General features: G+C 40.9%; 3 protein-coding genes across 8 annotated transcripts; 2 read left to right on the forward strand and 1 right to left on the reverse strand.

The window, feature by feature from the left end:
* The first annotated feature begins 26,850 nt into the window (after positions 1-26,850).
* Positions 26,851-28,787, forward strand: LOC120730899 (piggyBac transposable element-derived protein 4-like). Of its 2 annotated transcripts, none has more exons than XM_040027494.1 (2): positions 26,851-26,997; positions 27,191-28,749. In XM_040027494.1, exon 2 carries the CDS (start codon positions 27,259-27,261, stop codon positions 28,450-28,452), a length of 1,194 nt encoding a protein of 397 aa, XP_039883428.1. In that variant the 5' UTR covers positions 26,851-26,997; positions 27,191-27,258; the 3' UTR covers positions 28,453-28,749. The 2 variants fall into 2 exon arrangements, with proteins under 2 accessions (XP_039883428.1, XP_039883421.1); XM_040027487.1 differs by having other exon boundaries at positions 26,987-28,461; positions 28,507-28,787.
* Positions 28,788-38,949: 10,162 nt separating this feature from the next.
* LOC120730910 lies at positions 38,950-42,216 on the forward strand. The gene is made up of 7 exons (XM_040027508.1): positions 38,950-39,961; positions 40,056-40,101; positions 40,330-40,421; positions 40,610-40,720; positions 40,857-41,145; positions 41,231-42,115; positions 42,188-42,216. The coding sequence occupies exons 1-6, from the start codon at positions 39,414-39,416 to the stop codon at positions 41,444-41,446; spliced, it is 1,302 nt and encodes a 433-aa protein (XP_039883442.1). The 5' UTR covers positions 38,950-39,413; the 3' UTR covers positions 41,447-42,115; positions 42,188-42,216.
* A 2,036-nt stretch (positions 42,217-44,252) lies between these two features.
* LOC120730914 lies at positions 44,253-50,015 on the reverse strand. 5 transcript variants are annotated; one of them, XM_040027523.1, is made up of 15 exons: positions 49,771-50,015; positions 49,196-49,296; positions 48,986-49,048; positions 48,640-48,853; positions 47,456-47,531; positions 47,043-47,314; positions 46,759-46,836; positions 46,409-46,450; positions 46,256-46,329; positions 45,851-45,892; positions 45,379-45,584; positions 45,203-45,299; positions 44,940-45,102; positions 44,696-44,799; positions 44,253-44,600 (listed from the first exon to the last, which is right to left on the reverse strand). In XM_040027523.1, the coding sequence occupies exons 1-15, from the start codon at positions 49,798-49,800 to the stop codon at positions 44,441-44,443; spliced, it is 1,722 nt and encodes a 573-aa protein (XP_039883457.1). In that variant the 5' UTR covers positions 49,801-50,015; the 3' UTR covers positions 44,253-44,440. The 5 variants fall into 5 exon arrangements, with proteins under 5 accessions (XP_039883457.1, XP_039883488.1, XP_039883481.1 ...); XM_040027554.1 differs by lacking the exon at positions 49,196-49,296 and having other exon boundaries at positions 44,254-44,600; XM_040027547.1 differs by lacking the exon at positions 49,196-49,296 and having other exon boundaries at positions 44,254-44,600; positions 48,986-49,051.
* Between the last annotated feature and the right edge of the window lie 22,074 nt (positions 50,016-72,089).

Here is a 72,089-nt window from a genome sequence, read left to right on the forward strand (position 1 = left end):
CTAACGGCGTTACTTTTTTCAGTAACGAGTAATCTAACTAATTACTATTCCTATCGTTACAACGCCGTTACCATTACTAACAAGAAAATGCGGTGCGGTCGCGTTAATATTTTTCAACAAACAGACGGTTGAAGCTGTGTTTAGCTTACCGAATCTTATATCAGTTGCACGGAAGTAGCTGTATGTAAATAAACCCCCACGTATAAGCTTAAAAACACTACAAAAGACCAAGGATAAAGGAGGATTAGAACTGCCTAACTTTCAGCACTACTTCTTAGCCAACAGGCTTCAGTTTATCTCAGGATGGCTAAAACATACCCTCTTAGATGAACCTTGGCTAGATGTAGAACAAGCACTTTGCAATAATCTAGAGATCTCAGACCTACCATTTATCAGCTCAAACATCCAACGACATGAATGCTTTAAAAGCATCAACATCAGCTCTTCTCTGACAGCATGGTGGGAGTTTCTAAAATTGACGGAGTCTTCATTAATCCCATGCAAACGTACACCTATCTGGAACAACCCTGACATATTACAAAACAATAATATGATAAACTTTTCAGATTGGAGTGGTAAAGGAATCAAATATTTAGAACATATACTAGAAGGAACAGAATTTATTTCATTTGACGGACTAGTTACACAATATGGGATCAACAAGCAAAGATTTTTAGAATATCAACAAATTAAATCCATAGTAAAAAAGAAATTTAAACCGGGTCAAGTTTAGCTACAAACACCACCAAGTGTGGTTCAATTTCTTACTCTTAAAACCCCCAAATTACTATCCAAAATATACAGAATGCTTTCTAAAACAGATGAATCAATATCACTTCCTATTGCAAAATGGGAAGCGGATTTATCAGTTAACTTAGACCTAAACTTCTGGTCTCAGATTTGCTTAAAAACCTTTCATCTAATCAGAAATCCCAGTCTTCAATTAATTCAATACAAAATATTACATAGAGTGCACTATACAGGTCATCGGATGTTCAAGATGGGCTTTACGTCTACCAACAACTGCTCACACTGCCAAACCAATTCACCGGACAATTATATCCACGCTCTTTGGTTCTGTCCACCAGTTCAGAAGTTTTGGCGCGAGATATGTGAAGACTTATCAAAGTGTCTGAAATGTAACATTCCAACTTCCCCTTTAGTGTGTTTGTTGGGCAGCTTAGATAATGTCACTACAGATAAGAATATAGCCCATATGGTATTCACTGCCCTATGCATAGCCAAGAAAACAGTCCTCATGAACTGGAAAAATAAAAATAATCTTAATTCTAACCAATATAGAAATGATCTATTAGATTACATTAGTCTTGATACAGCCTCTGCCACCACATCAGATCAATTGCTCTGGGCTCCTTTGATCAGCTCCATCACCTAGTGGGGGTGGGGGGTCATAGTTTGGTCCCGCCTTCACTGTTGTGATTGGTGTGGGGGTAGGGACAGGCTTAGGGCGTCGGGGGGTTCCCCGGAGGCATCTTCCTTGGGGGGCTCAACCCGGGGTAGCGGTCATGTCCAGTTAGGGGCTCTGTTGGCTCTCAGGTGACTGTTTCCTCGTGGCTGCGTGCAGCGGGGCTAGGGGAGGGTCTGTGCTGACGGACGTGGGTTACTGACCTGGTAGCCTGGCTGCCCCTGGGTGGGTCCGGGATGGGCGTGAGGTTCTGGGGGCGCTCCGTCTCTGGGCTGGGGCCCTGGCCAGGCCTCGGGGGCTTGGGTCCTGGTTGGTGTGTTGCCGGGGTTGTGGGCGGGTGGGTGCATGGGGGCCCAGCCCTGGCGCAGAGTGCCGCCGGTGCGTCGAGCCACCTGGGGGGCTCTTCAACTGGTGGGGGAGATAGTCACATCTTGCAGGAGCTTTCCTCTCTTCAGGAACTCTCTCTGCAGGAGGGGGAGATATAGGAGAGGTGGAGGAAGATCTCAGCCTGGGTGTCTATTGTCTTATGTAGTCTGGAAGATGAGTGGATGGTGGGGTGGGTGCAGTTTTCTCTTTGGTGGGATTGGGTGGACTGTCCCGGGCTCTGTGGGGCCGAGAGGCGCTGCTGCACTGGGCCCCGGTCTGGATGGGCCTGGGCCCCCTTTCCCTGGCGGGTTGCAGAGTATGGGGGTGCCTACTGGGGTCAGCGGGGGAGCTGGCCCCAGGGAGGGGTCACTTGCCCCTCCCTTCCTTCCCTCCCCATCTCCAGCTGCCTCCCTCTTTCCGCTCCACCACAACCACCCACACATGCAGGGCCTTGGAGTAGGGGTATGTCACCAGGGTGCAGAGGAGGCTACCCCCCCCCCTCCTCTCCCCCTCTGTCCCCTTCTGGCTGCCTCTGCCTCAATTTTATCTCACAACTTAGACATTCACATTACTCACACTCTCATTACACATACATATAGGATCTTGGGGGTGGGCACGATACACAGAATCCAAATTACCATCAGGGTGTACACTTCACCCCTGGCGTCGTTGCCCACCTCTCAATTTTAAATACACATAGACATTGAGGGCTAGCAGGAGGGACTATGCGCTTACCTGCTGCTCTCTGGCAGGTAGCTCCATGCCCTCCTGGGTTTTAAATGCACCTTAGAACACACATGCATCAACACTACAATGAGTGGGTGGAGGGAGGTTTGGAGTCTTCTCTCATCCCTATTCTCTGCGGCCTGCTGGAGCGGGGGGGCTAGGAGGAGGAGTTGGCCGTCCGACTGCAGTCTGGAGTGTGGGGCCTCCCTGCTGCTGCGGAGTCGGGGCGGTCTGCCTCTCCCCACCGCAGGGAAAAGGGTAACACCACCTGGGTCTGGGTGCAGTTCCCCCCTCCAGGGGCAAGGGTACCTAGACCCGGTTCGTAGAGTACGCTTGGGGAGTGTGATCGTGTGTACAAGGTTCAAGGTTCAAGGTTCTTTATTTGTCACATGCATGGTTATACAAGTATAACACACAGTGAAATGTAGCCTGACACGCTCCTCGACATGTGCAAAAATTGGGGGGGTGTAGAGGAAGAACATTATATATATATATACAGACATTTAGTATATACACTGGGTGAATGTGCAGTAGTAGCAGCAAGCAGGTGAATTCTGTACATTAATATGAATAGACATCTGACTATTTTACAGGATAGACAATATAAACATATTTAAAATTAAAGGAATTGAAATGTACATTGTGCCTTGGTTTAGAGTGTCTGGAAGAGAGTCCTGTCTCAGTCAATTATAGATGATGTGAGAGGGCGGGGGTGTGTGTGTTTAGGGCACGGATGGCTTGGGGATAGAAGCTCCTCTTGAGTCTCTCTGTCCTTGCCTGGAAGATGCGGAACCTTCTACCAGATTGCAGAAGTTGGAACAGTTTGTTGCCTGGATGGGACGGGTCCTTCAGTATCTGCGCTGCTCTAGTCCGGCATCTCCTGGTGTAGGTGTCCTGAAGCGGGGGGAGAGCAATCCTGCAGCAGCGTTCTGCTGTACGGATCACTCTCTGGAGAGCTTTTTGGTCCTTCACACAGCTGTTCCCAAACCACGATGTCATGTTCTGTGTGAGGATGCTCTCCACAGCGCCTGTATAGAAAATCCTGAGGATCTTTGGAGAGACCCTGAACTTCCTCAGTTGTCGTAGGTGATACAGGCGCTGCCTAGCCTTTTTGGTCTGGACCTGAATGTGGGCAGCCCATGTCAGGTCTGAGGAGATGTGGACACCAAGATACTTGAAGGACTGCACCCTCTCCACTGGAGCTCCATTGATGATGATGGGCTTGTAGTCTCTGTGCTGACCCCTTCTGAAGTCCACCACCAGCTCCTTGGTCTTGCTGACGTTCAGCTGGAGGTGGTTGTCCTGGCACCACGATGCCAGATTCTTCACTTCATCCATGTAGGCCGCCTCATCGTTGTTGGAGATGGCACCCAAAACCACTGTGTCGTCAGCAAACTTCACAATGGTGTTGGAGCCATGGGTGGCCACACAGTCTGAAGTGTAGAGGGAGTAGAGCAGTGGCGAGAGGACACATCCCTGAGGTGCTCCTGTGTTGATGGTGATGCTGTTGGAGAAGCACCTGCCCACCCTCACCACCTGAGTTCTGCCAGTGAGGAAGTCCAACACCCACTCACACAGACGGCTGTTAAGTCCCAGATCCCTCAGCTTTGTGAACAGTCTGCAGGGCACTATTGTGTTAAACGCTGAACTGTAATCAACAAACAGCATTCTCACATAGTTACCCTGTTTCTTGTCCACGTGGCTGAGAGTGGTGTGTAGGACGTGGGCGATGGCATCCTCTGTGGATCTGTTGGATCTGTAGGCGAACTGCAGCGGATCTGTGGTGTCTGGGATGGAGGAGGAGATGATGTTCTTCAGCAGCCTCTCAAACACCTTCATTACTACCGAGGTCAGTGCAACTGGCCGGTAATCGTTCAGTAATGAGGGTTTGCTGTTCTTGGGCACAGGGATGATGGTGGATCTTTTGAAGCATGTGGGGACCACAGACTTCGCCAGGGACTCGTTGAAGATGTAAGTGAACACACCTGCTAGCTGGTCAGCACAGCAGCGCAGCAGACGGCCGGTGATGCCGTCTGGCCCCGCCGCTTTCCTTGTGTTCACTCTCCTCAGTGCCGCTCGGACGTCATGCTCCGCGATGCTGGTCACCGGGCTCTCGCTGATGACGTCACTGTCCTCGGTAGTCAGGCGGTAGATAGCATTAGCCGCCTGGCTAACCTCGAAACGGGCGTAGAACTGATTCAGCTCGTTGGTGAATGCAGAGTCGGCGTTGATCGGCGCAGTGTCCCTGGCTTTGTAGTCTGTAATGGTGCGTAGTCCGTGCCACATACTCCGTGTGTCGCCCTGGTGGAAGCGGGACTCCACACGTTCCCGGTACCTGCGTTTGGCATCTCTCACCGCGCGCCGCACGCCGTATGAGGCTGCTTTGTAGGCGCTCATATCGCCAGTGGCGAGACCCGCGTTGTAGGAGGCGGTCCTGGCGTTTACTGCAGTGCGGATCGATCTGTTCATCCACGGTTTCTGGTTTGGGAATGTGGTGACTCTCGCAGTGGGGATAATCTCCTCCGCTAGCATATTGACGAAGCATACTGCTACTTCCGTAAACTCGTTGATGTCGACTGCGCATGCTCTGAACATGTCCCAGTCTACGTCGTTGAGTGCGTCCTGTAGCGTAGCTTCTGATTGGGCAGTCCACCGTTTTACCTCCCTCTTGGTCACGTCTTCCCTCCGTATGCTTTGTTTATACTGGGGAATGAGGAAGATGGCGTTGTGGTCAGACTTCCCAAAAGCCGGGTGTGAGACAGCTTTGTAGCCCTGCTTGTATGGCGTGTAGCAGTGATCCAAAATCCGATCCCCTCTCGTTGGACACGAGACATGCTGGTAAAAGTTTGGCATGACTTGTCTGAGGTTCGCTTTGTTAAAGTCTCCTGCTACAATGAGGGCTGCGCCCGGGTCCTTGTTTTGAAGCGAGCTCAGCACATCATGTAATTCGGACAAAGCCATACCTGTGTCCGCTTGGGGTGGGATGTAGACCGCCGTGGCGATGACTGAGGTGAACTCACGGGGCAGATAGAAAGGGCGGCACTTAATGCTCAGGAACTCCAGATGTGGCGAGCAGCCGCTGGAGAGAGTAGAAATGCTCCTGGCATCACACCACTTTCTGTTTACCATGAAACACACTCCCCCACCTTTGGTTTTGTTTGACTCTGCCGTTCTGTCCGCGCGGAGCACAAAGAATGAATCCGACGGAGTTACGGCCTGGTCCGGCACGGTGGGGGTCAGCCATGTCTCCATGAAGCACAGAATGTTGCAGTCCCTCATGTCACGTTGGAAGGTGACCCTTGCTCTTAGGTCATCGAGCTTGTTCTCCATGGATTGTACATTGGCCAGTAGGATACTGGGCAGTGGTGCGCGATGCGCCTGCTGTCTCAGTCTGTTCCTAATACCAGCGCGTTTTCCCCGGCGCTTCTTTGTTCTGTGCCTCGGATGAGCGGCCCGTCCTTTGTTGTTCTCCGCGCCGCGTAGAATCTCTGGCGACCAGGAAGGGTCAGGTTTAAAAGTGTCCAAGATTAGATGTGCAACCTTGGCACCGATGTTCACAAGTGATCCGCTGTCGTATACTATAAGACTAGAGGATTTTGGGATGTAAACCAGAGCAAAAAATAGGTAAAAAACAAGAAAAGTGGATAGTCGGAGCGGAGCGGTCAGGAAGGCGTCTGGACGTGGCCGCGCCATCTTGAGGTGACAGCGTCTCTTTATGTTTGTCTCCACGTTGGTTGAGTGTTGAGTAAGTGCATATGAGAGCATGAGGGTGGGAATGGATGTTTGTATCTGTGTGTGCCTGTATGTCTGTGTCTATATGTCAGGTTGGGTATCAGACGCCACCTCTCAGGCCTTCCAAGGTTTGGAGGCCTATCTCCCCCCACCACCACTTCCCCTGCCAGTGGCAGACTCCCTCAGACATCGGTGCGTTGGTGGTTCTTTGTGTCTGGGGATGGGCATCCAGGTACTCACCGGCTCACTCCTTGGCGGCCGCTTATCGGGGCCTGGAGCCTGGGGCTCGCTCGGGCCACTTCGGAGGTGGGGTGCCCCCGGCCTCTTGGCCTGGGGCTGGGTCACTCAGGCACAGCTGGCTGCCGGCGGAGCTCATGGGCGCGTCACCCACTGCAACCCCCCCTGGCTTCTGCTCCGCGGTTGCTGAGTGACCCCTCATCTGGGACTCTCCTCAGCTCTTTCTGGGACAGTGGTGCGGCTGCCCCTCTGTTGGTCTTCCTTGGTCTCTTGTGTTCTGGGGGCCTCTGGATGTCTGGAGTTTTGATCTCCTCCATACCTGCTTCATGCCCTGGAGGACGGGGCTGTGGCCCCCCCACACCCTCTAGCAGATCATTACATGAAGGAACCTTTTAAAAAAACAAGCGCATCCATGCTCACAGGTGTACACACGGGTGATCACACCCACAAACTACACCCTTTTTGGCTCCTACCTCAAAGCACACTGTGTTCTGTTGATCTTATGTGCTGCACAATAATGTTTAATATTTAGTATTTACTGTCATATTCCTATATATCATTGTGATGTTGTTTATTCTATTACTCTTGTTCTCTTCTGCTTGTTTTCTTTTTTCTTTCTCAACAGGTGATCCAGGTGATCGATATATGCATTTTTTTTTCTTTTCTTTTTTTTTTCCTGCCCATTCTGTTGGTTTTTGTTTTTTGCCCTTCTCCCCCGTCCCTCTTCTCAGCTGTTTCTCTTTCCCTCTTTCTTTCTCCCCCTCTTTCCTCCAGTCAAGTCTGTCCCGTATTCAGCAAGTGAAAATAAAATAAACAATAAAAGGTGAATCAAATGGACCATTATGGCAAGGCTGGGATGGTCAATTTGGTAAAGTAAATCCGTTGGGCATCTTTCTTCACCTTTAGACAATAATTCTGATGGCAAAAGAGCCATCAGGCAAGACAGGCAAAAAAACCCAAAAAAACCAGTTCTGCTCTGAGTCAAACTCCTGAGTGACCAATCTCCTCAACCTGTATCTATCGCTGAAAATAGACACTCTCTGGGGAAAGCTCATTCCCATTGCTTGTATCTGCATCCATGCAAGTTCCTTTTAGTAAATTATTTAATAATTGATCAACTATTTATTTATTATGCTGTACAGGAACCTGCTTAGAGAAGGATGAATACATTAGTTTAAATGAATCAACACCCCTAAGTTATACTCCCGGTCAGAATCCTAGAAGCAAAGACCAAGGAGGATGAGTGGGTGCAGTTTTTCACTCTAGCTTTTCAGTCAAGCAAGGACCTACATTTAGACAATGATTCTGATGGCAAAAGAGCCAAACGGGACAGGCAAAAAAAAAAAAAAAAATTATTGTGGGTGATTTTAACATTTATGTAGATGCTAAAAAGGACAGCCTCAACATGGCATTTAATCTGTTATTAGACTCAATTGGCTTTTCTCAAAATGTAAAAGAACCCACCCACCACTTTAATCACACTCTAGATCTTGTTTTAACATATGGCATAGAAACTGAACATTTAACAGTGCTTCCTGAAAACCCTCCGCTGTCTGATCATTTCCTGATAACATTTACAATAATTGATTACACAGCAGTGGAGAGTAGACTTCATCACAGTAGATGTCTTTCTGAAAGTGCTGTAACTAAGTTTAAGAATATAATCCACCCACTGTTATCATCTTCAATGCCCTGTACCAACATAGAGCAGAGCAGCTATCTGAACGCTACTCCAACAGAGGTCAACCATCTTGTAAATAATTTTACCTCCTCACTTCGTACGACTCTGGATACTGCAGCTCCAGTGAAAACTAAGGCCTCAAATCAGAAGTACCTGACTCCATGGCATAATTCTCAAACAAGTAGCCTAAAGCAGATAACTCGTAAGCTGGAGAGGAAATGGCATGTCACAAATTTAGAAGATCATCATTTAGCCTGGAGAAATAGATTGTTGCTTTATAAGAAAGCCCTCCGCAAAGCCAGAACATCTTACTATTCATCACTGATTGAAGAAAATAAGAACAACCCTAGGTTTCTCTTCAGCACTGTAGCCAGGCTGACAAAAAGTCAGAGCTCTATTGAGCCAACCATCCCTTTAACGTTAACTAGTAATGACTAGGGCTGTGTGATATGACCAAAATCTCATATCCCGATATAAGAATTTAATCGTCCCGATAACGATATAAATCACATAAATGTAACATTTTCTGTAAATTCTGTGAATCTCGGGCAGCTCGACTTGCGGGAAGTGTTTCCAGCTGTGCATCATGTAGCTGGAGTAGAGTGTTTTAACGGATGCATAAAACTATACATTTTTAGATATAAGTTGTAACAGCCGCCGTTTTCTTTGTGAGTATTTATTACACGGCGTGCTGCGGAAAAAAGCCTGTTCTAAAGTTTGAGTCTAAGGTTTATTTTTTAGCACCTGGCGGCTCTTTTTTTACTTCTCATCTGTAAATAATCTGCTCTTTCACGTGATTCAGTTTATTTTGAAAAGTCTCAACAGGATCTTGAGCTTTATTGTGAAAGGTTTATGTGGAACATAAACAAGCGGACACACGATGGTGTTACCGTCGTTGTTGCTAACCACAACGCATAAAAACAGGCCCTTGTCCGTTCGTAGTGTGGTTATATTAAATATAAGAGAAAGAGAGAACTTTAAGAAATTAATATCCGATTATTAAGTGATGACGTGACGAATCCTACTTCCGGGCCTAAAGTAGTCTGCGTTTAATATGGCTTTTGTGTTGTTAACATGTTTAATGCTTTGTATTTTCTTCTATTTAATCTCAAAAAGCGCCTAAAAACAGACAGTGATCCCCGCTGACCTCCCTCGGCTTTTATTACCGCTAGTCATTTATTTAAGCTCAGTTTTAAAACCTTACGATGTAACTACTGCACAGCCCATGCAGCAGTATATGAATGACTAACCTCGTATTGTGGATGGATTATCTCAGTTGTTCTCCTGGCTGAAGTTTGGTCCGTTTACAGCATCCTGCCATGCGATTACATTTGTTCCTGACAACTGAGAACACTCACGTTAACTTTTATCGAGTGGAAAAAAAGTTAGCTTGTTTATATTATGCTAACATAGCTGTATACCAGCTAGCCAAATTCAGTAACCCTACAAACGTCACTGCTGTTTAGTTTTCTGTCTTAATTTATGTTGGGAGTGATAACAGAGCTGTACGTTTTAATTTGTTTCCAAACCCCCGCAGTCAGGACATGCTATATTGTATTTAGATGGAAGCTAGTGAGCTAACTTCCTGCTAACTTCTAACTCCGTTAAATGTCATAAATTCCGTTTTCATGGATGCCTGGATGTTAAACTCAATTGTTACACCTGGTAGAGCAGAACGCTGATCATTTTATTAAAGATGAAAGACTTTAGACAGTTATTTAACTCTCAGTAATGCCACAGTGATCATTTGATATATGGACCTGCAGCAGAGTTTAGGCCCAGACACGGCTAGTGACGTCAGACTGAACGATCGGATAGCCACTACAGTGACCATCAAAACGATGAAAAAATATTGCCGTAAACAGTTTATTTTGCGACACCACGAAACAAACGATAGCGTAAAATGAAACGATAGACGTTTTTATATCGTCATCCGATATATATCGTTATATCGAACAGCCCTACCCATATGGAAAAGAAATAGTAAAAACTTATATGTGATTACCCATGAAAGTGGCCACTTTCATGAGTAAATCATATAAGGCTTAGATGATTTACTCATGAAAGTGGCCACTTTCTCATTACTTTCATATATTTATTTAGTAAGTATCCAAAACATACAAGTTTCATTATATAATTTTTCAAGGGATCTTATATCTGTTTTCACTCTTATATGCTTTTCTTACAAGTTTCACACAAGACAGATACAAACTTTATAAGATTTATATATATCTTTTCCATATGGGTAGTAATGACTTCATAAACTTCTTCACAAAATTTCTTTTTTATCATTAGAGAAAAAATTACCAATAATTATCCCACAGATGTAATATTATCTACAGCTACTTTCAGTACCATTGATATTCATTTAGACTCTTTTTCTCCAATTGATCTTTCTGAGTTAACTTCAATAATTACTTCCTCCAAACCATCAACATGTCTTTTAGACCCCATGCCTACAAAACTGCTCAAAGAAGTCCTGCCATTAATTAATGCTTCAATCTTAAATATGATCAACCTACCTCTAATAATCGGCTATGTACCACAGGCCTTCAAGCTGGCTGTAGTTAAACCTTTACTTAAAAAGCCATGCCTAGACCCATCTGTCTTAGCTAATTATAGGCCAATCTCCAACCTTCCTTTCATAGCGTAGTTGTCAAACAGCTAACAGATCACCTGCAGAGGAATGGCTTATTTGAAGAGTTTCAGTCAGGTTTCAGAGCTCATCACAGCACAGAAACAGCTTTAGTGATCTTATGGCCTCTGACATTGGACTCATCTCTGTGTTTGTCCTGCTAGACCTTAGTGCAGCGTTCGATACTGTTGACCATAATATCCTATTACAGCAATTAGAACATGCTGTAGGTATTACAGGTACTGCGCTGCAGTGGTTTGTATCATATCTATCTAGTAGACTCCAATTTGTTCATGTAAATGGAGAATCCTCTTCACACACTAAGGTCAATTGTGTTCCACAGGGTTCAATGCTAGGACCAATTCTGTTTACATTATACATGCTTCCCTGTGAGGAACCTTGGAGTAATTTTTGACCAAGACATGTCCTTAGTTATGCTGCAATAGACGTAGGCTGCCGGGGGATTCCCATGATGCATTGAGTTTTTCCTTTCCAGTCACCTTTCTCACTCACTATGTGTTAATAGACTTCTCTGCATTGAATCATACCTGTTATTAATCTCTGTCTCTCTTCCACAGCATGTCTTTCATCCTGTCTTCCTTATCTCACCGCAACCAGTCGCAGCAGATGGCCGCCCCTCCCTGAGCCTGGTTCTGCCGGAGGTTTCTTCCTGTTAAAAGGGAGTTTTTCCTTCCCACTGTCGCCAAAGTGCTTGCTCATAGGGGGTCATATGATTGTTGGGTTTTTCTCTGTAACTATTATTGTACGATCTACCATACAATATAAAGCACCTTGAGGCGACTGTTGTTGTGATTTGGCGCTATATAAATAAAATTGAATTAAATTGAATAAGTGGAAAAAGTTGGATCGATGAATGGATGGGGGACAATTTTATTTTCAGCTCTTCTCCCACCCCGCTTACAACCTTATTACAAACTACAGAGTTGCTGCTCTTTAGAAGCAAATCCTAAGGCTCTTTCAAGAGCTGCTCTGATCTACTCTTTTCTATTACAGTTTATTTTGTTCCTTTCCAAACTTTAACTTTGTTATTCTATTCATCCCTGTGTATTTCTATCTCTCCAGTTATTGCTCTCTCTCTCACTGTCTGTGTGTGTGTATCTGTGTTATATGGTGAGCTACATCGAATTTGGAAACTACACTACTGAATGGCAACAGCTTCACTGAAAGTATGTCTCAGCCTTGTCAGCACAACTGGAACAGAAACAGTGAAGGAAGACGCTTAACCAGTGACCAACAAGAAGGCTGGGATAAGTTCCTTATGTTTCAAATTACATTCTTATATTAACAATGTCTTTTACTGCATTACATTCAAATGTTTTTAGATCAAGTGGAAACATGGAAACAAATCAGCTTTCATCTTTTGGTCTCCTTGCACATACACAAAAGCTGACATTACAGTGAATGGCATGGATAAAAATGAAAGAGCACAAAATGCTCTGCATGCTTTCAAGATTCCACCAGATAAAGTTAATCTCTGCGCACACACTTACATGAAGGTGGAAAAAAAACTATCTAAATGTATAATTTTTACATGTTCAGTCTTTTGAGAATTTGGAAAAAGTCAAGGAGAGCCTTAAAGTCAGAATTGTCATTTGACATGCAGACACACTGTTGGGTTCATGATGTTCAGACGTTCTAGACAAAGACCTTTATTTTTGTATCAAGCACCAGCCTAGTATGGAACGCCAGGACTGCCATAATGAATTAATTAAATACACCATTAAATAATTAATTAAATGAGGCAATAATTAATTAAAGTCGGAAATAATTAATTACATAAATATTTATGACACATGTGATTAATTAATTATTGACACATTTAATTAATTATTGCCATATTTAATTAATTAATGACACATTTAATTAATTATTGACACATTTACCGTATTTTCACGACCATAAGACGCACTGTACTAAAAGGCGCAGTCTCAGTTATGTGTGCCATTACTGTATTTAACACACACATAAGGCGCACTGGATTATAGGGCACATACAAGTACCGTATGCGTATTTAAAAATAAAGCGGGAGCAAACCTGAGTTCGGTACCTTACTCACATTTTTATTACCAGTAATCGTCATCATCAACAACACACAAGCATACAAGTGTGCTTATTTAAAAATAAAGCAGGAGCAAAACAAAGTTTGGTACTCACATTTTTATCATCAATCAAACCCATCGAAGTCCTCATCCTCTGTGTCTGAATTGAACAGCTGCGCTAAATCTCCATCAAACATGCCAAGTTCACTTTCTTCACCGTCAGAGTCACTTTCCGTGCCGTGCGGCTCCTCGGAAATGATGCCGGCTTTTGCGAAAGCTCGAACAACAGTGCCAGCAGACATGTTAGCCCAAGCATCTACAATCCATTGGCAAATTGTGGCGTAACTCGCCCGGCGCTGCCTTCCACTCTTGGTGAAACTGGTCTCCATCGGTCATCCATCGCTCCCAGGCCGCTCGCAGCCTTACTTTGAACGGGCGGTTCACACCGATGTCCAGCGGTTGGAGTTCCTTTGTCAGGCCTCCCGGAATGACAGCAAGCTCACAGTTCATTTGTTTCACTAGTTTTTTCACATCGGCTGTGAGATGGGCACGCATAGAGTCACAGATTAAGAGCGATGGTGATGCGTGGAAAAACCCACCTGGTCTCCTTACATACACCTCCCTCAGCCACTCTTTCATCATTTCCTCATCCATCCAGCCCTTTTCATTTGCCTTAATGATGATTCCTGCTGGAAACTTCTCTTTAGGCAAAGTCTTTCGCTTAAAAATCACCATAGGCGGCAGCTTCTGTCCATTAGCATGGCAGCCAAGCACAACAGTAAAAGAAGACTTTTCATACCCCGTTGTGCGTATCGCTACCGTGCTGGTCCCCTTCTTCTCCACAGTGTGACTCACCGGGATGTCAAGAGTGAGCGGGACCTCGTTCATGTTTGTGATGTGGCTGGGCTGGATGTTTTTGTCGCCGATGTGTTTGCTGCAGTAGGAGCGGAAGATGGCCAGCTTTTCCTTATAATCCGCTGGAAGTTGCTGCGCTACCGTAGGCCTGGTCCGGATGGAAAAATGGCACCGTTTCATAAAACGAAAGCACCAAGACGGACCTCCTTGGAAATGTTCAATGTTCATCTCTTCAGCTAGTGAAACTGCTTTTAGCCGAATGGTGACCGTCGAAACGCTTCTCCCGCTCGTTCTTTGCTCGATGATCCACCGCTCGAGTCTTTCCTCCAACTCGGGCCACCTCGCCTTATGTCCGCGGAAACTCAGCTGCGTTTTCTTGACCTGCCGGAGCTTGTTTTCTAGCTTCCTCCATTTGCAAACCATTGATTCGTTAATCTTAAATTCTCTCGCCGCTGCTCGATTTCCATGTTCCTCCGCGTAGCTGATGGCCTTCAGTTTAAACTGTGCTTCATAAGCGTGTCTCTTTGCCATTTTCAGGGTTGTTAAAACAACGATGTTCCACATAATGCACATACCTGTCCTTTTATACAGGTATGTGCGATTGTCCGGTATATACGATCAACGCCCACACTTCACCCTTTAGCGTTCTCATGGTGTTCTCTACCACGTCCTCCTTACAACACACAGGGCGCACTGCGCTATAGGGCGCGCCGTACTTTTTGAAGAAAATCTAAGACTTTTAAGTGCGCCTTATGGTCGTGAAAATACGGTAATTAATTATTTATTTATTTCACATTTTAATTAATTATTGCCACATTTAAATAATTATTTAATGGTGTTATACTGTTATCACTACGTGTTGGATACACTGTGTATGTTAACGCAGGTCAACAGCAAGCCAAACTCAATTTTCATGAGCCAGGAAACTGAGCGTCTTGCTCCTTTACTACAGTCTTCTCAACGGCTTACAATATTTTACAACTGTGGCTTGAATAGCTCGATGAAAGTGTTGAGTGAAACTAAAAAATAAACCAGAAAATAAAATATCCTTTAGCTCTTTGACATTGTGAAATAAATGCACAAAAGAAATAGTTAGTGACAGAAAACATGTATCAAAGTTAGTCTTAGCTACTAAGTAATGACAAACAGTAGTTTTAGCAATCCTCTGATATGTAAATTAGATTGCTAGCATCATTGCTATGTTAATAGACCATGCTCTAAGAAAAATCCGCTTCTGGGATAAGGCTAATTCCTGGTACAAACACATTCACAAAACGATATCTAAATCAGCTGTTATAAACATATAAAACAACCAGAACATGTAATAAACTTACAGCCATTGCTTTCGATGGTGTATATAAAGATTCAGGCCACAGGAGATGAAGTTTAAACACAGATAGGCAGGTTTTCTGTACAATGCTTTTTCCCAACTGACTGCAGCGTCTGCTTCCCACAATGCATTGCGAACACAGATTACTCCTTCAAAATAAGATACAGAAAAACTAATGCTGACTGTATAGAACATATTTTTAACTAAATGACTCTCTTTTTTAACATAAATTACCACAGATGAAATATGACATTTTATCACTAAATTATTATGAACCATTTTTTAATCTTTTACTTGGGACAGAACAGTGTATTTAATTAATTCATTTTGGCACAGTTGACTCCTTCAGGTCTCACCATGAAATTATTTTATCTGTCAGCCTATATCATTTTGTGCGGCTGGATCTGGAATGGTGTGCTATGACTTTTGGTGTTTATGACTTTTATAGTTTTTTAAATATTAATATTTTAGTGCAAATTTTCCCGCGCTTATCTGCCGCACAGTATTGAGACAAGGGTTACATATGTTATATCATTTTGTGCGGCTGGACCTGGACTAGTATGCTATGACTTTTGGTGTTTATGACTTTTATAGTTTTTTAAATATTTAGATTTTAGTGCAAATTTTGGCCCATTTCTAGGCCCATGGGAAAGATTCATCTTTTGGCCCCATAGAAACAGACTTCATTTGTGGTGTGTTGGCTCTCTCTAGTGGTATACCGGGAGTAGTACGGCCGAAAGGGTGTATGCTTGGTGGAAAACTCCATATCCCACAATTCATAGCACGCTTCTACAGAGTCAAACAATGGCGGCCACCACTTCGTTTTATATGTCTTTTATTAGTGTTTCTAGGTCACAAGATAAACTTTTAAGACATTTTCAGGCGAGAATGTAGCTGTGTAAACGTCAAATATCTGCTCGTTTTATCAAGACATCCCATATTAGCAACAGTTCTCTTACGATGTTGCTGCTAGCCGGTTAGCTAGCAAGCACGGCTAGCTAGCGCGGCTAGTGCTGCTTCGCTAAAAAGCACCCGGGCTTGGCTTACAGTGAGGCGGCTCACACTCCTTTCACCCCCCGATCGCTCGCAAAGAGTCTGTGTCTCAGCTGGACTTATTTTTAGTTTATATGGGCCGATGATGCTGGTCAATGTGGAAAAAATAACTGAGTTGTTTGGTGGTGGCTAACGCGGAGCTACAACAGAGGGCAGCTAGCCACCGGTGTATGACAGAAAGGACATGCAGGAAAAAGAGACATACGAGGCGGCCGCCGATACGTGGCTAACGCGGAGCTCAAACAGAGGAGTTGCAGACCCAAGGCGGCTGCCGGTCAGAGCGTCAGGTTAACTGAATTTCAGGTAAGAAGTTATGAATTGCACTCTATTTGGGTCAGATATAAACCGAGTTTAGGTGTAGTTTATTTTCGTTGTGCTGACTTTTTACAATCAGTTACAATAACTCGTACTGCGTGCTAGCTAGCATGACGGAGTTTCTATACAGCTGTGTGCGCGCTAAGTTACTGATGTTGAACTTTATTTTATTCATAAGGGTTAGTTCGTAGAGTTGCTAACCGTTCCGTACAAACAGAATCGTCCTGCATTCAGAGAAAATATTACGCGTTTCGTATTGAGCTGAAAAGGAACACAGTTTGTCACGTACTTCAGGTAGAACGGAAGAAGACACAAAGCTGGATTTATTCTGTTGTTACACAGCCTCCCCTGTCATTCTCTGGCCTGTTACAACTTCAATCATGAAACTGATCAATGATCGGCTTTTCTCTCTTGTTTGTTTATCACGTTAAACAACAGAAGCATGTTTAAGCTGATCAGCTGTTGTTAGAATTCATTTGATTTTAATTTCTAGTATCAGCTGATGTTTGCTGGAGCCACAGCTGTATCATCAGAATTCTTTACTGAATCATCAGAGCTGATCTGGTGATGGAGAAACAGGTTTACCTTTTAGGTGACATGAATGAGTTGAAGGGAAGTTATGAACTGTTTCTGAGAGACAAATAACACCAAGATCCTTTTCTGTGTAGCTGACAGCTGGTAATTGTGCAGGGGCGGATCTAGCAAAGCCTTTGCCAGGGGGCCAGGTAGGGCATTAACAGGGAAAGGGGGGCACAAAGATATACTTTTCTTTCTTTCTGTTCACACCGAATACGATAGACGCGAGCGAAAACGCCCCAAACGCCCCTAATTTGACGCGTGCACATTCGCACCTCAACGCGTGTCCAAGAAAAATCCACCGCGCCTCAAAATTGCATATTTTGACGCGCGTGAACCGTAAATGTGGAAGGGAAGTGGGAGGAAGTTGTGCCAGACGGTATCTTTGCTAGATGGCAGCTGTCGAGCTAGCGCTTGAAGCGAGAGTCTCCCTTCTCTATTTACTGTGGAGAGCAGAGCAGCGGCGTTAAGGACGTCCTCGCTGTACCTGGGTCCATCAGGTCCTTCAGACGCGTGAGCAGTTTGGTGAGTTTCACCACTTGCTCCAGGAGCTGCGCCTGGATGACGGCTGATTCCAGCGATATCGCCGTCTTTCCCTCGCCCAGTTTGAGGACCTGCTGTCCCGCGTCGGTCCAAGCATCGCCCGCCTAGACACCAACTACAGGCGCTCAATCCCACCTGCAGAGCGCCTGTCCATCTGCCTGAGGTTAGTAAAAGTGTTTAATACGGTAGTCCTTTATTGATACCTGTGCTAATATATGCTAAACTATCGTTTATAGACTGCTAACATGGATGTGCTATGCTATCAATGAATGCCATCGGTGTTTACTGATAGCAAACTGTGGTATGGAGACGAGTGTTTATAATATTTCTAGTGATACTCAAAAGGTCTCATCAAGTCCCGATTTAATTCAATTTATGCTGTTATCAGTGTTTGCAATGATAGCATGGCTGTGGTATCATATCAATGTATGCTCTCGGTGTTTGCTGATATCAAATGGTACGAGGACCACTGTGGGTTAATCTTTGTTGTGATACTCACTCCTTTTTATTTAGACCTGGTTTAATTCTGGGATAGATGAATATTTGTATATAATCCTCGCAGCTGTCAGACTCTATAACAGGGGTCACCAGCCTTTCTTAAAACTGAGAGCTAGATAAAACTGTGAAAAGTTTATATATATATATATATCTTTAGTTATATGGTTCTATCTTGATAAGCTGTCCTATCACAGGTTAATTTTTCAAAAATATTAACAATGATATAAGCAAGGAAAGGGCTAAATGTCAACATATAACTCTTTCTTTCTATTAATGTCTTACTTCATTCCTACATGATTGACATGTTTAGGAATTGTGAGTGATTGGCACACTGTAGTTGTAAAAGTTGCTACCAATCAAATTACGATATGTTAAAGTTAAAACAAAACACAAATGTTTTAGATATTATCTAATATACATTTTGTAATTATCCTTATAATTACAAAATGTTTTATGTAAGATTAATGTTTTGTAATTTAAATCTGACATCACAAAAGTATTTTGGAATTTGAATAATGTATTTTGTAACTGCAGTACACATAATACTAATTTTGAACAATTTTGTCCAGGTTCCTTGCCACCGGGGACTCCTTCAGGACCAAGCGTTCAGTTACAGAGTCGGTGTGTCCAAGGTGTAGCAGATCACCCCCCAGGTAGCGACGGCCATCTGGGACTGTCTAGTGGACGACTTTATGGCTGTGCCTTCACCTGGAGACTGGCGGTCCATCACAGAGGGATTCCAGGAGCGCTGGAACTTTCCTCTGTGCTGTGCAGCTCTGGCTGGGAAGCACGTCCCGACAAAGGCACCCCATATATCATATAGGAGACACACACATTGATGTACACTAAATATTTATTTCATTTCTTTTTTTGTGGTGCCCAAATTTATGCACCTGCTTGATTTTGTTTAAACGGCACACTTTCTGTAAATCCAGTAAACTTCTTTTCACTTCTCAAATATCACTGTGTGTGTCTCCTGTATGATATATTTAACTGACATGTTTTATTGTAACAACCAACGATTTATACAGAAAAATGATGGCTATTAACAATGTTGCCTAAACTTTTGCATCCCACTGTATTAGTATATTTTGTCATTAGTATAATATGAAATAAATTCTACATGTGTCAAGTCGTGTGCCAACATTTGCTGTGTAGTAGAACTGAGACATTAGTCATTATAAAAATTTATTTGAAATAATATTAAAATTCTCAAACAGAAAAACATTAAACATAAATATATAAAATATAAGTATTTACAGAGAGACAGGAATAAAAAGGACCCAGCTGCTCTCCAGAGCAGGAACAAGGCTGAGGTGGAAATGCTCCATTGGAGACTGGTGTGGCTTCTTCAGGGACTCCAGGATGGCCAGCTCCACCACCGATGGACCGTCCTGGGACCCGTCCCTCATCTGCCTCGGAGCCGTCCTCCTCTGTGGGCCTGTAAAACAGCACAAAACACAAAGAAATGAGATGGCTGCTACTAGATTTTAATTTCAACATTGAAAAAAAAAACAAAAACAAAAAAACAAAAAACAGGATATAATCAGATTGGTTGTAGATATTTAGTAAAGGTGATCACAAGGCAATCCCACCGACTAAAAAGGTATTAGTGCTTGCTGTACATACCTGTGGGTGCAGCAGCAGGAGCTCAGGGACTGGGGAGCCAGGAGAAGCAACAGGGGATGCGCTGCTGCAGAATCAGTTGGTTCTATCAATACAGTATTAAATGTTAACAGGTTGAATATAATAATCAGAGAAAGTATATACAGTGGTCCCTCATTTATTGCAGCAGGGGTTCTCAGAATAACTAGCCCCTGGCCACGCACTTTATACACTGTTTTCCCCACACTCATGAACATTGGTCACAGTTCTCACAATTGATTCTCAAAGTGCAAACCTTTGTAGATTGCAAAACGTAAAAGTATTATTATGCCACGTTTTGTCTTCATCTGCCTGCCACTTTCGTGCGCCTTTTTCCCTCGCGGTGCAGGTGTGTATTTCCGAATGAGGGCCATAGTTATGGGTGTTTTTGTGCTGTTTTTTCTATTGGACGTGATGGTTATCAAAACCAAACATGATAAATTTGGCAAGCGCAGGCGACACGACACACAGGAGATTTGTCAATCAGGCTGCAGAATGCAATGCTGTACTGTGCAAAAAAAAGAAAAGAAAAAGAAAATCAGTGAAAAAGCGAAACAGTGACGAATGAACAGCGGGACCACTGTGTGCTGTTTATTAATAAACAAAATATATTCCTATATGACAACATGCATAAAAGCAGAACGGTATTTGTACGTCAGTGGGAAAATAGCGGTGGCTTGCTAGCTTTTGTGCGGCTTCCCCGGGTCAGTGAAAACTTTCAAAAGAGAAATGAATGAACTTACCAGGTTGCCCGATCTCTTCACATATCTTCCTCCAAGCTCCGTCCTTTATATTCCTGTCTCGGTACAGCTGGTGTCGTACAGCTCCGGGATGTTTGCTACGGCGTTTATTAGCCTTCCCTCCATTGAAGAATGAAGGGCTTTGGCTGGATCTGCCCCTTTGACCTAGGTCAGAGCCACGTCACCAGGCTCCTGATTGGTTGTCGCGGCGCGATTTCACGCTGGAGTTCAGATTTATCCAACTCGAGCGGTAGATGCGAAACGCGCGTATGCACAAAATGCAACACAAAAACTCACGCACGTTGTTTTTCACGAGTCAAACGCGGCAAACGCGCTAGACTGACGCGCGTTTCAGGTGTTTTGGCGTTTTCGCGACGCAAATCTGCTTCCGGCTCCCGCGATTGCGGGACACTCTGTTCGCGTCTATCGCGTTCGGTGTGAACACACCGTTACTCTCATATAAAATATTTAGCTTTTATTAAATAGTTATCTGAATCTTACAACCAAAGTTTGTATAATAATACACAAGACTGGCTGTAGACCATTGTTATTCATTTAGAACACTGTGTAAAAATAACAAAGTGAATGCAAACGTGCATAAATATTTATTTTACGTGTTTGATGTGTGTGGCGGGGTGTGGCCTGCAGTGCCGCTCCAGGGGAGGTGGATCCACCTGAGCGGCATCTGCAATCACGCCTCTCGGGCGTAAAGTCTGTGCTCTCTCGGCTGTTTTTTGGGTGTGTGTCGGGCTGTGAGATGAAAAGCTACAGCTGGCTGTGTGGGTACACCAACCATGTGTGAAAAGTGGTCCATAATGCAATGCTTCAAAGCGTGTTCATGCAAACATTGTCGGGTCTGCCGTGGTACAATGGGACTTCTGCTCATGAACCTCTGTGCACAGCGTCTGCAAATCGGGGTTGTACGAAGTCACCTCATCTTTACACAAAACTAAGCTGTCATCTGTGAGGCGTGAGCGGTGTTTGTTTTTACCATAGTTCAAGGTGGAGAATGGCTGCTCTGCTGAGTTTTTCTCTCTGTAGCCATATGAATGGCAAACTACACTGATTAGCAGCGGCATAGGCACACTTAAAATTTCTTATGAAATTTTCGCTTTCCAGTTGTATTTTATTGTTTTTTGCTCTCTCTCTTTCTCGTTCTCAGTTTGTGTGTGTGTGTGTTTGTTTGCATATTTTTCCTTGAACACCAGCAAATGGCAGAAGACATTATGGCAATGAACTAGAGAGGCAAAAACAACATTGTTTTCTCTCCTAAATGGATATTATGTCATGGTAGAAGCAACAGACAATAGTTATGGTTTCCTGTGGCAGTTTTCCTATTGTTTAGTTAAGTGTGCTGTCAGTGAAGATAATTTCATAGCAAGTAATAAGTGTCTTGTGTATGTGTGTGTGTATTTTTCTTTTTTAAATTGAAGGCGGTGTTGGCATTCTCTTTAAGAAGAAGACATTTCATAAGGTGATGGCTGTGTGCCATTGTGGCATACTTTGGTCTGAAATGAAGGATCTTTTTTCTTTCAATGTTCCTGGTATGGAAAATGTCAATTTTTAGCTGTTCTTCAGGTGATAAATCATTGTTTTTCTCTAGCTGCTTTCGGTGGCACTTATATCTTGTTCAAACGAATTAAAGAAAGATTCTTGGCTTATCTGCAGTACTGCATTGTGTGTAATGTAAAGGCTAAACTGCAGATATAGCTGAAGGGTGTCAGAGAGGGATGCCTCAGGATCTGAAGATGATGCTAGCACTTAATGATAAGAATCTTTAACTGTATAAATTGGGTAATGAAGAGGGGTGGCTCTCTAAAAATTTTAAAAATTTTGCCCATATTTAATGTGATAGTAACTTTAATTTGCAGGCCTGGAGGATGCCCATCAGCATAACTATTCTCTCCCTCAAAAACTTTTGCTGCAACCCTGTCATTTGTCTTTCCCCTTCTGTACCATTCGGCAAAACTGACTGTTGTGATGTCTTTCCTTAATGAATCAGTTGTGCTTCTTTGTTAAATCGGAGCCCACAGATGAAATCCACTCCCATTTCTGTCAGATGTCTAACTCATTCCTCACAGTCGTCTTGCTCTACATCATGGAAAATGGTTTGTACTCATTCCTAGAACTGCGACTGTAAATAAATATGGTTGCACTCATTTAGGTGCAGGAGTACACTTTCACTGGCTATGGATCTCAGAGATTAATAAGTTTTTACAAGAATGGCAGCGATTATTCTTTAAAGTTACACTATATAATTGTTGGCAACTATTTGAGATCTTATTAATATTTAGATTCATGTCACCTAATTCATTGTGCTGTGGGTAAACATGCTTGCGACCTCTTGGTGGTGTTTCTAGGCTGCATTTATTTATTTTATTTTTTGGTTGTGACCATTATACTTAAAATATTAAAACATGTCAATGATCAAAATAAATCATGAATCTGAAAAAGTTACATTTCGTATGTTTTACATATCATTACTGTCATTCAATGTGAAGTACAATACTGTAAATTCACTGTGTGTCATTAAACCTGTATGGCTGAAACTGTGGAATTTTCTTTTCTTTTTTAGTCATAATGCAAACCTATGTACAGTACTGTAACTGTAATAAAGACTCTTAATGTTATTAAATGAGGTGACACCTATCAACTGTGATCTCTGAAATTGCAGTCAAGTTTATAATTAACGAAGAAAAACTGAATTATGTTCAATTATAGATACATATGTGCCCTGCTATAATGAGCATGATTGGCATTACTGACTGTGTGAGCTTACATGCTACATAATACCTTTTAAAATTAACACTCTTAAACTTGATTAGCTTTGATTTTTGACCAATGCTAACAAAGTCAAGTATAATATATTAAAGAAATGCTGCTCAGATAATATAGGTACATGTCTAATAAGCCTTATTTTAAAGTTATTACTATGTTAGTTATATGCCACATAAATGCATACATTAACTACATGCCACATGCACCCTTTTAATTTTTTTCTTCAGTTTCTCATTGTTCTCCTTAAGGTTGTTCTTGGAGCCATCAGTGGTGATCACTTATATGCAGGTACTCCTTGAGCCTTTGTGACAAAATTTGTTTTTGTCAGAAGAGATTTATAATTATATTAATACAATTAATTAAGGTAATTAAGGTACTACCATTTAAAAAAAATCTTTTGTGGGTATTTATTTGTGCCTATGTAGTCATATTTGTGAATTTTTAGTTGGATCCAACCTAAAAGCTCATGTCTTTTCACTGGAACATTATATTCTAATCAGTGAAGGACAGAGTCGTTTTACAGGCAATGTTATTTCCCATACAATAAATAAGAAATTAGAATCAATATAAGACTCCAATTTGGAGTCTTTGGAAAACACTGTGGAACAGTAGCCAACTAAATAGAAACTATACAAACAAGTGGGGAGCTTGATCAAGGAAAACCTACTATGATAAGGAGCTCAATTATAAAATGAATGTAGTAGGTATTATGGTATGATGTAGTAAAAATTTTGAGCTGAAACAGATGTTAAAGAAATTGCATGTCCAGTAAGTGGTGCAGAGAGTGGTCAAGCTCCATTAATTATCCACAGCCATTTACCACAGACACAGTCATTTGGGTGACTTCTGCATCAGCTGACAGAGGAATCCACCCAGTGTGTTGACTCAAACTGCATTCAAACGGCAGTAGCAATGACAAATTCCCTCAGCAAGGAACCCGTGTCACCCCCTGTGCACAATCAATAAACATGTACTTACTTTTCTTGAGAATCAAATCAAATGCAACTATTCAATAGCTACTAGATAATTTCTAATAAATTATCCCTCAAACAGAGACAGAAGCAAGCAGGATGTAACAGCAAATGGCAGTGACAAGTGATAAGGCATTTATAAGTAACAGTTAAAAAACTGTTTAATCCATTTCCTACAGTATGCAATTACCAAGGTAGCTATCAAAATACAGCTGCCAAATTAAGGAAAATCAAATCTGAGGCATTATATACCACTGCAGACTAATATTGCACATAGAAATATGTACATGTTAGGGCTCATTACATCAGTATCATTAATGTAAAAGCAACCTATCGCTAAATGACATATCAATGTCACTTTAATAAATTGTGCAAGCCAGCAGTTTTACACTAAGCAAGAATTAAAAGGGTTTTTGGAAAGCTAGTTCACAAACCATGATATTATAGTAATTATTTGGGCAGTTTTATCTGCAGCATCCTCCTCTCTGAAACTGCAGCCTCATCCTCTGGTCTCTGCTAAGCTGCTGTCTATCTTATCATACTGATGTGAATATAAAATGAGCAGATTTTCACAATCACATGAAGATATGGTATGCAGGCAACCAGCAAACTGTATAAACTGTATAATAATAATAAGAATTAATAATAATAAAAACTTAGATGTTTTCATTTTCTCAAAAACTGCATTGGCCTGATCATGGAGATCACAGTGGCAGAAGCATCCTAATCTCCATGCCTTGCTGTCTTTGCACACTTTCACTTTAGTTATTACATATAACAAAAACATACATGATTTGGAGGGATTTGGTCCAAAACATGTATGGTCAGCAGACATTTTATCGGTAGAAATGTATGTGGGTAAATTCTCATGAATATGACATAAAATAATAAGCAGTGTTGGTCAAGTTACTTGAAAAAAGTAATTAGTTACTGATTACTTCTCCAAGAAAGTAATCCTGTTACATTACTGATTACTTATTTTCAAAAGTAATTAGCTACTTATTACTTTGTTACTTTTAAAAACATGATACACAACCTGAATATGTAATAAATCAATAGACCTTTCAGCCCAATTCTATTTTTTATGCATAATCCATCATATAAAGTTGAATCAAATGGGAAGCCTCTTTTTAAAAATTGTTTTATTAGTTTTAATCTTTTAACATTATGCACATTGCATTAAGCAAAAATTTAATTATATGCAACTGTCTTTGACTTGAAGAAATTGTTTAACATTTAAACATATTTGCTGCATATTCCAGCATATAAAATAATGTTTTGTGTTTATACTCACTCTTTCAAATAGATGTAAGTAAAACAAACCAAAAAATAAATAAAATCAAAGATTCAGCTGCACCAAGTCTTGTCACTCTTAAATCTATTGTTACCTATTTAGTAGAAGTGGTGCCGGTGGTGGTTTGTCCAGTGCCACAGTGGTCATGTCAGTGGGGGGATCCGGAGGTTTTTCTTTGAATTTCACATTCCCGTTGTAGCATGCTAGGTGCTTGCTCAGATTGGAAATTAAATTTTTCTCTTCTCACGCAGCGTGTACAGCGGACGCTAATGTTTTTGTCACTTTTTATGGAATAAAACTTAAAGTAATGTCAGTACTTCCAATCGTTAAATGCTGCATGGTCGTACTCTCTCCCGCACTCCATATTATCCACTGTTGATCTACACACGCCTGTTGCTGCCACAGTCATCACACGCTCAGACGTCGTAGCCATGAGACACTCTCAGAAACAAAATCACGATGTTTTAGTAATGCAGAAACGCAGCGTGCTTATCGGAAAGTAACAGTAATCTAATTACTTTTTTGCAATAGTAATCCCTTAGATTACTCATTACTTGAAAAAAGAAATCGTATTACAGTAACGCGTTAGTTGTAATGCATTACTGCCCATCTCTGCTAATAAATCCTGTAATGACAGTTTAAAATATTTTACCTATAAGTAGTAAAAATTTACTTTGAGAAACACACAAGCTTTTGAAAGAAGTTTAACCCTTTGGGGTCGACCGACGCGCCGGCTCTTCAAATTGATGTCAGCGATTAAAGATGAATTATCGATTAATTATATTCGGCATACTTTTTCCCAAGCACTGTTGTCACATTTACTGCAAGACGAGCAGATAAACAACGGATTTTCCAAAGACAGAGCTCGCATTGCAAGCGAATCCGCACCCATCCACACCCCACCCAACATCACAGCATCCCCTTTCCTATTGGTGGAAAAATTAACCACATCAACCAATCAAAAAAAGACATGGAAACCCCGCAACATTTGGTTGCTGAGGCTGAGAGGAAGATTGTGGGAGTTAAGGCGGCAAGCGATTGACAGCGATATTGATTTTGAGTTGTGAAAATTTGAGAAATTTAGGATATTTAGCGGTTTTGGAGTGTGTAGTTAGTGTCTTCTGTAGTTGTTTATTTGTTGTTGTTTGACATGTCACATATCAAAACAATGAGACAGCTACTAAATGTGGATCAGGCACTGAAACTCTTTTTTGAGCTGGAAGAAGATGTGGAGCCAGACTCTGAGCTGGAGAGTGACGAGTGTGACGATGAAGTGGATGATCCACTTTTTGTTCTAGAAGAGGTAAAGAGAAAGGAGAGGAAGAGCAGCCTCTGACATATACACAGAGTGTTAGTAGGAGGTCTGCAGAGAGACAGGGAAGGCGTGACACGCCCACCAGGTACAGAGCTCCACTGCCTGAGGCAGCAGAGCCACATCTCAGCTCTGAGCCCTGAAAGTCAGAAGGGGATGCTGACATTAAAGTAGAATTTAGCAGGTTTCAGCCACGGAGAACACCAGGAGTCCAGATAGAGACACTTTGTCCCCAAAGCCCAAAATATCTTTTCTTATTGTTTTTTGTTACTGACACAGTCAGTACAATTTGTGCAAACACAAACAAAAATGCTACAAAAAAATCAGCATTTAGGCAAAAAATACAAATGGACTGGTGTAGAGACAGAACATTTCTATCAGTTTTTTGGTCTCCTGATTTACATGTCACTTGTGTCACTTCCAAGTTTCAGAGATTACTGGAGGCAGAATCATATCTTGTTTGTGCCCCTTCCATCCAAAGTGAGGATGAGAGACAGGTTCCGCAGCATATTATGGAACATCCACCTCAGTGATCCTGAGGAGGATCTAAAAAATGACGCAAAGAAGGGAACACCAGGCCATGACAAGCTTTTTAGAATCAGGCCTCTGTATGATGAGATCCTCAGTACCTGCCAGGCTTATTACCACCCAAGGAGGGAGTTGTCAGTAAATGAAAGGATGGTGGCAACCAAAGCAAAAACTGGGATGACACAATATATGAAAGACAAACCGACTAAATGGGGGATGAAAATGTTTATATTGGCTGAATCGAGAAGTGGCTACACCATCAGCTTTACCATATACACTGGCAAGAATCAATCTGCAAGTGAGCATGGGCTGGCCTATGATGTAGTGATGAATCTTATTCAGCCTTCCTGTCTTGGCACTGGATACCATATTTACATGGACAATTTTTATACAAGTCCCAGACTGTTCCTGGACCTGACAAGCATGAGATTTGGTGTATGTGGCACCTACAGGGAAAACAGAAAAGGGTGTCCCAAAGACAGGGCAAATGCTCTGAACAGAAAATGTCCAAGGGGATCTGTGAGATGGATCAGGGAGGGCCCACTTGTTTTTGTGAAGTGGATAGACACACGGGAGGTGTCTGTGTGCTCCACCATCCATCCTGCATTTTCAGGGGAGACGGTGAGAAGAAAGGTGAAGGATAGAGATGGACACTGGGCTACGAGAGAAATCCCCTGTCCCACTCCAATCATGGCATATAACAAAAATATGGGCGGGGTTGACCTGTCTGACCAGCTCATTCAGTATTATTCCACTCACAGAAAAACTGCCCGCTGGTACAGGACCATGTTGCTGCATTTTTTGGACATTGCAACCACAAATGTATTTATCATGCATCATGAGATGTGCAGTGCCAAGCAGGTTCAGCCCATGGCACACAAAGATTTCATGGTGGAGCTGGTGTGTGAGCTTTGTGGCATGGATAAGACAGGTGTTCGCCACAGCAGGAGAGCTGAACACATTCCTGTTCCCATTCTCACAGACACAGATGCTGTCCAGAAAGCCACTAAAGGCAGACTCAAATGTAAGCGCTGTCTCCAGGAGGACAACAGGAGGAGTGACACACCCTGGAAGTGTCAAGCCTGTGGTGTGCCCCTGTGTCTTGTGGTGGACAGGAACTGTTTTCTTGAATGGCACAAATTATTTGTGTGAAGTCTTTTTGTGACACCTGGTCATCTTGTAAATAGATGGAGAAAAACACCTGAGGCATTGGCTGCATTTTTAGGCAAATAGTTCCATATAAGTTTGTTGTTTCAAAAATTGTACATAGGTTTTTAAAGTTTACTATTTATATTTGCATTTTAAGTTCTGAAAATCATTCGTTAAACATGTTTGTGGTTTTTACAATAAAAAATATCACTTTTTTCCTACTCGGATTTTATTTTATTTTTTGTCTGATTTTATATCAATTGTGCCAATACAGTTATTCAAAATGAAAAACTAACTGTAAATTCAGACACGTGAGGTTGTGCTGAAAAAAAGATGCCAAACAAGGCAAAGTAAATAGTTAAAGGTGAAATATAGAGGTAAAATCAAAAGTAGGTAAAAACGGCCAATTATACCCTGGACCCCAGAGGGTTAAGGATGTTCTTGTGTTTCAGGTACATGGGCCAGACGTGGCCATCAAAAAGGCCAGGTGGGTCTGGTACCAGGTAGTTTCTTGAGCACCTCCTCTTTTTGCATTCTTCATATGGGATGGAAATAAAGTAGCGTTGGTTCAGCACGTCAATGTAACCTATATTAACATAATAAATAATAAATGTCAAGCATTTCTCTATATATGTTATTTTCTTTATTTATTCTCCACTACAGTCTTATAGTCAGTATATGACAATAAAATACATACATGAACAAGATTTGGAGTTCTTAAAACTAAACTGTGGTGGTGTATAGAGACCATGTAAAAATCTGCTTCACTTTCCAAATACTCAGGTACCCACAACTGTAATTTTATTTATTTATTTATTGTTCTAGTTGTTTGTTCTTCACTGAAAACATGAGTGCCTATCCACAAAACTGCTGAGTGATGCTGAAGATGCAACAGAATGACCTGAATGTCAGCAGACTGAACTGAACTTTACAGCTATATGGATGAGACATCTCTACTGGAATTAGTGTGTTTCCAATCTCTTCTGGGTGAATTCTCTCCCGGGACAAAATTGGGCCACGTTTCACAACTCTGAAAACAAATGTCATGCCTCCCCAATTTTAAGATCTCAGAGCAGTTGATTAGAGCCTCAGTACAACATAATGAGGATTAATAACTTGTACTTAAGAACTATAAATATCAGGCCCCTATGTAATTCTTGGCCCTTGAGGATCACATAAAGGGATTTCAAATGCTGCCAGTAATTAACAAGAAAAATGATCAGATTCAGTTTTATTGACAGAATGCTTTTTTTTTAAAAAAAAAATTTGAAATGATTTTCTACAACGCATGTCACAAAGTTTTATTGTAATTTTGGTATTTGGTGTTTTTGAGTTTAAATGTATTACTGCTTGTTGAATTTATACATTTGTTCAACTGAATTTTTCTCAATCGTCATTTGAATTAGATTTATCTCTGTTGTAATAACTTTTATTCCTATAGCACAATCAAGACAAAGAAACAGAGGAAGAAAACTAACTTTACTAGTTGCTGCAGGATGTAAGGTAACCCTAACCCTAACCCAAAGCAGAATATTAAGAAAAGCAAGAAAGCAATTATAAATAAAAGCAATTCAAAAATATTAATGTAGGGAGCGTTTTAAGAAGTGACTGTATATCTCACAGTCAAATTTAGATTTAATCTTCACCTTTTGGATCAAATCTACCCATATGGAAAAGAAATAGTAAAAACTTATATGATTTACTCATGAAAGCGGCCACTTTCATGAGTAAATCATATAAGGCTTACATGATTTACTCATGAAAGTGGCCACTTTCTCATTACTTTCATTTATTGTTTCAGTAAGTATCCAAAACATACAAGTTTCCTTATATAAGTTTTGTAGGGATCTTATATCTGTTTTCCCTCTTGTATGCTTTTCATACAAGTTTCACACAAGACAGATACAAACTTTATAAGATTTATATATATCTTTTCCATATGGGTAAGCTTGAGCACACTTTGACCGGTGACTCCAAAGAGCGCTGTTTGCAGCACAGTATCACACAGTCACATGGCAAAAGAAACTAGCTGAGACAAAGCCTTAAAATAAATAACCACAACCAAAATATGGACATTGCCTACGATACCTGTGTGTATTTGGTTGTTGGCTGTCGTGCTCCACTGCTCATTTGCATAGCTGAATGACTCTAGAGGACTTCAGGATTTATACTGTGGTCAACCAAAACTTTCTGCTGCAGGCTTCACTGCACTGTACTTGTGTATTTGCAGCCTAGGCAACCATCCAAGAGCTGTTGTACTGCAGCAGAGCAGATCCTCTCAAACATACTGTAAATATAATTCTATAAAACAACAACAGATAGCACTTAACTGTACTCTGATATATTATTATTATTATTTGTACAAAAACTAAGTTTGCTGAGCACAAACTTCTGATTTATTTTCTTCAGATACTCACTTTGTAGTACAAATTACACCAGGGAACTGGCTGCCATAGCCACTGCTTTAGAGTTTCCCTATTTTATAGTTTTCACCGGAGCAGTTGGAGGCTTATTTTCTTTTTATAAAGGAGAACTCCTTCACAACCCAGATTGTGATCCTAGGGAATTAAACCAGCAATCATTTGATCAGATACTACTTAATCTTCAAGCTTCTGCTGCTTTAGGAAATTAAAAATGATGCATTATACAATCATTGTCCTATAAGATATTTCTGGTTGACAAATATTGCCCTAGTGCATGCAAATAACACTTGGGGTACACAGTCTGCCATCAGGGAATGTTCTGTGGTAAACTTTTCTAATCAAAAGCAGGCAGGTAAAAAAACAACAACTAACAAATAGAAAGAAGTTACACATTACTAAGTGATGAAAATGTGGCACTGTGATGTTTGCAGCACTGTCATAAAAACTGCTATGTAGCAGTTCTGTATCTGTCGCACATGAGTTAATTATAACAGCCTCTGAGGAGGCTGTGGGGTCCACTCCCCTTTCCTCTCATTGTGTCACATTCAATTTCACTTTACCAAACATTTAAATGGGTACTATTCTTGTTGTCTTTGTAGCTTTGGATCACTGTCGTCTTGCCAAACAAGCACAACAAATGCACTCTTCTCCCAGTCCCGTCCAGCCCAAGCTGTGTTTCGCATCGACACAAACTCAATTATTGTCAGTAATTACAAGTATCTTGGGGTGTTTGAGTGGAAGCTGAATTACAAAAGCTACAAAACAAGGATTAAATTGCTTGAGCTCTTGATAGGAGCAAAGGGAGCCATAAAACTGTCTCTCAGATACAACTGGCCCGATCTGTCTAAAGCTGCTGGTATAATCAGTAGTGTTTGGTTCATTGTAAGTGCTCTTGTGGTCAGTTTGTACAAATATCCCTTTGCTTCTTCACCCAGGGGTCATGAGAAAAGTCAAGTGTGGATGACATTAGCTTCATGCTCCATATGCTCCTTATGCATACATAAGAATCCAGCCAACCATTATCCAGCCAACATACTTTCTCCCGTTTAGCTACGACAGGTGATGAGGTGCGTTTAATGTCTCTCTGTTAATTTGATTTTCCATGAAACCGCGATAAACAGGTTGTTGTTGCTTTTTATTACTATACCAACCCTTTTTAGCTATGTATGTATTGGTTATATTGAGAGGTCGCATTTTATTCTTACTTCATTTTGCAAATTTATTTGAATATTCCATCCAGTTGAGATAGATTTTATATTGTTGGTTGTAAAGATCTGGATGGATATTTTCTTTTATTGTTTATTTCTATTTTTCAGTTTTATTTTTCAAGACTTTGTAAATTCTCATTTTTAAATAACTGGGCCTATTCTTTTTAGTTTTGTTAATATTTGCAATAGTGAGAAGTGTTATTGTTGGTTTTGAATATATTCGGTATAGGCTATCCAATCAAGGTAAATGTTCCGTTTTTAATTGTTAGAATGTGATTAGCAATATTTCATTTTATTATTTGTATGTTTAATTTTTTTTGCTTTTCTGTTTTCCCCCTGAGGGATTGCCATTGGTCAGGGGGTTTGCGTGCCTTAGTGACCATAAAAGCTAGACCAGCAGAAGCCTAGCCTTCAGGTGGGATACCGAAGTTTGTCAGGTCTTAGGGTAGTGGCCTAAAAAATTGTAATCCAGTTACATGACAAAAACAGTTATCCAGAGTAGGGCAGCCACAATTAGTCCAATATTCACGATTACGTCGACTATAAAAATCAGCAATGGCTAATTTAATAGACGGCGCGTTGTTTGAAGCTTAGTAAGATCCTGAAAGATGAGGAATAAGTAGTAGGATTTAAGAGTGTAATAAGGGACTAAAAAAAAAAGATGGCAGCAATGCATGTACAAGGATGCCAACTGCCGTTAAATGCCAAAGAAGAAGAAGCGGTCTCCGGTATCGTAGCTGTGTCCAAATTTAGGGGCCGCATCAACATTACTCTTTCTGGTCCACAAAATAAACTTTCAAGATATTTTCAGGCAAGAATGTAACTGTGTAAACTTCAAATATCTGCTCGATTTATCAAGACATCACATATGTGCAAAAGTGCTCCGACGTTTTCAGAGACGTCTGTTACCCACCAGCTCAATAGCTAGCCGGGGGTTCAAGGCTCACTAGAGCCGGCAAGAACAGCGAACTCCTGGCAAATTGTTTTCAGACCTCCGCGGTCTTTGGCTACTCAGGTTAAACATGATATATAAGTCACTTAGATAACTTAAACATGTTATTGTTTGCCTTTTTTCGGTGTTTTATTTGTTTCTGAGTAAATCGGTTTGGGTGATATTAAAGTTATTGTTTTCACACAGCTGAATAAACGTCACACAGAAAACTGACTAAACATAAGTCTGAGATGGTCGAGAATTTACTCCAGTGTCCTGTATGTTATATTTTAGATAGCAAGGAGCGGACGGCTGTGTTTATTAAACTCCAGCGAGACAATCTACAAATTTTATTAAAAATTTAATAAACTATCATCTTGTCTTTATTTTTAGTTAGCACATACCTTAAACACTTCAAGCTGTAAGCTAATGATATTTATATAAGTACAGATGCATGCTAGTGCAATAAGGTGTACGTTTTACGTCCAGTGGATGCATGATCTGATTAGTCGACTAATCGCAAAAATAATCGGTGACTAGTCAACTATCAAAATAATCATTTGTGGCACCCCTAATCCAGAGCACCTCATCCAACCCCCACACCTTTCTCGCTTCCATTGCCAAAGCAAGTCATAAATATACTAAATGAAAATGCTTCCTTGGTTATCTGTCCTAGAATATCTCACTTTACCAGACTTTACCAGACAGATTTTTAGTTACTTGTCTCCAAAGTATGGGCCGATGCTCGGTATCACAAGAACAGTTGACAAGGTCTACTACAAGCTTCTAACGCATAAATCTCTTACAGGTTAAAAACAACCCTCAGTATCAAAGTCCACATTGACCAAAGTAAAATATTTTTCTCTAGGTGGATGTCTTTTCAAGAGGGGGCTACGACACTGATCGTTACAATCTGCCTTTAGAAAAAAAAAAGGTTCAGTACACCACTCTGCAGGAACTGCCACACACAGTTTGATGTTCAATCAAAAAGAAGAGATAATTACCTGCACCTGTGCTTATAAATATAAAAAAAAACCCACCTGACTCTGCCTACAAGAAACAGTAGTTAGACCCATGTTTCACTTCTCACATTACCCCTCCAAATTCAAATTCATAGTCCTTGCTATAGTAGTGGATGTGGGACAAAGAACTCTGGGTGCCATAAATCTGTAGTGAGTTGGACGGACAGTCTGCTGTTGACTTTAGCTGTACATGTACATGCCTATTTACTATGAAGCATGCTGTAAAACCACAATATGTCCAATATGAGTCAATATGTCAGTCAAGCTCACAAATATCCAAATTGCTAATTGTAGTCACCTGAAATGGTTTTCACTTCAGGTTTGCCTTGTCAGGGTTCATTTGTGGAATTTCTTGCCTTAATGGAGTTGGGACCATCAGCTGTGCAGAAGTCAGGTTGGTATACAGCTGGCAGCCCTATTTGACAACTCTTACGGTGTGTTCACACCGAACGCGATGGACGCGAATAGAGCGTCAGGTTTACATGTAAAGTCAATGGAAAGGCGCGATGACACGCGATTGCGGGTCCCGCGAAAATTCGGAAGCAGATTTGCGTCGCGAAAACGCGTGAAACACGCGTCGGTGTAGCGTGTCTGGCGCGTTTGACGCGCAAATAAAACCACGCGCGTCAGTTTTTGTGTTGCATTTTGTGCATACGCGCGTTTCGCGTCTACTGCTCGAGTTGGAAAAATCTGAACTCCAGCGTCAAATTGCGCCGCGACAACCAATCAGGAGCCTGGTGACGTGGCTGTTACCTAGGTCAAAGGGGCAGGTCCAGCCAAAGCCTTTCATACTTCAATGGAGGGGAAGGCTAATCAATGCGGTAGCAAACAACTCGGAGCTGTACGACACCAGCTGCTTTCTGTACCGAGACAGGAATAAAAAGGACGGAGCTTGGAGGAAGATATGTGAAGAGATCGGGCAACCTGGTAAGTTCATTCATTTCTCTTTTGAAAGTTTTTACTGACCCGGGGAAGCCGCACATAAGCTAGCAAGCCACCGCTATTTTCCCACTGACGTACAAATACCGTTCTGCTTTTATGCATGTTGTCATATAGGAATATATTTTATTGTTTATTAATAAACAGCACACAGTGGTCCCGCTGTTCATCCGTCACTGCGTCGCTTTTTCGCTGATTTTTTATTGCACAGTACAGCATTGCATTCTGCAGCCTGATTGACAAATCTGCTCCGTGTCGTGTCGCCTGCGCTTGCCAAATTTATCACGTTTGGTTTTGATAACCATCACGTTCAATAGAAAAAACAGCACAAAAACACCCATAACTATGACCCTCATTCGGAAATAGACACCTGCACCGCGAGGGAAAAAGGCGCACGAAAGTGGCAGGCAGATGAAGACAAACCGCGGCATAATAATACTTTTACGTTTTGCAATCTACAAAGGTTTGCACTTTGAGAATCAATTGTGAGAACTGTGACCAATGTTCATGAGTGTGGGGAAAACAGTGTATAAAGTGCATGACCAGGGGCTAGTTATTCTGAGAACCCCTGCTGCAATAAATGAGGGACCACTGTCTACTCTATGATTATTATATTCAACCTGTTAACATTTAATACTGTATTGATAGAACCAACTGATTCTGCAGCAGAGCATCCCCAGTCCCTGAGCTCCTGCTGCTGCACCCACAGATATGTACAGCAAGCACTAATACCTTTTTAGTCGGTGGGATTGCCTTGTGATCACCTTTACTAAATATCTACAACCAATCTGATTATATCCTGTTTTTGTTTTTTTTTTCAATGTTGAAATTAAAATCTAGTAGCAGTCTTCTCATTTCTTTGTGTTTTGTGCTGTTTTACAGGCCCACAGGGGAGGACGGCTCCGAGGCAGATGAGGGACGGGTCCCAGGACGGTCCATCGGCGGTGGAGCTGGCCATCCTGGTGTCCCTGAAGAGGCCACACCAGTCTCCAATGGAGCATTTCCGCCTCAGCCTTGTTCCTGCTCTGGAGAGCAGCTGGTCCTTTTTATTCCTGTCTCTCTGTAAATTCTTATATTTTATATATTTATGTTTAATGTTTTTCTGTTTGAGAATTTTAATATTATTTCAAATAAATTTTTATAATGACTAATGTCTCAGTTCTACTACACAGCAAATGTTGGCACACGACTTGACACATGTAGAATTTATTTCATATTATACTAATGACAAAATATACTAATACAGTGGGATGCAAAAGTTTGGGCAACCTTGTTAATAGCCATTATTTTCCTGTATAAATCCTTGGTTGTTACAATAAAAAATGTCAGTTAAATATCATACAGGAGAGACACACAGTGATATTTGAGAAGTGAAAAGAAGTTTACTGGATTTACAGAAAGTGTGCAATAATTGTTTAAACAAAATCAAGCAGGTGCATAAATTTGGGCACCACAAAAAAGAAATGAAATAAATATTTAGTGTATATCAATGTGTGTGTCTCCTATATGATATATGGGGTGCCTTTGTCTGGATGTGCTTCCCATCCAGAGCTGCACAGCACAGAGGAAAGTTCCAGCGCTCCTGGAATCCCTCTGTGATGGACCGCCAGTCTCCAGGTGAAGGCGCAGCCATGAAGTTGTCCACTAGACAGTCCCAGATGGCCGTCGCTGCCTGGGGGGTGATCTGGCTCACCGTGGACACACCGACTCTGTAACTGAATGCTTGGTCGTGAAGGAGTCCCCGGTGGCAAGGAACCTGGACAAAATTGTTCAAAATCAGTATTATGTGTACTGCAGTTACAAAATACATTATTCAAATTCCAAAGTACTTTTGTGATGTCAGATTTAAATCACGAAACTTAAATCTTACATAAAACATTTTGTAATTATAAGGATAATTACAAAATGTATATTAGATAATATCTAAAACAGTTGTGTTTTGTTTTAACTTTAACATATCATAATTTGATTGGTAGCAACTTTTACAACTACAGTGAGCCAATCACTCACAATTCCTAAACATGTCAATCAGGTAGGAATGAAGTAAGACATTAATAGAAATAAAGAGTTGTATGTTGACATGTAGCCCTTTCCTTGCTTAAATCATTAATATTTTTGAAAAATTAATCTGTGATAAGACATAGCTTATCAAGATAGAACCATGTAACTAAAGATGAACCAAACTGTTCACAGTTTTATCTAACTCTGTTTTAATAAAGGCTGGTGACCCCTGCTATAGAGTCTGACAGCTGCAGGGATTATATACAAATATTCAACTATCCCAGAATCAAACCAGGTCTAAATAAAAAGGAGTGAGTATCACTACAAAGGTTAACTCAGTGGTCCTAATGCTACAGTTTGATATCAGCAAACACCGAGAGCATACATTGATATGATACCACAGCCATGCTATCATTGCAAACACTGATAACAGCATAAATCGAATTAAATCGGGACTTGATGAGAGCTTCGTCGTATGACTAGAATTTATATAACAGTCGTCTCTGTACCACAGTTTGCCTATCAGTAACACAACACAACAGCATCACTGTTAGCCATAGCAAATCCATGTTGATGCAGTGTATAAATGGATGGTTTAGCTATTTAGCAACAGGTATCAAAAGGACTACCGTATTAAAACTTTTACACTAACACTCAGGCTAGCATTTGGACAGTGCGCTGTGCAAGGGGGATTGAGCGACTCTTAATCTGCGTGTAGGCAGGGCCGACCCTGCGCGGGACCCGTGACGAGAGGAAAGCAGTACTCAAAACTGGGCCAACTGGTCCGCATTAGACGCTGGAATCAGCCGTCATCCAAGGAGGCGAAGCCTAGCAGGAGAGCACAGTCGGGTGAAACTCAACCAAACTGCTCACCGCCCCGTCTGAAGGACCTGGAGCCGACACAAGATACAGCCCGCGGCCCCCTCCCCCCCCCCCCCCCCCCTTGAGGCGTCCTTAAGCTCTTGCTCTCCAATAAATGGACTCCGTTTACGCTAGCACAGTATAATATCACAGTTCTAACTTCCAATCATATTTTGACGGTTCACGCGCGTCAAAATATGCAATTTTGAGGCGCGGTGGATTTTTCTTGGACACGCGTTGAGACGCGAATGTGCACGCGTCAAATTTGGGGCGTTTGGGGCGTTTTGTTTGCGTCCATCGCGTTCGGTGTGAACACACCGTTAGAATTCATATTATGGTAAGAACAAATCAGCTAAGTAAAGAGAAACGACAGTCCATCATTACTTTAAGAACTGAAGGTCAGTCAGTCCAGAAAATTGCTAAAACTCTGAAGTGCAGATGCAAAAACCATCAAGTGCCACAACAAAACTGCTCACATGAGGACCACCCCAGGAAAGGAAGACCAAGAGTATGGGCAGAAATCTGTGCCATCAGAAACTGAAATTGAATAAGTTAAATTTGAATTTGAATTGCTTAGATTGAATCTGAATTGTAACTTGAACAAATGCTTTTGAAAACTGAATTTGAATTAGTCTAATTTGAAATTGAATTTATGGTTTGAAAATGATCATCACTAAATTGAAATTGAATTTTATATTTTGAAAATGAATTTGTTTGCTTTGAAACTGCATTTTATCCTTTAAAAATTCAGCTCTCGAATAATTTCAGTTTCACTTCTCACCATTCAGTTTCAGTTCTACAATTCAATTTCAGTTCCAAAATTCAGTTTTTTGGTACTTACATCCGGTTCCGGTTCTTGCGTAATCGCGCGCAGAGTAATCGAACTTCGTTTTACTAGCGGACCGCAAGTGGCAATCTACGACATCTTGAGCTGGAGCTGGAGTAATTCTTCTGAAGACATTCGTGATGTCAAATGACCAGTTGAGAAACTCTCAGGTTGGTAATAAATGTATTACATGTATAAGAACAAGCGTCATGTTAACAAATAATACCCGTACAGTATCGTTTATGCGTGTTGTAGCTGTTAGCTAAAAACGCTAATTTAGCATAGATTGCCCTGGGTTCAGCGTTGACAAACAAATATGAAAGACTCCTTTCAATAGAATCCCAAAGTTGTCATCTTGTAGCCCTCCGGAGTCCTCCACACTTGCAGAGGCCCCTACAGTAGGATGAAGGAAAATTTACAGGCTAGTTTCAGGTGTGAGGAAGTTGCAGGTTTCCTGAAAAGCACTATTAATTAATTAAAGTGCTTGAAATCCATGAAACTGTGCTTATTATTGTTAAATTCTTGTGGATTTAAAATGTGAAGGCAACGCTGATGGTTTGTAATGGCCTTAAGTGACACTTATTATTAACAGTTATCTTAATACTAAATGACATTGTATTGCATTTCCTTTTTCAGAATATATTCGTGCAGGAGTGCTTGTCCAGATTTAGGCAAAGGCTGGAGTATGTCCTCAACAATGACCCTCTTGACCTTGATTTTCTGGAGTACATTGTGACCCAAGAGAGGACTTTCATGAATGCACTGGAGAATGCTGACCTTCCTGCTGATGTCTGCGAAGCTATAGAAGAACTGAGCAGCTTGTTACCCCAGCGAAACAACCCTCCCCCCTTCAACTCTGTGGTACAGATTATTGGTCCTTATGGGCGTTTTAGGCTTCAGGTCACAGAGAATCACCTCCAAAGTCTTCTTCAGCTTGGTCTACCTGCCACATGTGTAGCAGACCTTCTTGGTGTCTCAAGACGTACCATGTACAGGAGAATGCAGGAGTACAACATGTCAGTTAGGAGTCTTTACTCTACCATATCTAATGACGCTCTTGATGCCAAAGTGAGAGACATTAAATCCAGACTACCTCATGCTGGATATCAGATTGTCAAGGGTTGCCTTCAAGCTGCGGGCCACCGTGTACAGTGGAACAGACTAAAGGCATCAATGCACAGAGTTGATACAGAGGGCATCTTAACAAGAATGTCAACTTTGGGCTGTGTGGTTCGGCGAAAGTACTCTGTTCAAGGCCCACATTTCCTACAGCACATTGACACCAATCATAAATTAATTAGGTTTGTTTTGGCATAGAAAATTAAATGACTAACATAATTCTGAATAATTTTATCCATCAGATGCTTTATGCTTTGCTTGTCTTTTTTTCACCAGATACAACATAGTGATATTTGGCGGCATAGATGGCTACTCTAGGAAGGTAAGTTGCGTACCCAAATACAGCACATATTATTAAATCCACAAAGACTTTCTCACATCTTGTTATCTTTTCTCTCTCCGCTTATGTAATTATACAGCTCACATATTTTGATCATATTGTGTATTATGACAGTTTGCACACTCTTGTCACATGTCCTCCTATAAATATTTTGTATATATGTATGAATTTTTAATGTGGTGGTGTTAATCAATTTTCCCCCCGGTTTAGATTATGTACCTTAATGCTGCATGTAACAACACAGCCAGCACTGCACTTGATTTTTTTCTGGACGGAGTGAGAAGATTTGGATGGCCTTACAAGTGAGTAATTCTTTGTTAAATTTATTCTGGAGTTTGTCTCATGATTTGTGTTTGCCATGTTTAACCATGAAATGATCAGGATTTCAGTGCTGTATATAAATTTGCAAGTGTGTCAATCATGTATTTGAATAATTTTTTTGTGTATTTTGTTGTTTCAATACTTATTTTCACAATCTTATATGGTACAGAGTGAGAGATGACCAAGGAGTTGAAAATGTCAAGATTGCTGAAATGATGTTCATTGTGAGAGGCACAGGATGTGGAAGCTTCATAAGTGGAAAAAGCGTGCACAACCAGAGGTAATGCTTGTAAGATCTAAATGGCATAACATTGTTATTTCATCATGAATGACTCCAGCTGAATTGCTGTTTGGCTGTCCTTTGTTAGTTTTTGATTGACCTTTCAGACCTTTTCTGTATTTTTTTTCAAATGTAGAATTGAGCGCCTATGGAGGGACGTTTGGACAGGGGTGACACACATTTATTATGATGTACTACACAGCTTGGAGGAAGATGGATTTCTTAACATCTCAGATAGTCTTCATCTCTTCTGTGCCCATTACACCTTCCTCCCAAGACTCAAGGGGGATTTGGCCAAGTTTTCTGCTGGCTGGAATGATCATTCCATCAGGACAGAGCATAGCCTTTCACCAAACCAGCTGTGGGAACTTGGGATGCTGCAGCACCCCATCAGAGAGCCACAGAGATATGAAGAAAATTTGGCAGTTGAGTAATAATGGCAATGTTTTGGTTTTATTGAGTGCTATATGTAGATTTTTAAAATCATTTACATATGCTGCTTTATTTCAGGAAATCCAAATTGAGAGCATTCATTGGGAGAGTGCAGGGCTATCCCATCATAACAACCCAGGTGTTTTGGTGCCAGAAATGGAATGTCCACTGAATGCTGAAGATATTGAATCTCTACGCCTTTCCATAGATCCTCTTGTGCCTTCATGTAGTTTTGGAAGAGACATTTACCTGACCACACTCTCACATGCTCTTCACCTACATCACTATCCATGAAAGTTGCAGCTTGGCCCATCAGAGAGTAAAATTATAAGAACATGTTATTTTACAAACTGCTAGTGATAGTTTTTCTTTTAAATAATCCCTTTTTCTAAGAAGAATAAGAACCTCTCCTTGTTTTAATGGTAATTTTCATTTTCTTACTTTCTGTTACACTCATGAACCCAAATCGATACTCACAAGCTGACACAGTCAAATGGAGGAGGGAATGAGATCAGCAAGGACTATATTGACAAAAACTTTTTTTTATAATAATTTCAATGGCAATAAACAGAATGCTTAAACTGTAAAAAAATAATAAAAAAAAAACATCAAGCAACACATGTCGATTTCTTTGTTTTACTAACATTTCATGGAACAATCAAGATGTCTGGCTGGCTGATCATGCTCCTAAATATGAAGAAATGCCTGACCATAGTGGAACGCGTTTGGCATCACATGCTTGAACTCTTCATAAGTTTGCATATGCTGAACAGGTAGCTTGACTGTATTACTACATGCTGTAACGGTTGGGTAGCAAACTTCATGAGCGCCATACTGAATATGGCATGAGTGGTTGAACTGCACAGAGACTTTGAAGTTCATCTTCTCATCTGGCAGGACAGGAATGTGGCCTTGTCCTGTGAGTCACTGTAAGAATGAACTTGGGGAAAGGATGACTGGATTGTCGGAGCATTACGGCTACTGTAGTCAGGAGCCTCGCACAGTAATCTGGGTCCAAAACTCCGTCCCTTTCAGGTCACTGGTCTCAGGCTCTTCACCTTTTTTTAAAAAAAAAGACAAAGCAGTCATTTAGATAAAATATTAGATACTGTTTACCTGTAACTTCACAAACACAACTTAAAAATTTAATTACTGACAAAGAGTGAACAAGCACTCATAGTGTAATCTACAGCTGTGGCCAAAGGTTTACAGAATAAGAATTGTTTTCACACATTTTGCTGCTTTTGTTTTTTTATATCTTTTTGTAAAACGTTTTCTGAAGTGTACTCCAGAAACGTCGGACAAAAAGATCTAAAAACACTAAAGCGGCAAACTCCATGAAAACCAAGACTGGCCGTTCTCTAAAAGTTTAGCCATTCCTTACATAAAATTATGATTCCAAGTTTAACACAGAAAGACAAAATACATTGACAGTAAACTACATGTGCACTTACGTGATTCCAGCTCTTGCAAGAAGTCCTGTAGATGGTTCATAATCCTCATTTCCACCCGTTCTTTGTTGGAGCCCTTCTCGCTGAACTCAGGATGGCATGTTGCAAAAACGAAGTCAGCATCAGCCTGGTAAGAAAGACAAAGAAAATTGTGACTTTATATGAATCAAGACTTAATTGTAATTGAGATCAAGGACCTATTATTTTGTCTTTATTCTAAGTAATTGTATTCTTTTGTCACACATAAAGACAGGGACTTAAACGTCTGTCTCATGCTGCTAGCTTGGCCTCATCAGTGACAACGATGAGGCCGCCTACAGGGAGGAGGTGGATCGTCTGGCTGAGTGGTGCGACACAAACAACCTGCTGCTTAACACCGAGAAGACCAAGGAGCTCATCGTGGACTACAGGAGGAATGCTGACCCACATCCACCCATCCACATTAAGGGGACGGCTGTGGAGCGTGTGAGCAGCTTCAAGTTCCTGGGAGTCCACATCTCCGAGGATCTCACCTGGACGACCAACTGCTCCAAGCTGGTCAAGAAGGCTCACCAGCGCCTCTTCTTCTTGAGGACTCTGAGGAAGAACCACCTGTCCTCAGACATCCTGGTGAACTTCTATCGCTGCACCATCGAGAGCATCCTGACCAACTGTATAACAGTCTGGTACGGGAACTGCTCTGCCTCGGACCGGAAGGCGTTGCAGAGGGTCGTGAAAACTGCCCAGCGCATCGCCGGAGCACCACTTCCTGCCATAAAAGACATCTACAGGAAGCGGTGTCTGAAAAGGGCTGGGAAAATCATCAAAGACCCCAGTCACCCATCACATGGACTCTTCACCCTCCTGCCCTCTGGGAGGCGCTACAGGAGCCTCCGGACTAAGACCACCAGGTACCGGAACAGCTTCTTCCCCACAGCTGTCAGACTCCTGAACTCTGCCTCCTGACATCTGACCCACGTTAAACTCATGGACTGAACATACACACACCCACAATGGACAACTGTACCCTCAAACACACAATAATAACATGGACTGAACCACCACTCACAACCACTAGCACTTTATATAGCCTCTGTAGAAACTATCTACACCCTCACTTATCTTAACTGCACTACTGTATAGCTCTGTGTAAATAATCATTCTGTACATTCGATAATCTTTAATCCTACAACTGTTTACAACTTGCATAGTTCCCATTTCTGTATAGCTGTATATCTCAGATTCTGTAAAGTTATTTATTTCATATTCTGTATAGTTTTTCATATTTATATCCTGTTCATATCCTGTACATAGCTTGTACTCACTACAGCCTGTACATACTTATAGTTATAGAATATTCACAACATACTTCATACCGTGTACATTATAACATTCCATAATAGACCCATTTCTGTATTATACTCACATATCTATATTATTGCTAATATATATTGTAATATATCTATATCACTAAAGCACTTCTGGATGGATGCAAACTACATTTCGTTGACCTGTACCTGTGCATGTGCAATGACAATAAAGTTGAATTCTATTCTATTCTATTCTAGTTCTTCTCATTTAATCTTATAACTTTGTATAGATCAAGTCTCTTTATAACTCTGTAGGTTACATGTAAATACTCCTTGTTAAAAGGGATTTTTTCATTGCTCCTGATGCCTTGTGTTTGCTCTAAACAGTTCAGGAATATTAAGCAACTTAAGACAATTTTGAATATTCTTTTTCCAGTGCCACCATTAATTACATTTTCTACTATAGGACTTAAAGTATATACTGTAAAGTAAAGATAAAGAGCACTTTGAACTGCTATTCACAATTACAAGTGGTTTCCCTTCTAAAGTCAACATTTACTCACCTTAACTTCCACCCCAGGGACAAACAGTGATTGGCAGATGTTTGGGTACTGGCTCAGCAGATCAGTACGACCATGAAGTTTTAGACCATCACGTAGCTGGGAGGGAAGAGGCACCAACCGAAGTGTGGCGTGAAGAACAACAGCACTGAAATGCAGAAAGGAAGAAAAAGTAGCATGCTGCTAAATGAAAAAAAAAATAAAAAAACTTTTTTTTGGGGGGAAACAGTAAAACAGTTTTACCGAACAATTTCTTCTTTCTTTTCGACATTAACAGGTCCATGATAGCCACAACTCAAAATTTCATCATTGAGTTCTGTCATTTTATCTTCTGTGGCCGAATCAACCTTAAAGGACACAAACATACACAATAACATGACCAATTCCAGAGTCTTATAATTTGCAAATAACATAAGAGATGGTACAATCTGTGCTAAACATGTAATTCAAAACACTGTAGAGCAGTGAAACCTTTAAGACTTCATACCTGGGAGATAACAGAAGTATAATGAACATCACAGACATCCTCTTTTCTAATGTTCTCAATCTGCAGCTCTCCACTAAACAAGTACTGGTAACACCAATCTTTGAGGCAGCAGGGTGGTGGCCCACCTTGCGCCAGACTAACTGCCCAAATTTCACCAGCACTACTGTGAGAGGAGAAGAGATAAATAACATCAATCAGGTAATTTCCAATGCGTGTGTGTGTACACACAACTGCGGACCCCAATGCATGTGAGAAAGGCCTACCGGAAGTTTCCTAGATCGAGATCCAGCAATGAATATTTAGGAGCCTTCCCAGTCTGGTCACCCTCAAATAGCCGTTGCTCCAAGCCTGCAACCATTTCTTTTAACACAAATAGTTATTCCGGTTAAGTAGCCATTTTCACTCCTATCAATTTAGATCACATTTTAAATACGAGTACCTGTGAGGAATTCTTTCCGTAATGCCCCTGTATCAATTCCTGCCTCTCCGATGAATGTGACCCTCAGCTGATTTGTAGGCAATGCCTTTTTTTGCTTCTTCCACTGTGCAAGTCCCCGCTCCACCATATTGGATCTTGAGACAGTGATATGGAATTCTTCCTCTGTATTCACAGCAGTACTTATGGCCTGCAGGATTTCATCCAGGCTAATGGAGAAAAACTCGCAATTACAAACATGATACTGGAAACCATGTTGTGTGTATTCATGTGTATTCGTTAATGTCTTTTAGGTTTTCAAACTGAATTGTGTCACCACTAGCAGTATGTGACTTTGACCTAACAGAAGAAGAAAATGCAGTGGACAGGCTAAGCCTTTAGGTAGCTGGATTCCTTTACACAAAGGGTACTTGGCAGAAATTGTTTGAAAACCACTGTACAGAGCGTTGAAGAAAGACTACTGATGTGTACAAACCTAGAAATGCCCATCCTTTGTTGTGAAGGTAGGTTTGCATTGCTGTAATGAAAAAATGCCAGAGTAAAAACCACATCACTTGACCTCAAACATGTACTGTACAAAAGCAACAAATAAAACAATACCTTTAAAACTTAAAAACTTAAAAGAGAGCTTCTTCAACTGTGTTGTAATAACTTCTGTAAGACTTAAACAATTAAAAGTGTTATGGCAACAATGACAAAACCTAATGCAAAAAAAAAAAATTTTTATAAGGATCAAAACCAAAGTATAACAAACATGGCACAATCACTAACAAAGCATAAAATGCTGTCTATCAAAATATAAATTAATAGGTGGAAAGCAAAAGGATTGTAGGGAAATTCTCAAACATACGTTGGAAGCCATATTAAAAGACCGCATTACCTCTCACAACACTCGCTTACATGTGCCTCCACCTCATTCTGAGGAAATGTCTCACCGCAGACAGGGCACACAATCTGTAACAGGAAACAATATCAACGATAGAATCAATAATGCCTCAAAGACAGACATTAAACACGTTGCACTCAACATTACCTTTGCAGTTGAGGACAAAATAATGACATCTTCCTCCACATCCTGTCAAGACAAGCAAAGAAAGGGGGAAAAAACCAGCAACTTTAAAAGAATGGAATTGTGATGTGATTCCATACATCTGATTGTTGCTTATCTGTCAACTTTCATTACAAATACAGCTTACATGGGCTACCCACTTTAAATATAAGGAATAAATCCAACCTCTAATAATGAACCTCTTCAACTTGGCTATTGTAGGACACTTTAATCAAACTCAACTTTCTCCCCATTCAATGTAAGGCATCATATTTATGTTCCTGTCTTTGTCATGCAGTCAAATAGATAAAGGTTAAAGGGGTACAAAACTTCACCTTTAGATGTGAGTTAAGTTGATCGTCTTCTGTATGTGGTATGGGATGTGGTGCGTCCTCTATGTCTTCATTACAAGTCTGATAAAGGAGAATAGCAAGTACAAACTTAATAAATTACCTACAGAAACACAAGCAAGTGTAGTGACATCCACAACATTGAACATGAAGCTCCTGACTGATAAAAACATTTTCAAAACACGTTTCAGTCATTACGTAGTTTTATAGGACAAAGCTACGTGTAATGTGATCTCCCAGACTCATCCATGCAACGGGACTGTACACACCTCCTGTGCATTAGTATCTGAAGGCTGACATGTTTCAACATGCAGTGCTAAGAGTTGAAGTGGGTAGCTGGTTTGACACGAGTGGCACATCGCTTTTGGCATATTGGAGAAGGAGCTAGAGTCAGAAGGCAGCGGCTGAGTGTCTAGCTCTTCCTGGATTGGAGCAATGTAAAGGACGGTCTTTCCCCCAGCACTTGCATTTTTTAGCAGTGACCCAGTATATCCACTGTCCTCAGGAGGCACCATATTTAGTTTCCGAGAACCCCATCCACCTGTCGAGAAAAGTGAGTGACTCAGTACTATTCAAAATGTGGCAGTACACATTGCAGTGCATTCATGGTCATGATATCATCAAAATTCTTCTATAACTATCAATTCAAAAGTTGGAATGGCCATTAAGAGGTTTTTTCTACCTGCTCCTTTGTAAATCAGCCAGCCCCCAGAAACACTTTCCAGTTTTGGATACAGATCTTTGAGTCTTGAACATACCTTTGAAATAAACCATCGGCCACCAAATTAATTGACTCTGAATAAAGACAAACACTTTTTGATCGTTAACTTACAACAAATATATTTTCCTGTCAATGTGGAGCAATACCTTACCCTAGTGTTGGGAAGGTTACTTTTAAAATGTATTCCATTACAGAATACAGAATACATGCCCCAAAATGTATTCTGTAACGTATTCCGTTACGTTACTCAATGACAGTAACGTATTCTGAATACTTTGGATTACTTAATATATTATCATGTTTTTTACAACAACGTGAATGTACTATTGCTGTGTGATTTATTACTATTACTGAAGGTCCACGACTCCGAACTGTAGTAAAGGGACCTCTGACTAATACAGCGGGGTCCCTGTCGGCTCGTAGCCGAAAAATAGCTTTACTTTGTTGTGTGGGTCAACTTTTCTTGCGAGAGACAGAGAGAGGCGTTGAAAGGCTGCTCCAACGGAACTTATTGTTTCGGAGGAAAACACAAACACGGTGTACAGTCGAGTCTTAATAGCTTACTTACAACTGGGCTCGTCAGGCACTCTTCTTGGCTGCAGTGGTTATTATTATATTTACATGCTTCCAGCTCCCGTTTTTCCTCGATGACAACTCGTACCTTTCCACTCCCCTTTTTCTCCCTCTTCGCGCTCACAGACCCATAACGGGTATGGCAGTCCATTCTCCCTGCAACACGGACTACACTGCCCATGATGCTACATTCTTTAGAGCTATGCTTGTAGCATTCTGCCTGTTAGCTTAGCACAACAACAACAACAACAACAACGAAAAAGCGCTCTCTCACCCAGGAAACATACAGTCGCAGAGAGAGAGAGAGCGTCGCCCTGTAACCATGGCAACCGTAACCCTGCCGCCTGGAACAAAAGAACATAGCTGTCAAACAAAACCCAAACAGTCCTGACCCGCGACAAAATGAAACAGGAAAGTACCGCAGTGTAATCCATTTATTTCAACAAAGTAACTGTATTCTGAATACCACCTTTTTAAACGGTAACTGTAACGGAATACAGTTACTCATATTTTGTATTTTAAATACGTAACGGCGGTACATGTATTCCGTTACTCCCCAACACTGACCTTACCTCATCATGACTGTAGCTGTCAGGTATCAGTGTAGACCTACGTCCCAAACCAGCTTGCAGATGGACAAATTCTTCACTGCCTTTTGGAGTAGACTGAACAAGCTTGGGTAAGAGATAAAAATTAAGTTGTATCTCTTTAACTGGTGTGAATTGGTTGGCAGGCCCTCGAAAGCACCGGCGCTTTGCTTTGTTTCCATAAAGAGCAGGAAAAGACCTGTGAAGACATGTTATAAGTTGATATAAAATAATACAATTGTACATCTGAACAAGTTATGGGTATTGAGAACTTAAATGAGTAAGTATAAGGAACAACAAGTCTGACAAAGGAACAAATACAACAAGGAACCTAGTCATTTCTGTGTGGACACTTGGTCGGCCATCTCTCCCTCTCTCCTGACTCGTTTCCTGTCTGCTAGAATGACACAATATTCAGAAGATGCATCACATCATTTTATGCTAACTAATTAATATAGTACAACAATAAAACACATGTCAAATGATTCAAACGTCATTTGGTAATCTGTGCATGTGTTGTTTGTGTCTAGCTTCACAAAACCTGGGAGGCTCTTGGTGAGTCTGAACACTGGGCCGAACAGTGGTAGAAGTTAGTAAATTTAGCAGGTGTCTTGCTGACCTGACAATTTCTGAACTGTCTGCCTGTCAAACACAAGAATTGAGGAGTATGTTAAGAGTACTGTGTATTTAATCATACACTATGTAACAGAAAAGTTATATATCATATCACACCGAAGTGATCAGTAATGATCCAGACACTGATGAGTGTTGGACTAAATATACACTGTAGCTAAGGGTTTTAAGTAAGCTAAAGACTTGGGATGCTGTGTGAGACATAAGTAAACCCAAATGGCAATGGTTTTGACATTCTTTTGCACGTTTTCCTACTGTAGGGGCCTCTGCAAGTGTGGAGGACTCCGGAGGGCTACAAGATGACAACTTTGGGATTCTATTGAAAGCTGTCTTTCATATTTGTTTGTCAACGCTGAACCCAGGGCAATCTACGCTAAATTAGCGTTTTTAGCTAACAGCTACAACACGCATAAACGTTACTGTACGGGTATTATTTGTTAACATGACGCTTGTTCTTATACATGTAATACATTTATTACCAACCTGAGCGTTTCTCAACTGGTCATTTGACATCACGAATGTCTTCAGGAGAATTACTCCAGCTCCAGCTCCAGCTCAAGATGTCGTAGATTGCCACTTGCGGTCCGCTAGTAAAACGAAGTTCGATTACTCTGCGCGCGATTACGCAAGAACTGGAACCGGATGTAAGTTCCAAAAAACTGAATTTTGGAACTGAAATTGAATTGTAGAACTGAAACTGAATGGTGAGAAGTGAAACTGAAATTATTCGAGAGCTGAATTTTTAAAGGATAAAATGCAGTTTCAAAGCAAACAAATTCATTTTCAAAATATAAAATTCAATTTCAATTTAGTGATGATCATTTTCAAACCATAAATTCAATTTCAAATTAGACTAATTCAAATTCAGTTTTCAAAAGCATTTATTCAAGCTACAATTCAGATTCAATCTAAGCAATTCAAATTCAAATTTAACTTATTCAATTTCAGTTTCTGATGGCACAGATTTCTGCCCATACAAGAGTCACCTCTGCTGCTGAGGATAAATTCATCCAAGTCACCAGCCTCAGAAATTACAAGTTAAAAGCACTTCAGATTAGAGCCCAGATAAATACCAGACAGTAGCAGACACATCTCTCCATCAACTGTTATATATATATTAGTGCTGTCAATAGATTAAAAAAATTAACTAATTCATCTCACAATTTTCTATAATTAATCTGTAATTAATAAACACAAAGAATGTATGCTTAAATTCAAAGAGAATTTGATTAGTTTTCTTCAAACTTTTAACACAGGTTTTCTCCTGTGAAATACAACTTTTTAAAAAATCTATATACTAATAGATAAGTATACAATAATATATTAGTGCTGTCAAACAATTAAAATGTTTAATCAGATTCATCACAGGTTTACTGTGGATTAATCACAATTAAATATCATTCATTTTTATTCTATATCAATCACATTTCATTTTGCATGAGCAAACAGACTCAAGAAAAAAGGAAAATATACGCACTTAACATGTTTATTGAACATTTTGTACATTCATGTTAACAAAAACTCTGTAAACATTTATCCACTCTCTCTCTGTCACTTATGGGGAGGCACTTCAAGTCCTTGAAGCACGGAACCAAAGCTATGTAAACCGCGTGTTCTCAACGATATTAATAGGTCTGCAGTTTGTTGTAATCCACTTGGCAATTGTGTCAGTCAATATGTCCGAGTTAGACTTACTGAGCCCCCGATGCTCCGTGAGTGGTTTGTAGCAAGCTGGGTGACGCGTTAGCCAAAGTGCTAGCAGCATCCCCAACTAACGTATGCTTCGCATCAATGTTATATTTTAAGCTGGAAGTGCTTCGGTGAAAAGAAAATTCGTTCTTGCACAATGTTTCGGTGTCGGATGACCGATGTATTAGTGCTGTCAGCATTAATCTCGTCTGTGTACAAAGGAACAACATAGTAACTTACATATAATTTGGAAAAAATAGAACTTCAAATATAAAACAAGTAATAGAAGTCAAAATAAGACATACATATAACAATTATTATATTAAATAAGTATAAAAGGAATATACAATTAAAATAAGGCATTCCTAAATTGCAGAATTAACATGATTGTACAACTTATATATAATGAAATGCTTGGGCTTGGTTTTTAGTATGAGGGGGTCTAGCCAGGACCCTCACTGGATACCAGGAGAGAATTGAACTTACAACTCCAGCTCTAAAGATGTGTAGTCTTACCACTATACTATCCAGCTGCTAAGTCAGAAGCAGGACTTTTCTTGCCTCCGTTGATCCAAAGTCATCAATAATGTCATCATATGAAATCTGGCCAGCAATTGCATGATTGATGCTGATGATGGCAAGGCCACTGAGGCGTTTCTTGAGACATAGTGGACCTCAGATATCTCTTCACAAGTTTCAGCTTTGAAAAGCTCCTCTCTGCTGAAGCCACAGTTGCAGGTAGAGTGACTGAAATTCTCAGAGCAGTCCACAAATGTGGCTATATTTCTGAGAGTTCACTGTCACACACAAAGCTCAGCAGTTCCAGAGGGGTCATAGATTTTGATGGCAAGTCAGGCAAATTCTCCTGTGCAAACTCTCTGGCATCCCAGTCGGATTGGTCCTGAAAAAGCAAAGTAGCACTGAGGGCCTTGCACTGTTCAGTGAGGTTATCATTTAAGAGATATGTGTCAGTACTCCCACATTTTCCAACGTGGTGAATCTCTCTTGGATGGAAAACACTGCAGTATCAACAACAACATTAAAAAAGGTAACGTCCAGCTTCTTTGGGGCATCACTCAATGGCTCATCAAATGATACATAAAGAGAAGTGCCGTTTTGTAGATCTCAGTCTTTTCTGTTTCAGAACAGCCTCTACGTTCATGTCCTCATACATATACTTGGCTGATATTTGTGCAGATGCAAAGCCTGTTGCACTGTAGTTGTGGAGACCTCTCTCTGTCTTTTTGAGGAGACTGACCGCTACATCCACATTGCATGTTGGGAGACTGCATGAGCTTGCTCACATGGTGGATTTGGATCAGGATGTCATATCACACCACTATACAGGGAGTGCAGAATTATTAGGCAAATGAGTATTTTGTCCACATCATCCTCTTCATGCATGTTGTCTTACTGTATAGGCTCGAAAGCCTACTACCAATTAAGCATATTAGGTGATGTGCATCTCTGTAATGAGAAGGGGTGTGGTCTAATGACATCAACACCCTATATCAGGTGTGCATAATTATTAGGCAACATCCTTTCCTTTGGCAAAATGGGTCAAAAGAAGGACTTGACAGGCTCAGAAAAGTCAAAAATAGTGAGATATCTTGCAGAGGGATGCAGCAGTCTCAAAATTGCAAAGCTTCTGAAGCGTGATCATCGAACAATCAAGCGTTTCATTCAAAATAGTCAACAGGGTCGCAAGAAGCGTGTGGAAAAACCAAGGCGCAAAATAACTGCCCATGAACTGAGAAAAGTCAAGCGTGCAGCTGCCAAGATGCCACTTGCCACCAGTTTGGCCATATTTCAGAGCTGCAACATCACTGGAGTGCCCAAAAGCACAAGGTGTGCAATACTCAGAGACATGGCCAAGGTAAGAAAGGCTGAAAGACGACCACCACTGAACAAGACACACAAGCTTGAGAACATGGTTGTTGTTCAATAATAAAATTATTATTATAAAATTATTCCTCAAAAATACAACTTGCCTAATAATTCTGCACTCCCTGTACAAATACTGAATCTGTATGATCCCCATTCCTAATTCTGGGTGTCTCTCATCTACTAGCAGCTGATTCGTTTGTGCTGCCAGACGCTGATGAAGTGCAGTCAGCTTCTTCAGCCAGTAGGCGTGAACCATGTCGGGGCTGGGGGCTGTCCAACTCCTCATACTGGAGACCCTTTCTTGGATGTCTGACACTGTGATCGATACTGGTCCCTGTTCAGGGAGATTGCTGAGATATACAGGGTGGGCCATTTATATGGATACACCGTAATAAAATGTATGAAACCCGTATGAAATACGGCAGTGGAGTAGAAACCCTGAAGACCAACCGCTATTGACGTAGCCTGACATATTTTCGTACCTTATCTGTGGAATCTGCGCCGTACAAGTCGTCATTCAAACAAAGGTAAGTCAGCTCGAGTACTGCGTGTGAAATGCGTTTGATTTCCCTGCAAACATTCACATTAGTGCAGCATAAATTCATTCATGAGGGGAAATTACAATGAGAACATGTGGAGGCTGTTAGGTGGATAACATAGTGAGTTCAGTGCATTGATGTGACATTGTCCTGAAGGATTTAGTTATTCTTTATGGTTAAAGAAATTGCAATGATTTATTCATATTTATTATAAATAATTCTAATTATACATCTTGCTTCCATATTTGTATCTTGCGTCACTAAAAATACATTTTATTTTAGTTTTATACATTGATCAATGACCTGCAGAATCTCCTTATCATATTAAGTGATTCATAATTGTCACTTTATGCTTTCTCCATCTCTAAAGTGATGACATCCTTGCATTACATACTTTAGGTTCATTTTCTGCAGGCAGGTTTCTGACAGAGAACAGGCAGATTTACACTATAACATGCAGCGATGGACACATAAAGAAATGAAAAATTACATGTATGTGCTAACTTTCTAAACACTTTGTTACATTTATGATAAAGTAGATAAAACACATTTATGTCGGCCTTGGCTCATAGTTCTTGTCTTTAAAGGAACTTTGTGTGTGTTTCAGGTCCTGCACTCTTAAAGACTGAATGAAACAGCATTGCAGCCATGGGTCACTGTGAGCATCACAGGGAAGGTTGAAGCCGCCCACTGCACCTGTAAGGCCGGAGTTGCGGAGACCTGCACCCACGTCACTGCTCTTCTGTTTAATGTAGAAGCAACAGTGTTGATCTGTGGCACAAGGACTGTTACAGATGAACCTGCATACTGGGTTTTGCTGGGTAATGTGACCAAGATACAGCCAGAGGTTGGCCATAAGATAGACGTCTCCTCTTCAGCTGCCCAAAAAAAAGGCTCTCGATCAAAACATAAACAGACCATCCGTATTGAAAGGTAAAAGGAGCCGTCCTCAAAAAAGAAAAATCCCACCTGCTACAGTGGAGGAGTTGTCACTGCTATAATGCCATCATGTTTTATCTAGGGGTCTAGATTTATGCCTGTAGTGCACTGCCGTATAAATAATTTGCATTTACTGAATATGTACTGACTGAGTACCACTGTTCAAAAGTTGAATAAAGAAACAAACTAATTTTTGCCTCTTTTTTTTTTTTATTAAAACCACTTTATAGAACATCACATCAGTTACAGTGTAGAATCCATGTCATTTATAGTTTATAAAAGACAAAATGTTTACATAAAATCATGACAGTGTTTACATGATATCACCCACTACTAACATTACTTTATTTACTGTATCTTTTGGAAAAAAAAATACCGCTATTTATACAGCAAAAGACTTAAGAATATTTAACAGGAACAGGTTTCATTTTTCCCTGGTTTTATTATCACACTGTTCACCAAACGCAGCAAACCTTCACCATCTTATCCTGAAGGGTCACCTCTTCACCCTCACATGGAAGAAGTACCGTATTTCCCGGACTACAAAGCGCACCTGAATATTAGCCGCACAAGCTAAAATCAGGGGAAAATCCTGTTTTGTACATACATTAGCCGCACCTGACTAAAAGCCGCAGGTGTTTCAATGTTGACTTATCATATGTAAGAGAATATGCACAAAGCGAATTGTCAGGAAAGAGATGGCTGTTTGGAGACACACCCCTTTTATTAATATTTTGAAAAACAAGTTATGGGTACATATTTGCATAACTTTTTAGGTATATGTACAAGTACCGGTAATTACAAGTACAAAACATGTACTGTGCTTCATAAATGAGTAACAAATATAGTACATAACAATAACCTACAGCACACCAGAAAAATAGATTCGGACTACCTTTTAGGCTCAGGTGCAGTGACACGGCTTTAACAAGAAGAAAAGTCAGTCATTCACCACCATCTTTCTCTTCTTCCTCCACACTAAAACCACCAAAGACCTCTTCTCCAGTGTCGGATACGAACAGGCTCAGGGTGGCTTCGTCATTCACTCTCAGCTTCTTTCCTTCGTTGTCACTTTCAAAACCAAACAAATCCTGGTTGTCAGTGTCAGAGTCGTACACCCTCTGAAGGTGGTGTCCTCCTCTCCATCATGCAGCAGTCCAGCCCTTCAAAATCCATTGGTGATCATGGATGTTTTCACACTTTTCCACGCTGTCAGATTCCACCGGTGGAGTTGAGCATAACTTGCTTTTCGCAAGTTTATCGCCGCTCATCATCCACGCCTCCTGCTGAACGCGTAGTGCTACTTTGAAGTTTGTTTTTCGTGCTACTTGTACGGCACTATGTTGCCTGGCGGATGGACATGTGACCAACATACCACTCTTGAACCCCGATACTGTTTGTCTGATCACATGCCCTTCCGCCAGGCAACGTAGTGCCGTACAACAGCGGAACAAATAAAACAAATCGTCTTACGATATGACAAAAATCATGGACAATCCATAGAAAAGCCGCACCTGACTAAAAGCCGCAGGGTTCAAAGCTTGTGCAAAAAGTAGCTTATAGCCCGACAATTACGGTAATCTGATTGGCATGGTGGTATGTTTGAAGCAGGTCCCTTGTGTAGTGCTGGAACCCAGTCATGATGTTTCATCCATTTCATAGGCTGGTTTGCTGCAATAATGCTAAATAATTAGCAACTCTATAAATAGAAGGTAGTTCTGCAAAATCACTCAGTAGGATGTTTGTTCTAATTTGCTATGAGCTCAGAGCGCATCGAAAATAAGACTAACAGGCTATAAAGAGTGATATGAACATATTTAGAACTTACCGGAATGAAAATGTCTGGAGCACCAACAGATATTAGGAGATGGAAGAGAACTGGATATCAGCTCATCTCACAGCTGCTATCCAGGCTAGACGCCTTCGTTTGGTAACATCGATACACGAGCTGCCTCATGTTGCTTCCAGGTTGGGAAAGAATGAAAAGACAAACCTTTTTCAAGCTTATTTTCTTGCTGCGATCGAACATTGCAGCAGACCACACAGCAAATACGAACCATGGCTGTTGTGTGTGCCTTCGCTCCTTTTTCGCTTGCGCTTTGTTTAGACCCCCAAAATGGCGGATCGGGCCAAAATCCTTTTCATGCCCACCCCCGTGACATCTCGCTCCAAAGCCCTATATGGGGTACAATGATAGTGGGTCCATTCTTCATCAATGGAAACCTCAAGGCCACTGGATATTTGAAATTGCTACATGATGATGTGTTTCCCTCTTTATGCACTGAAGCTGGCACGTTCCCTGAGTTTTTCCAGCAAGATGGTGCACCACCACATTATGGGTGCCAGGTCCGAGCATTCCTAGATGAACAGTTTCCTGGAAAGTGGATTGGTCGTCGTGGGCCAGTTGAATGGCCCCCAAGGTCTCCCGATCTGACCCCCTTAGACATTTATCTTTGGGGTCATCTGAAGGCAATTGTCTATGGTGTGAAGATACGAGATGTGCAGCACCTGAAACTACGGATACGGGATGCCTGTGCTGGCATTTCTCCTGCGGTGTTGCTATCAGTGCCCCCTCACATATACTAATGTGCCACAAACAGGACTTTAATATCACCAACCATTCCCATTTTATTACGGTGTATCCATATAAATGGCCCACCTTGTACATATCTGTGTTAACGCAGATTAAGCCATCTAATCTGAGCTGCTGTTAACTTGTAATTTCTAAGGCTTGTGACTTGGATGAATTTATCCTCAGCAGCAGAGGTAAGTCTTGGTCTTCCTTTCCTGGGGCGGTCCTCATGTGAGCAATTTTGTCGTGGCGCTTGATGGTTTTTGCACCTGTACTTCAAAGCACTTCAAAGTTTTAGCAATTTTCTGGACTGACTGACCTTCAGTTCTTAAAGTAATGATGGACTTTTGTTTTGCTTTACTTAGCTGATTTGTTCTTACCATAATGTTCAATAAGCATGTTAAGTGCGTATATTTTCCCTTTTTTCCGAGTCTGTTTGCTCATGCTAAATAAAATGTGATTGATATAGATTAAAAATGAATTATTTTTAATTGTGATTAATCCACAGTAACCCTGTGATGATGGCAGCACAAATAGAGCAATAATTAGTGATGTGCGATACCACTGATTTCCTTTCCGATCCGATACCAAGTAAAATTCATGGTGGTATCAATGATACTGATCCGATACAATACAAATAAAATAAGTTTTTGTACAAAGTATCTTTTATTGTATCTCAAATTGTAGCATCATAATGATTACAGGACATCAGATTACTTGTTCTTATCACTTAATGCAGAATTCATCATATAGAAATAAAAAAACTGAAGTTGTGCGCTATTTGAGCATGTTGCCTGCCTGCAGCACTAAAGGACTCCGTGAGAGACGTCTGTCTCGCCCTAGCAGCACCTGTCTGTCACGGTCTGCAGAGACAGGCCGTGCGGTGGTGTGTGTAATGGACCCAGGTGCGTACACAAGTGAGTAGACGGGAGTGAACTTAACAGAAAGCGAGCCTTTATTATGGCTGAAGACAAAGTGTACAAACAAAGCAGGGATAGCGTGACTAGACTATAACTAAACTGGGAAAACTAATACTGTGACAAACTAAGAAAACTCAGAGACTAAGATGATCACTGAAAAGACTGACCGTGAAAACATGGAGGTGAGAACACAGACGACGCGACACAGACTACAAGAAACACAGAGACTAAATACACATGAGCGATGATCAGGGGAAGTGGCCACACATGGGAGCACAGCTGACACACATGAACCTAACGACAGGACAGGAGAGGTGAAACTAAATACACTGACATTGAATACAGACTTTCAAAGTAAAACAGGAAACATGGAGATTAGACATGACATGAACTAAACATAACCATGCAGACATGACTCATGACAGGTAGACGCACGAACCAGGGAGACGGAGTACAGGGGAAGATGACAGAAGCGACAGCATGAACTTGACAACACAAGACACACAGACATAAACACATGAAGGGCAAGGGAGGCTTAATACAAGGGTAATATAATTACAAATGAGCTGGAATAACTTAATGAACCTAAACAAACAATAAACATCAGAATAGACTAAACACAAAACACTGGGTCGCACGACCCAGGACCATGACACTGTCCCTGTCCACTCCTCCTCTTCAGTTCACCTCAACATACGCTTGTCATTTTCTGTGATATGATTTACTCTGAGATGTTTGACAAGGTTAGTGGTGTTGCCACAACACCTCACTTTCTTGCCACATGTATTGCAAACCACGTCTCGGCTGTTTGTGGATGTAAACTACGTCAGCACATGACTCCAATTACGCTCAGCCATTGTTGTGAGTGCGCATGCCAAGGGGCTGCGACACATTTATACAGCCGTATTTTGCACATGACTATGAAAGGTGGAAGAGGAAGTAGTTCCTTCCAATGTAGACAATCCGAATGACATAGTTTCTTTCCACTGTGTTCCTGTTAATGATAAACTACAAATTTACCCTAAATTACTAAAATATCGATATTTTAATGTGAGAATCGATTCCAGAACATAAATGACTGGTATCGGAGGAATCGATATTTCAGTATCGATCCGCACATCACTACTGGTAATAGGAGGTGCTCACCCAGATTGGCTCACAGTGTTACTGGAACACAAGTATCTGGTTAGGCACCATGTTTCTAAATTTAGAAGCAAGAAATGTCTTTAAGACATTTCTGAAGTTTAACTAATTGGTTAAACTGCAGGATTGGTAAAAATGGTTTAAAAATAATATAGTCAACAGAATTTAATGCTGCACAGAGGTCTAGCAAGACAAGTACAGAGATTTGTCCACTGTTAGAGGCCTTAAAAACCTTATTTGTGACTTTTTCCAATGTTGTTTCTGTACTGTGGTGAGTTCTGAAGCTGCATTCATCATATTTAATATTGAAGCATAAATTAACGGTATGACTCAAACAGTCTTGTAGGAATGGAGTCTAAAAGACATGTGATGGTTTGGAGAAAGTGATAACAGAAGTTAACTCATAAAGTTTCATTCGCTTTTTCCTCTACTCATTTCCAGTTAAGTCCTTTCTAGATTTTGATCCAAAAACACACATTATAAATATGTATAACGAGTAGAGAGTCTGCTTGTATACCTGTCTGCATTATCTCAGGTGCATTTTGCTGCAGAAGCACATCCTGCTGCAAACTGCAGCAGCAGCAGAAGCTGCATAGACTGACCCACTTTTAGAACTGAGTGGGAGTGCAGTGTTTGCTTCTCATCTGGATGGGAAGAAGGGGTGCTGAGTGCTGGATAAAGGAACAAATGTCGTCTGTAGTTCACCAACATCCCCTCAGGTCACATCCAAACACATGTGCAACCACATCTGAGCTCGGCATGGAAAACGTCGGGGTGTCAGATAGTCTGACAGACGCACTGCTGGGCCCAGCAGTGTACTCTCTGAAGGCATGTCACTGTCATAGCTCTTCTCGCCGTTACTGTGCTAATCACTTAGCCTGTCCACCACCTAGCGCTCCACTATGCTGTTGATCAGCTTTCCATCTCTCGACATTCTTTTCCACTTTGTTTTCCTTTTTCAGCAAGACATCAAATAGTTTTATCCACAAATGTGAATCGTGATAATTAATGGCACACAATGTTTCTCATTTAAAATCTAATCTAAAAGAGGTGGACACAAATTATCCAACCCTAATTGAAAAGCTAAAAGCAATAAAACAGCCTTCCTCTACCTTAATGTGATTCTTGAATGGGTGGGGAATGAAGTACTGTGCTTAGAGGTGGGTAGTATCAGTAGCGGTGAGGAAGTTTCAGTAACTTTGGTGCTGCTTTTTTACACAAAATTCCGAAACACCGTCAGTGGGCACATTTTCAGGGAGCAAAATTACAAGAGACCTATTTACGTTAATATTAAAATTGCTGTCCATATTTCTGCTGAGGATGGCTTACAAAACTGGATAATGCACATCTGTCTCAATAATTCACAATTGTTTATGATCCTTTTTACAGCCACTTTTCAGCTACGAGAGTGACTGAGCTCATGAGACATTCACAACACAAGAGAAATATTTGAAATTATTTTTATTTTACCCAAAAGGATGAAACTATTTCCAAAAGGTAAAAATAAAGTATGTTAGGGGCAGTAAGATAGTACGCTGGTTAACAGTATCAAGTCAAAGCAAGAAGGTCCAAGGAGGTCGGGAGATATGAATGTGAGCATGAAGGATTATCTGTTTTCTGTGTGTTGGCCAAGTGACAGACTGGTGACCTGTCCATAGTGTATCCTTCTTCTTGACCCTATGACAGGAATTAGTGATGGGAATTCCGGCTCTTTTTAGAGAACCAGCTCTTTTGGCTCGGCTCACTTGTCGCTTTAGTTAATTTATTATCAACAACAATATAAAAATATGCACAAAAGAAATTACTAATGTAAAAAAAAAGGGTGGTTTTATTTATATATGTTTATATATATAAATATATACGGTGGCCCCTAGAGACAAAGCACGTACAAACTCCAAAACACATTGCCAGCGTTAACTGAACTTCCAAAACAGAGCTACCTAGATCACTTAAATTACACAATTGAAAGTATATGTCTATTGTTGGTGTATTTATACACAAACACTCATATATATATTCAAATAATTTTAAAAAAAAATCCTCATTTACCTGTTACTACTACCAGTGTTGGTCAAGTTACTTGAAAAAAGTAATCAGTAACTAATTACTGATTACTTCCCCAAAAAAGTAATCCCGTTACTTTACTGATTACTTATTTTCAAAAGTAATTAATTACTTAGTTACTTTTTAAAAACACGATTTACAACCTGAATAGGTGATAAAGCGATAGATCTTTCAGCCCAATTCTACTTTTTCTACATATAATCCATCATACAAAATGTAATCCAATGGAAAAGTCCCTTTTTCAAACTTGTTTTATTAGTTTTAATCTTTTAACTTTATGCATCAAGTAAACATTTAATTATATGCAACATTCTCTGACTGGAAGAAATTTGTTTAATATTTAAACCTATTTTCTGCACATTCCAGCACATAAAATATTTTTTTTTGTGTGTTTACACTCTTTCAAATAGATGCAAGTAAAACACAACAGAAAATAAATAAAGTCAAAGACTAGCGGTCCTGTTGCTCTATTTTCACCTGTATAGCAGGAGTGGCGTAGGCGGAGGTGTGCTCTGGTGCAGGTGTGCTGCAGCGGTCAGTGGAAGAATCCGCGAGTTTCTCTGTGAATTTCCCATTACGTCATAGCGCACTCGGTGCTTGCTTGGAAGTTTTAGGGGTTTTTTTTCGCTGTAAAAATAAGTTTTCTTCCCACGCACAACGCTAATGGACGCTAATGTTTTTGTCACTTTTTATGGAATCAAACTTAAAGTAAGGTCAGTACTTCCACGCTTTAAACGCTGCATGCTCATACTCTCTCCCGCACTCGATATATGATCCACTGTTGATCTGCACACAGCTGTTATCATGAATGGCGCACTCGCTTACGTCACTGTCATGAGACAATCTCGCAAAAAAACACGGTTTTAGTAACGCAGTAACGGAGCGTTCCTACGGGAAAGTAATGGTAATCTAATTACCGTTTTTGCAATAGTAATCCCTTACTTTACTCGTTACTTGAAAAAAGTAATCGGATTACAGTAACGTGTTACAAGTAACGCATTACTGCCCATCTCTGACTACTACACACCAAATCCTGTCGTTGGTACCTCCTGGCTTCTGTAGCCACTAGGTAACAAAAGCTCAACACTGCCCCTAGCATCCTGGAGCACTTCTGTTGTGCTTCGGAGTTTGTACGTGTTTTGTCTCAAGGGGCCACTGTAAATATACTTTTATTTATTCACTCCACATAAAATGTAATAAATAAACTATAAAACCCTGCAAACCAACAATTTACATTTCAACTTTTAACTATTTAAATTTTCAGCTTTTTCCTTTTAAACAAATTTAAAGTGAAACAACACAAAACACTGCAAACCACAACACAATACAATATAAATTAAAATATGCAAAACAAAAAGAAGGTGCACATTCTCTGTCATATAGCCTGGGATGATTTTTTGGGAGCAGGGCTCGCAAAGTTTCACAATCCCTGGTAGCCCTTCGGGCAGGGACTCTTCAGTATTTGGTTGCCCAAAATAAATTTAAGTAGCCCGAATAAAAAAGAGAGCAATTTTTTGATTGATGTTTTGTTTCCTGTTTTGTTTCCTTTACAATATTATACATTAAAGTATAATATTGTAAAGGAAACAAAACATTAATCAAAAAATTGTTGAAACACAAATTACAACATTGTATAAAAATTACAATCATCAACTCAAATACTTGGTTCTACTTGAACAGACATTTCTATGAACTTGTAAGAACTGTGTAGAACATGAATCAGTCTGTCAGATCCTGAATTTGAAATTTCCACTGAAGTCACGGGTAAGAGGCAAGTGGAACCAAGATCTAGGCCATTTGCTTTTTGAAGTTTGCAAAGACTGCTAAATTTTGCCAGTGGTAGTTCACTCTTTGCAACATAGTACGCTGTTCTAAACAGATTTTTCAGGTTTATTTTTAGTATGTTATTTGCAATTGGTGTTTGTTGCAGACTGTGCAATAATGCATTTCTTGCATTTCTCATGGGTTCTAATGGGGGCCTTTCTTAAAATTACTGGTCCCAGTAACAAAGGCGCTTGTCGACTCAGAAATCGAGGGAAAACCAACAACACACCTGGCAGAACATTATGTTATTTACACGGGTGCACATAAGTGGTCCGCATGTGCGCATTCGCTGTCAAAATAAAAAACGCCTACAAGATAAGAAGTTGCAACGCTTGTTTGCGTCCATATAAAAGGCACTGTTTTTGTCCGCTAGAGTGGGATTTTCATTGCACATTCTGCACCACATCTCGATGCGTTCATCATTTGTTTGAAGCCAGCTTACCTCCTGCAACCATTTTTCCCAAAATACGCGCTTCTTTTGTGGTTCGGACTCCTTCTGACATTTCTTTGGAGGTGGAGGAAAACCAAAGTAATTGCTTAGAGGAGCTTGCTTCTTCGACATCTTTAACAGTTCTAAACAAATGTCTGTCCTCCTCCAATAATCCTATGTACGCAAACACGCGTTGCATCTTCTTATCTTGTGCGCGTTTTTTATTTTGACAGCGAATGCGCACCTGCTGACCACTTATGTGCACCCCTGGTTATATAGCTCGTCATATTGCAGCCACAGAAATTCTTTTGTCCATGAAACCATAAAGCTGCACTTTCTTTTTCCCTTATAGTCTGATTTGTCATAACTTTTCCGTTTTGTGGTAAGCTTTTCTTTGGCTGTCCCTTCTTCACCCTGACCTGTCTTATTTGGCTCAGCAGAACTAAAATATATATCCTGCTGCTTTTACACACGGACTCACATAACGCTCAGCGATCCTCTGCGCGATCAACCTCTCACATGTTTAAGCTTGCTGCGGGAGATTTCACTTGTCTTCACAATTTCACAATTATCGTCACTCACCAATCAGTGCTGTCGCTCTCTATACACAGTTCGCGCGATTGCAAAGTGAAAGCAAAAAATATATTGACAGTGGCTCACCGATACCAATGACATAATTATCCAGCTACATTTCCGAAAGAATGCAAAAGCATTGACATATATTTTTCCTTCCTACGATAGCCCGACGGGCAGGGCAGAGATAGATTTTGGTAGCCCGACTGGAAAAATCGCTAGCCCCAGGACGTCGGGCTAGCGATTTTGTGAGCCCTGGGGAATGTTTTCCTGCTTGGAATTGCATACATAGGATTCACTGCATGAATAAACTTTCTGAATCCTTTATCATCTTCAACTAAAAACAGTTGTAGATTACTATACCTTTCTAATGTGACGATGTTGTCTCTTGTTGTTGTCCCTGGCTCTCTTTCTCTCTCTTTCCCTCCCCCCTCTGCTCAGCGCAAGCACAAGGCTCACGTGCGGAGTGAAGTAAAAAAATGTGCGAGAGAGAGGGTGAGAGAAAGGAAAAAAAAAAAACATGGCTCCCAATAAGGAGCCGGCTCGCGTCGTTCACGTCGAAGATCCGTTTCGTTCGCGACCAACACATTGCTACTGACCAGAGCAAGACAGAAACACAAGGGTAAGGCAAGGTAAATGGACTAGTTCTTATATTGCACATTTCTATTCTACTTGATCACTCTTTAAAACTTGCATCATTTTACACAAGCTCTTTTTTTTCTAACCCTTAATGCAGTCTAACCATGAGACTCTAATGACTTAATCAGAGAACAACTGGGGGAACAATATATTGCCCAAAGATACTTTTGCATGCAGACTGGAGCAGCCAGGAATTGAACCTCAAACCTTCCAATTACTAGATGAGCTTCAACCCCCCCCCCCCCCCCCCAACCACCTCAGGTACATAACAAAAAACAAAAAACAAAAAAACAAAACACTAACTAGAAAGAAACAAAAGCACCCTTTTAGTTAAAACAAACTAAACATTATTAAAGATAAGCTTTTGTGGATAGTATTTCTCTTCATAACAACTTTTTATGATTTTTTTACTTTCAAATATGTATTTAATAATTTAATAAGGAGCCCTGCAAGGGAACACTGTTTAATGTGGAAGAAGTGATAAAAAGGTGATGCTGAAAAGCTAAAAGAGAAAAAGAAACAAAAAATAAATCCAGAAAATGTGTCAAATTAACCGACATGTTGTTTATTTATTTGATCAATCATAGTGGGTCATCTGGACCAAAAACGTCAAGCCCAAGGCCATTTTTTGTCCTAGTACAACCCTCGAAACAACCATAGCTCACCTGCGGGAGAGATTCATAGATTTTTATTTTGAGCTTGGCCTGAAGTATAAAGACATTGAAACAATGTTTTGCAGTGCAAATGGTTTTTACATAAGTGACAGACATCAGAAGAGCGTTCTTGGTGTAAGGGGACACACTCATGGAAGGCGTACTCTGACATGGTGGTTTTGGTTGAATTCAGTGACAACCAGCTGCAGTACCCTGGACAGCTTCACAGGTTTCAGATGGAAGTATGATAAATGCAGGGGAAAAAATCTTTCTCAGGGTCTGGCAAACCTTTCCAGGATTGCTCCAAAGTACTTCTTTTTTCCCCCAATGTCCATTGTGAGGCTCCGTAATTTAGGAAAGGGAAGGAAAGTGAAATATTTTCATTGAATTATCTGACTAATATTGTGGCTTCTGTTGTGACCAGTACCATTAAAGAAGTGTGCCTAGCAAAATTCTAGTATTTTTTCAGCACTAATATGTATGTATGTATGTATGTATATTTGTATGTGTTTGTGAGTGTAGCCAGAGACAGAGTAATAGAGTTGTGATGACGCCATACCACTCCACACCTGCCACAGGCAGATGTGGATGGAAAGAGGGGGGAAAAAGCCACTGTGAAGTCTCCCACAGGGCCCAGGGCTGTCCACGGGCAAGAGTGCAGCTGACAGATAAAGCATTTGACAGTGACACATTGCTATGCGATGACAACAAAAATGACTAGAATTTTAAAACACACTTTGTCTATTCCCACTATTATCCCTTCCCTCTCGCTCTTATCCTCACCAGCTCCTTTGAGTCACTTTGCTCTCACTTGATTTTACATAAATAAGTGGAGAAGAAAGGAAATCACATAAAGGGACTGACATTAAGGGTCTGTCTGTGTGAATTATTCCATCCTCGTTTCCTCTCACAGACATAATTTGCCTGATTTTCTTTCAGGGAAAACTACTTTTCACTCATTCACCCTCCATAAATTCTCCAATTATTGATCATTACATTATCCAAATGCTCTTTATTGAGGTTATATTCCACTCTTTGAAATAATCTCACCACTAGACATGACTAGAAGTAAAGTAACACTGCAAATTAAAGACTCACATTACCTGGGTTCTTCTATTTAAGACAACAGTCACAATGAGGGTTGGGAAGGTTACTTTCAAAGTGTCATCTGCTACACAGCACTGAGTATCGGCTTCAAATGATGCTTGGTAATTGAATAGAGAGAAGAACTAGACTAAATACTAGTGCAATCGCATTGTCTCTTTTAGATAGCCTGCCTTTCCAAATGCATATAATTGTGAATTTAATGAAACATAAAATTCTAATTTACAAGCCTTATTTTGTCGCATATTAACAAACTACAACCACTATTAACTATGGGTAAACTTGCACTGGAACTTACCAAATTAAGACATTTTATATCATCACTAGACAAAGACATAGTACCAAACAACAACACTGAACCAACAATTTACAAGTGCAAATAAATTCTATAGTATTATACAGGGCTCTAGAGTGCGACCAAATTTTTCAGTGGTGCGACTAAAAAAAAAATATTTGGTCGCACCTGTGCGACCAACTGTTCGGGTAACAAAAAAAAAAAAAATCTCTGCAACTCTCCGTGTGGTCAACAACAGACACACATTATGCCCCTATCGTGGACTAAACCAATCAGAGATAGTCAGGGGCGGGACTTCTCTGATTGCAGTTGAAAGTGCAGGTGGAAGAGAGAGGTGAGTAGTTTGAATAAGGCGATATCAATTCATTAACGGATTCCACACAAAGACGTAAACACAGAGCGGACCCGACGCATCAGAATCAGCTTTGTCTTTCTCGGCTTTCTCACCCGACAGCCCGGACACGGACACACTGAGCTGCAGGTTTTGTCTCTCTCCAACCAAAATTCGCAGAGCCAGCAGCAAAAGAAGCAGCAAACTGCGCTTCACATTTGATCAATGTCGTCATGAATTCCCTCTGACTATTGCGGTTTTGCTTCCACCACGATAAAAATTACACTTCATACACAGCTCTCTGTGTGTACTTCAAGAACAGTGTCCTGTCTCAAATCTGTTTTCTGCATTATTCATTCGCTTATTACCCACCAGTCTACCGTTGTTTATAGCGCTGTCTTTTTCTTTTTTCACTTAAATGACCTCGGGACAAGAAAGCCTAATTTTTGCTGTTCAATACTGAAGAAATTTAAACTTCTTGAAATTATGCAAAATTGCAGAATATTGCAGAATATTTTTAAGGTTATCTGCTATAAAAAGCCAGACCAGGAAAATCTCCTTCATGTTTTTCTGTGTTTTATTCTCAGTTACTTTCACACAAAGGCATCTGCTGTGATGTTCACAATTCTGATGAAGTCTCAGTCTCAGTACCGATAAATGATCAGAATTATAATATTTCTGACTGTCTGAGGCTAAATTGAATCGAATCAGGACTTTGAGAACCGCAATCGAATGGATTATAGAAATCAGTGATGATACCCAACCCTAGTGAGCAGCCTACGCCTGACAGAAGTGGATGTAGCTGTGGGTAATGAGAAAAGAACGATTGATAACTTTTTTGTTAAGTTAAGCCCTGAACCGTCTGAAATTCATAGCCAGTGCTCTGACACAGTGCCATCAATCTTTGAATGCTGAAAAAGCACAGTATATCCAGAAAACACATTATATGCTGCAATAAATGCACTGCCCAAGTGTCACCTCTCCCCAATGCCTTTCAGCAACAGACAGCAGCAAACAGGTCGTCAGAGGATGCCGAGATGATGATTAAGTTTAACATTTTCTACAATATTGACAAAGCACTTTAAGCACAAGTTTGTTACTTATCTCCACGTTGGTTGAGTGTGGAGTAAGTGCATATGAGAGCATGAGGGTGGGAATGGATGTTTGTATATGTGTGTGCCTGTATTTCTGTGTCTATATGTCAGGTTGGGTGTCAGGCGCCACCTCTCTGGGGACATCTTAGGCCCTCCAAGGTTTGGAGGCCTATCTCCCCCTACCACCACTTCCCCTGCCAGTGGCGGACTCCCTCAGACATCGGTGCGTTGGTGGTTCTTTGTGTCCGGGGATGGGCGTCCAGGTACACACCGGCTCACTCCTTGGCGGCCGCTTATCGGGGCCTGGAGCCTGGGGCTCGCTCGGGCCACTTCGGAGGTGGGGTGCCCCCGGCCTCTCGGCCTGGGGCTCGGTCATTCAGGCACGGCTGGCTGCCGGCGGAGCTCACGGGCGCGTCACTGCAACTCCCCCTGGCTTCTGCTCCGCGGCTGCTGAGTGACCCCTCATCTGGGACTCTCCTCAGCTCTTTCTGGGATAGTGGCGCAGCTGCCCCTCTGTTGGTCTTCCTTGGTCTCTTGTGTTCTGGGGGCCTCTGGATGGCTGGAGTTTTGATCTCCTCCATACCTGCTTCATGCCCTGGAGGACGGGGCTGTGGCCCCCCCACACCCTCTAGCAGATCATTACATGAAGGAACCTTTAAAAAAAAACAAAAAAAACAAGCGCGTCCATGCTCACAGGTGTACACACAGGTGATCACACCCACAAACTACACCCTTTTTGGCTCCTACCTCAAAGCACACTGTGTTCTGTTGATCTTACGTGCTGCACAATAATGTTTAATATTTAGTATTTACTGTCATATTCCCATATATCATTGTGATGTTGTTTATTCTATTACTCTTGTTCTCTTCTGTTTGTTTTCTTTTTTCTTTCTCAGCAGGTGATCCAGGTGATTGATATATGCATTTTTTTTTCTGCTCATTCTGTTGGTTTTTGTCTTTTGCCCTTCTCCCCCGTCCCTCTTCTCAGCTGTTTCTCTTTCCCTCTTTCTTTCTCCCCTTCTTTCCCCCAGTCAAGTCTGTCCCGTATTCAGTAAGTGAAAATAAAATAAACAATAAAAGATGAATCAAATGGACCATTACGGCAAGGCTGGGATGGTCAATTTGGTAAAGTAAATCCGTTGGGCATCTTTCTTTGCCTTTAGACAACAATTCTGATGGCAAAAGAGCCAAACGGGACAGGCAAAAAAACAAAAAAAACCAAAAAAAAAACAAGTTTGTTACTTAATAATTTAGAAATGAATATTGTCTGTATGGACTTCCCCCCCAAAGAAAGTGCACATGTAAAACTGCAGTGATAAGCGATGCAGTTGAAAAATTTGAGTGTGCCTAACTTTTGTGCCGGTACCCCTAATTTTTAAAGTTAGGCGTACCGGTGCGCCCATGTCAAAAAGTTAGTCTAGAGCCCTGTTATATATAATATGTATATTAACTTATGCGGTGTTATAAGGAATTTGCTCACATTAAAAAACAGGAACTTCTAAGTTTACCATTACTGGATACATTTGCAGGAAACAGCCCCCATTCCCAGTCTAACTGAAAATGTTGATCATCCTCATACCCTACCCTTAACACACTCATATGAATGGTCAATGCAAAACCCCTAATGTAGAATTTAACCTGATTAGTGACTTTTCCAATTAGTTTCTCTGGCTATGCATGCAAACCTGTCATGCAGCATTACGCATTATTGTCAGTGGAGCATTTATATATTTACAGCAATCAGATGGGATGTCTTCTCTCTAGGTGCACACATTTTCCCCTTAAGTCTGATTTAAAAGTTCCCAACTTTTGTGTAGGCAGTACATCACTGCCATTTCTCTGGCTGTGACAAAACTAAAACAATTTTCTTTAAACATACGAAATCATTGTGATTGTTTTCACTATGTCACAGAAGCATGTAAAAACGATTAAAATGGAAATGGAAAAAGAAGCAGCAAAATACATGAAAAACAAACTTTTTGCCACTGCCAAAACTTTTGGCCATGACTGTAGTGCATTCACACATAACAGTTGTAAATGAGGCCACAGAGTACCTACATGAACATGAGTCTTTTCAAATAGGATCAGTTTGACTGATGCCAGCAGTTAATCAAGGATGAATACAGCCATACAGCCATCTATTAATGGGAGGACCAAAAATGCTTCATATGGCTTGAGGGCTGTTGCTGATGTTACCGGCACCAGACCTACGGGAATCTGGACCGGCAGCAAGTGGCACACAGGCTAGAGAGCACTGCGTAGCCAAGTTTGAACAAACTGTGGATTAATAGAGAGGACACCGAAGTTAGCGTCTTGCTCAGGCCAGAGTTCATTTATTTCTGCAACATATACACAATACCAGTTTTGGGAAGGTTACTTTTAAAATGTATTCCATTACACAATACATGCCCCAAAACGTATTTTGTAATGTGTTCCGTTCCGTTACTCAATGAGAGTAAGGTATTCTGAATACATTGGATTACTTAATATACTGTATTTTCATGCTTTTTTACAACCACATGAATGTACTATTGCTGTGTGATTTATTACTATTACTGAAGGCTACTCGCCATACCAATACCAACTACAGTAGGGCTGCCACGATTAGTCAACTAGTCACGGTTACGTCGACTATCAAAATCGTCGACGACTAATTTAATAGTCGACATGTCGTTTGAAGCTTTGTAAGATCCCAAAAGACGCAGGAATAAGTAGTAGGATTTAAAAATGTAAAAACAGACTGAAACAGAAGATGGCAGCACTGCATGTACAAGGATGCCAGCTGTCATTAAACACCGAAGAAGAAGAAGCAGTGTCCAGTATTGTAGCTGTGTCCAAATTCAGGAACCGCATCCTCCTGTGCCCGCATTTGTATTCGAAGACTCCGACAAATGCACCCTTTGTTTCCCCAGATTTGAAGGATGGGTCGGGTGTATACTTCGTGGCCCAACCTATCCCAGAATTCATGGCGTGGCCCTGCTCAGTTTCCAACAATGGCGGGCAGCTAGTTAGTTTTAATATTACTCTTATTATTCTTTCTGGGTCACAAAATAAACGTTTGACATGTTTTCAGGCGAGAATGTAGCTGTGTAAACTTCAAATATCTGCTCAGTTTATCAAGACACCACATATTTCCAAACGCGTCTGTTACCCACCAGCTCGATAGCTAGCCGGGGTTCAAGGCTCACTAGTAGTGATGTGTCAGTTGCGAATAAAATGGCTCTTAGAGCCGGATCTTTGACGTGAACGATGCGAGCCAGCTCCTTATCGCGAGCCGTGGGTTTGTTTGTTTTTTTCTTTCTCTCACCCTCTCTCTCGCACATTTTTTCTGCTTCACTCCGCATGTGAGCCTCGTGCTTTGCGCTGGGAAGAGGGGGGAGGAGCGGTAGTTACACTCGCAGTAGCACAGGAACAGAGTGGGAGGGAGAAACAGAGAAAGAGAGCCAGGGCCAACAACGTCACATTAGAAAGGTATAGTAATCATCCACAACTATTTTCAGTTGCAGATGATAAAGGATTCAGAAAGTTTATTCATGCAGGCCCATATGACAGAGAATATGAATGTTCTTTTTGTTTTCATATTTTAATTTATATTGTATTGTGTTGTGGTTTGCAGTGTTTTGTGTTGTTTCACTTTAAATTTGTAAAAGTACGTGCTTCAGGGTTTGTATGTGCTTCTGGGTCTGTACGTGCTTCAAACTCCAAAACACGTAAAATCTCCAAAACACGTAAAAAGTCCATAGCACATACAAACTCCAAAACACGTAAAAAATCAGAAGCACATAAAAACTTAAAACATGTACAAAAGACCAGAATGCTAGGCGCAGTGTTGAGCTTTTGTTACCTAGTGGCTACACAAGCCAGCCAGTACCAACGACCAGATTTGGTGTGTGGTAGTAATAATAATAATAATAATAATAATAATGGATTGCATTTATATAGCACTTTTCGGGGCCCTCAAAGCGCTTTACAATGCCACTATTCATTCACTCTCGCATTCACACACTGGTGGAGGCAAGCTACAGTTGTAGCCACAGCTGCCCTGGGGCAGACTGACAGAAGCGAGGCTGCCATATCGTGCCATCGGCCCCTCTGGCCATCACCAG

The sequence above is a fragment of the Simochromis diagramma genome, unplaced genomic scaffold (assembly GCF_900408965.1).
Source record: "Simochromis diagramma unplaced genomic scaffold, fSimDia1.1 OVJJ01000746.1, whole genome shotgun sequence".
NCBI classification, from domain to species: domain Eukaryota; kingdom Metazoa; phylum Chordata; class Actinopteri; order Cichliformes; family Cichlidae; genus Simochromis; species Simochromis diagramma.

Bases quoted from the DNA above. Each gene is read 5' to 3' on its own strand.
- LOC120730899 (XM_040027487.1), top strand. From the start codon at position 27,082: ATGCTACAAAAAAATCAGCATTTAGGCAAAAAATACAAATGGACTGGT.
- LOC120730910 (XM_040027508.1), top strand. From the start codon at position 39,414: ATGAATGCACTGGAGAATGCTGACCTTCCTGCTGATGTCTGCGAAGCT. The intron at 39,962-40,055 runs GTTTGTTTTGGC...TTTTTTCACCAG, and splicing joins ACCAATCATAAATTAATTAG to ATACAACATAGTGATATTTG. The intron at 40,721-40,856 runs GTAATGCTTGTA...TTTCAAATGTAG, and splicing joins AAAAGCGTGCACAACCAGAG to AATTGAGCGCCTATGGAGGG.
- LOC120730914 (XM_040027523.1), bottom strand. From the start codon at position 49,800: ATGTCAAATGACCAGTTGAGAAACGCTCAG. The intron at 45,585-45,850 runs GTTTGTACACAT...TTTCTCCATTAG, and splicing joins CAAAGGATGGGCATTTCTAG to CCTGGATGAAATCCTGCAGG. The intron at 44,800-44,939 runs GTATGAAGTCTT...GTGTCCTTTAAG, and splicing joins ATACTTCTGTTATCTCCCAG to GTTGATTCGGCCACAGAAGA.